The sequence below is a fragment of the Gastrolobium bilobum genome, unplaced genomic scaffold, assembly GCF_033153095.1.
Source record: "Gastrolobium bilobum isolate Gb01-03AN ecotype WA unplaced genomic scaffold, APGP_CSIRO_Gbil_v1 utg3981, whole genome shotgun sequence".
In the NCBI taxonomy this organism is placed as follows: Eukaryota; Viridiplantae; Streptophyta; class Magnoliopsida; order Fabales; family Fabaceae; genus Gastrolobium; species Gastrolobium bilobum.
This window is the reverse complement of record NW_026898638.1, coordinates 359,943-425,000: the sequence shown is the minus strand read 5'-3', so window position 1 is coordinate 425,000 and position 65,058 is coordinate 359,943. Positions and strand designations below refer to the sequence as shown.

Below are 65,058 nucleotides of genomic sequence, written 5' to 3'. Positions count from 1 at the left end.
TAGATTGAAGTAGTATAAAAAAATATAAAATAAAAATAAAAATTAATATAGTAGGCCAGTCTGAAAGGCTCTAAGGCCGAGCTTTTGAATTGGAGCATGGGACTTTTTTATTAAACGAGATTTTATAGAAGTTTAAGCCTGTATCCAACAACTAATTTTAGACATGTAAGTTCAGGCATTCACGAGTCGAGGCAAAGGCCCCTGAAAAGTCCCTGGTTCGTTTACCACCCCTAATCACAATGTTATATAAAAACATTGTTATTAATAAGGGAAAAATGTGTGTCATTTTAAAGGATGTAAAGTTGTATCTTTTTAAGTGAGAGAAAAAGATAGATCGTGAGAGATAGAGAGTGGACAAAAAAATAAAGGTGTGGGTCTCACCTATTTGTGAGAGTGAAATGACATAAATTGTATCATTTAGAAGGACAACTATTTTTCCCTATTTATAATATGTCAGTAGCGACGCATACTTTTTGGTTGATGTTTCTGTCATATGAAAGACACCTCAAACTTTTCTTCAAACCCCAATTGCTTATGCTTTGCTAAATTCTCTCTCTCTTTCAATCTTTTTTCCCTTTGCACAAAGCACAGACAATTTCAGAAAAAAAAGTAAAGCAACAGAATTTTTGAGTTTAAGGTCAAATCCTTTTTCTCTTTTTATTGGGTTTCATTCTTCTTTTGATTTTTTAAAATATTGGATTTTTACCTCAACTGGATTTTCTTAATCATCAAGTTTCCAACTTTTTTTGATTATGAAACAGGGTTTTGCTTTTTAATCTCTCAGCATGGCTACAAATTGTAGTTTTTATGTCCAAACACAGGGCTATCATTTTGTCTGTGAAGTTACATTAATGATTTTATATTTCTTTAAAACCTCTCTCACACTAAGATATTGCACGTGCTCATATTTTTGTCTATCTTGTGCTGACAGACCAATTTTTGGTTTACCTTTGCTTAAAGCCACAAAGTAGGGGGTGGTGAGTTGTCACTCCAACTCTGATACTATGAAAAAATCATTTCAACTCAAAACATTAAGGTTTGGATGGAGCTACAATAATGATTTTATATCTCTCTAACACATCCCTCATGCAAAAGCCCTTTGGATTTAAAGTGTGGATATCATACGAGCTCATTTTTCTTTGTCTAATTTGTTCTACGCAGACCCATTTTTACTTTACCTTGTTCTTGCTTAATTCCATCAAAAAGTGGGGAACAACGAGGATCGAACTTATGACTATTTGGTCACTCTAACTCTAATACCATATATTCAACTCAAAAATTTAAAATGTTGGGTGAGGACCTTTTTAATAATTTATATTATTTTCTAAAAAGCGTTCTCACATGTGAGTTCACTGGACTTGAAAGGTGGACAATACATATGCTTACCTACCTACCTATGTTAAGAAATTTCACAATATTTAATTATTTATTAACTAAGTAGGGAGCGGTGAGAATGGAATCCGTTATACCGAAGTTCTGATACAATGTAAAGAACTATTTTAACTCAAAATTATAAGACATTAGGTAAAACTATATTAATAATTTTATAACAGCTATTCAAAACATTGGTGATTGATCATATTAGCTCTTCAGAACATGTTAAGAGGATCACATTGCTCAATAATAAGAATACTTTTTGACTTTGTGGTGCATCTAGAACATTGTACATACTAGTTTTTATTTTTTATTTTTTCATTCAGAAAACAAGTCCCACACAATTTTGATGCGGGACTTTCTTGACCACAAAGTGACATACTGCTTAGGTACCAGACTGATGACATGGTAGTGGATATCATATTGGTCAAATATGGGATTGGTAATACATGCTTTGACTGCATTACATTGGAAAATCTTTTCCAATGCACTAGAAAATTGTACGATCGTTGCCCAATTGGAGCCATATGATTTTTTGCCATCACTTGTGGTGATGGATTGGGACTTTGAAAAACCAAGATTTAGATTTAGATCCAGAATGGGTGTCTTCGAAAATAATATGATTGAACGAAAATCATACATTTCTTTTGTTAGGGTGGCGGTAGAGGGTAGTACTTGTAGGGTTGGCAAAACGGGCCAACGCGGCTCGACCCAGCCCAACCCTCTTTCAACCCGAAAAAAATGGGTCGGGTTAGGGTTGGCCCGAAAAGAGAAACGAGCCAGAAAAACCAACCCAGCCCGACCCGAGCCGGGTTAGGGTTGGCTCGATAATCAGCTTGCGGGTTGGCTCGGGAAAAAGCTCGCGGGTTGGCTCAAAAAAAGCTCGCGGGTTAGCTCGAAATAATGCCAACGGGTTGGTTCGCGGGTTGGTTAGCTCGAAATATTGCCAATGGGTTGGCTCACAAGTTGACTCAAAAAATTGGTTGCTGTGGAGCTACTCTTATTTGTTCTTCAACACTGCACAATAATATCAACATTGCCAATAAATGAATGAATGATATGATTGCTTAATATTTAATTAAAATACGAGTTTCGAAAAAACGTCATGGCTATGTAGTAGGAAATTTCAAGACAATATTATATAGTAATTAATCACATTAAAATAATTAACCATTTCTACATAAAATCAAAAGATAAATATATAGACAATTCCTTAAGTACTTTTAAAAAGATAAATAATGGGACAGTTACCGTCCACCGCCGTGCCTCCTTGGTCGGAAATTAATCGCCACCATATCTCTCCGTTACATTTAACCAACGATGCCGATCGCGACTACACTGTCGATCTCCCTGACGATTGCTTGGCCGGGATCTTTCATTTCCTAAGCTCTGTCGATCGGAAACGCTGCTCCCTCGTCTGCCGGTGGTGGTTCCGCATCGACGGCCAAAGCCACCATCGGCTCTCCCTGAACGCTCAAGCGGATTTGGTGGACTTCGTTCCTTTGCTTTCAACATAGCTAGTCTTATTCAACACTATGCGCCACTTTTGTAACTTCTTGAAACCCTTTTGAGTAACCCCATTGGCAACACCAGAAGCAACCTTGGAAGAGAAGTGAATGAGCGACTGAGATGAAATGAAAAAATTTGACAAAAAAATTCAGCTGAGATAAAATAAGCGACTGAGATGCGTAGTGAGATGAAATGATAAAGGGGGCAGAATCTTAGTGCTGAGACGAAATGAGCGACTCAGATGAAAAAATTTGATATTAATTTTTTTAATTAAAAAAAAATACCTAACCCGCGAGCTGGCCCGTTTGATCTGCGGGCTAGCTCGTTTTGGTCAGGGTTGTATCGAGTCGGGTTGGATCGGGTTGGCAGCTCATTTAGGCCAACCCAACCCGACTCATTTATGACGGATTGCGAGCCAACCCGACGGGTTGGCTCGTTTTTGCCAAACCTAAGTACTTGTAGTGGTTCTTTCAATTTTCAATGTTTTTTTTTTTTGGTAAGTGTTCTTTCAATATTTTTTATATAAAAAGAAAAAGTTGAACCAGGCTCGCTTGTTATTAGTGGTTCAATTTTTATAACCTAACCCACCATTTTAATGGGTTATGCAGGATTCGCTCTTTGGTCCAAATCTATTTTGACTGCTTTAAGAGTCCCCCACCATTGATGGTGTGTTCGGCTTGAGTTATAGCAATTGCCCAAAGAGTGAATCCATGACTACCACGCTTAAAGAATGCAGTGGGCCAGTTAAAAACATTCTGGCCTTTTTGTCAAAAAAGAAGAGGCTTGGTAGAAGGGTCCCCAACGATTTCTTCACTTTAGACCTACAACCTTGGCTCATAAAAAATGTGAGTAAGGATTGGAATTATCAAATTCATGTTGATTGGAGAGATGTTTTCTATACTACTTGCTGGAATCTTTGGAATTGGCGTAATCATCATATTCATGATGATAGTTTTCGAAGGCCGAGCAATGATAAGCGTGTCATTTCTGATTTTATTGCGCATTTAATTGAAGCTAGAGGTAAGAATAGAAGCATTCTTGGCAGCTTCCCTAATGCCCATCAGCCTACTAAATGGTGTCGTCCTGAACCTGGTCGGTTGAAGATTAACACAGATGGTGCTTCTTCCTTATCTAGGCAGCATGCTAGCTGTGGAGGCCTTGCTAGAGATCACAATGGTGCTTTTCTGGGTGGTTTCTCTTTCAGATTATGTTTCTGTAATCCTCTTGATGCAGAACTCTGGGGTATCCTCAAAGGCTTAGAGCTGGCCTGGGGTACTGGTGCTAGGAGAGTGGAGTTGGAATGTGACTCAGAAATTGCTCTTAGCATTATCCAAGAAGGGAGCAACAATCACAGAAACTCTCAGGTTGTTTCCCGTATTCACAAATGGCTTGCTGAAGATTGGGATGTTCGTTGGGTACACACCTTTCGAGAAAATAACAGATGTGCTCATTGGTTTGCTTCTAGGCATTTTGAGGATGATAATAATCTTATTGTTTATCATTCTCCTCCTTCTCCTTTGTTAGAGCTCCTTCTTCAGGATGCTTCTGTAGATCTTTTAAGTTCTCGCGTCGTGTAATTTTTGTTTTGTTTGGGGCTTTTGCCCCTCTTTATTACAAAAAAGAAAAAGAAAAAAAGAAGAGGCTTGTTTAAAGTATGGGCCTAAATGAGGTAGCCTAAGGTTTGCTTATAAATTCTAAAACAGAAAATGCCAGATACTGAAAATGTTTTTGCATTGTTAGTGGATTATGGTCATTGTCTCTTAAATGAATAGATGATATCCACTATCTTTTTTTTTCCGGTAAATCTAAAAAGTGCTTTGTAATTTTGACAAGTCTTGATCGGCTAGAATCACACAGTTTCATTCTTTTGAAACAAAGAAAATAAAAATATTGGAGTGAGCTCTGAGATGCAGCACAACGAGCAGCCACATAGTTTATCTGTACATAAAGAAATCGATTCAGACGCTAATATAGTAAAAAAAAAAAACTTAACTATCTAAAATTGGAATTTCTTTTTATCTGTTTGCCTCTTGACAGTTGTTAGAGTTAAAAAAGTTCTCACCCAATGACTTGAGGTTTTGAGTTAAAGTCTTTATATGCTATCAGAACTTCAGTGACTACAAGGTTACGAGTTCGATCATCACTGCCCCACTTTCGAGTGGAATTAAAATAAGCACTATTGAATCTGTGCAATATCCATACTTCAAGCCCAACAGACTCTTGTGCGAGGGAAATCCAACTCTTGAGTTACAAACCACTTATCAAGTGAGCTACATCTTGGGGTTAGCCTTCTCTTTATAACCATGATCAATTGTCTAAGTTTGTCACATCACATTTTTTATTTTATTAAAACTATTTTTAATTAATTACTTGTCATTCATCAAATTTCTCGTATGTAGCTCAATAGTCTATATTTTGGGATGTGGGTGTTATGTGTTTGCAGTGATTCAAAGGAGTGTATGACTGGTTGAGGCTATCTAGGACAGTGGCCATTTGGACTAGTGGCTGTGTTATTTGGTTGAGAAAAATTAGAGAGATGAATGAAACAAAGAAACAAAAAAAAAAAAAAACCACAAGAATTCATCCTAGTGTAAAGTAGGAGTTGAAAAAGAATTTGAGATTCAAGGGAAAAGAAAGGGCAATGATCTGTTCAATGGGCCAATTCTTTCCGACAGTGATAGAAAAGAAAAAAGAAAAAGAAAAAGAAAAGGGGATAGGATTTTTGAAATAAGAGAACATGAGATAATTATCTGATGTTAAATGAGAGTAATATTTTTCTTATTTTATCCATAATAATTGTTTGACTCATATTCAAACTGTCACATATTTATAAAGTAAACACTTTTTATAAATAAAGGATTAGTTCTATCATATACACACATAATTCTCCGCTCTATTAATTATCAATGTTCACACATATCAACCCCCACAGTTTTTGTGGTGTCTATTCTGTAAACCCTGTGAGAGTACACACCCAAATAGACTACGACTCTATCGGGTCGAACATCCGTAATCCTCTCGAATCAATTACCAAGATCCATTCGTAACTTATTTTTATTTTTAATTTGGTCTCTGGATGGGAAAGACAAAGCTACATCATCATGCTAGTATCGCGTCCTTAGTAAGGTGTAGTTAATTATGATAACGAAATCGATCGATAACGAGAATCACATTGTTTAATGATACAATAATAATAATAATTATTATTATGAGAACTTAATTGAAAATAAAAAATAAGTTGCCACAACAAATGAAATAGAACTTTTTAATTGGGCGCAAAAATCAATAACATATATTAGAAGCAATACGTGCACCTTAAAACTCATATATATATATATATATATATATATATATATATATATATATATATATATATATATGGGTCAGGATATTCTTACACTGGTGTAAGAGTTAGAAGTCTTACACTCAATCTTGACCATTGATCCACTTGTATCCAATGACTCACATTACTAAAAAATTTGAGCCCTTAGATATAAATGGGATCAGTGGACAAGATTAAGAGTGTAACTTACACGGGTGTAAAATGATCCTAACCCTATATATATATATATATATATATATATATATATATATATATATATATATTTTGTAATACACGTTAAAACTCATTGATTACTGATTTGGGAACAATATTGTCAGAATCAGATCAAGCATTACATTTTGGAGTTATTACGAAATACTGTTGTGTCAAAGACTTTGAGAAAAAATCGTGTTCTTGGTATAGAGAGCTTGGACTGCAATATGGTGCCAATGGTATATATTAGCTTCCTCTTCACTTCTCTATTTATGCCACCCATTGAAACTATCTCAGCATATGCAGCTGGTTCTTTGTTACCTTCAAACGATATTTTCACTGACCCCTTCAATATGACCATCACAAACTGCACATTTATATTCACAACACAGGCATGAATTCACAATATGGCTCACGGAAGTGAATTACTCTGATATTACTAGCTCCACCATTATTTTTACTATTGAGAAACAAGAGAAAGCCAATTAAATTTTCTGCCACTAAAATTACCACAATTGGGGAGTTTAGCATTTTAAGATATTAGATTTATAGGTCCTATCTTAATTTGATGTTGGTGCCTGACTCTAATACCATAGGTGGTGATATGGGTTGAACCCGGTCAATCCGTCAACCCATCAAAATAGGGCAGATTGGGTTATACATTTCAATCCATCAACTCATCTCAATCCGCTCCGCTTAGTTGTGAGTCAAAATAGGTTGGTGGCGGGTCAGGACGGGCTAGCCCACAGGGTAGCTTTGTTTCTTTACTATTAGGTAGTATTTTATTTGTTACAAAACTTTTATGATATATATATATATTTTTATTTTAATACTCCCCTAGAAAAAATAAAGAAGAAATTTTTTATTAATGACAAAAGTTATCTATAAATGGACGTAAAAATAAGTCCCTAAAAAATATCTGACTGAATATTAACTTATATTTAGGCTTGAGACTGGAATTTTTTTTTAAGGGAAGTGTGAATAAAAATAAGTAATATTATAAAATTAATAAAATATAATTTATTATTTTTTAATTATTTTTATTTTTTAGGCGAGTTGGTGGGCTCACATCAAAACGGAGTGGGTTGATATTTTCAACTCATTATCAAATGGCGTGTCGACACCGCATTTCAATACAAAATATTTTATATTAAATCTATGAATTCTTTCATTTATATATTTATCACTTAGGATAAATTATTTTACCTAATTTTTTTATGTCTACTTTGCCTATCAATCTCCAATACCTTTAGATTAGAATCTCTATAAAAGTGTTAGAGAGTAGTAAGCAAGAAAAAAAAGTAAGTAGAAATGTAAAATAACCTATCTCTTGGTACATTCCTTACTTGAATTTTCAAAAAGAGACTTTACGGTAATATTTCACACAATAATAGTGGACTTATTAGTGTGCGGGGTCCAAGCAAAGGATGGTTGGTGATGTGTGCCTTCAGCATCAATCCATGATCAGAATAAAGATGGGGTGCTTACTACTGCTCTAGAAGTGCAATCAACAGAGGTACCCCACTTCTTCCACTATCATCCTTCGTTTTCCTTTCACACTTGATATATACCAAGTAGGAAGAGAGAAGCTGGAAATATCAATGGTTCTATCACCTCTTTTATTTAATTAATTAAACCTGATTCATTGAACTGATCCCCTATCTTAATTTAATCATGACAATATTTGAAATATGATGTCATAGATTTCCCATCTCATTAATTTATTCTTGTGATCTGGTTTCATATACCTTTGATTATATTAAACAGCACTAAAATATTGCACTCTACCCTGCAGTCACTGAACCAGCCAACTAGCCTGTCTTCTTTAGCCAACTTGGTTAATTACCTATTTGGATCACTTTATTTCATTTTCAAAATAGTTTATATAATCACAATATTTTAAAGACAGACTTTGACTAAGCTAATACAAACAAATTAATTTTTTTTCCCAATGCCGAGTTGCATGAGGATTAGTAATTATCAATACTTAAGTTTGTGAAAATTTTTCTAGACTCCATGATTAAACTAAACAACTGAAAGGCAGAAAGGAAAAGGGAGCAGATCTCTCAACTGCTGAACAATCAAAAGCATGTATTTCTGAATATTCATAATAAAAACAAAATTGTCAAATTTAAAGTTGGATCCAATTTTACATGTAATTTAGATTCCTTAAGCTTTGCTAAAAATTGTCTTGTTGAGAGTAATCTAGCATGATAATGCTAAACGGTTGAATCATTAACTAACTTACATCCAAGTTTACCAGAGACCAAAAAAAACCCAAAACTAACCTACATATAAACAACAAAATCATAATATTTGTGCCAACCCCAAAGGGATTCTAACAAAGCTTGAGTCCAAATTTCATAAGCTTTATTTGATCAAAAATACTCATTAGAGAGAAAAATAGAGTATTGCATACCTTTTCAGGTTTTCCGATGATTGTGGAGATAGCTGTGGTGGCTTCAGAAAAGATGGGATCTGTGTCAACTCCATCTAAGTTAATATTGGTGGAGATGTAAAGGCAAGGCATCTTCTTCCTCTTTTTCTTGTGACTCTTCCTTTTCAAGTTCCCATTTATTGCAATCCCATCTTGTGTGTATATATATACATGTATAAAGGAATGTAAAGCTGGATTTCACTGTTTCCACCAGACACAAGTTGATAATGAATTGCTTGGCTTGGACCACATGTTCCAGAGTACCTTTCCTTTTCATTTTCATGAAAAGGAAAAAAAAAAAATGATTTGTTGACTTTGTCTTAGCTGGTTTAATTAACTTGCCGCAATTCTATCGAATTGTGATAGAATGAGTATTAGATAGACCTAGAGTCTAAGATTTTTTACCATATATTATTCAATTTATATATGATTTGGATGTTATACCCAACAAAGAAAAGTTATTAAATTTTAAATAATTTAATAGAATCTAGACTATTAATAACTTTGATCCATTTAATGCTGCCCTTGTAGAAGAATCTATAGAAGTTTTTTCCCCCTTCATTGCATGGCTCAAACTCTGACATTTGTTATTAAGGGAAATAAACTCCTTACCACTTCAAATGGTAACAATAAATCTTTTCTAATGGCTTAGGTTGTTTATTGAATAATCACACCATGATTAAATTAACCCTACGAGATGCAGTTGACTTTCAATCATATATCAATTATGTATATTAAATTTATTTAATTACTATAACAACTTTGTTATTTCATCCAACTCATTCAACAATTGGTTGCAACCAAAGTTTGCAAGGTTATTGGACCCATAGGTCCCAATTAGGCCAGATCGGAATGGTATGTTTTTAGAGATATATAAAATTATTAATGTAATCTTATTCGATAGCTTAAATTTTTGGGTTGAAATAGTTCTTTACATGATATCAAAGCTTCAATATCACGGGTTCGATCCTCACCCTTTAAACCCATATATAGACTCTCATGTGAGGAGCATATTAGAGATATATAAAATCATTAATATAACATATTCACCCAATAACTTAAGTTTTTGAGTTAAAATAATTTTTTTACATATGCATTGAGGAATTAATGTTCATTCTACGACTATTTAATTTGTGCGTATGTGATGATAAGTGAGTTTCACATTTAAAACAAGGATCAAATTTGAAACTTTGATTAAATCGGATAACGTTCAATATAAAAATTATTGATTCATTCTATCCCAATATATATACATATATTAATTCATGGTTCGACTGATTCAACCAATTAGCAGTCCAATCCCATTTTAAACCATTGATTTGATGCCACATGCAAGTCAATTAAACAACAAATATTTAATATGGTCCAGGACCACTGAATTTTTTGGTACTTCCTCTCACACTATTAATTTTTTTTTTCTTTTTTTATCCCTGTTATTTCTCCTCTTTTTCAATTTTATCCTCCTATTTATACTAAGGGACCACCTAAAAAATGGTGTTCCCCGTTCACAAAAAATAATCTCCTACTTTGGTGCTCTCTTAAAAATGGGAATATCATATAGTCCGTTTTTTATTGAAAAATTATAGATTTAATTTTTTTTAGTAAAATATTATTTACTGAGTAATAGAAGTTATAGACTGATAAAAGTTACAGTAAATAATAAATATTACATTTTCATTGCTTTACTATATAAGTCAGTGACTTATATTTTTCAAGTTATAAATTTTTTTATTTAATTAGTAATTAAAAAATTCATCTTTATTTTTCAAGAGAGTAAATTTTCTCATGTGTCAATTTTAAGTGATTTCGGCTGTTTATCGACAAATTGATTATGATGGAGAATAATAGAGAAAAAAATGTTAGGATAAAGATAATAGGAATAAATATTTGTTGTGTCATTTTAATAAAATTATTGTGTTTTGATTATTTTTTTACCTTCTCTATTCTCTATCATTTGTCAATAAACAATCCATATCACTTTACATGATGTTAAATAACTCGTGAGAGCAACGAAGTGCAGAAATGAATTAACTTCAACGATTTTTATACTTTCTAATTATCCTTTGGGCACAATATCTTTTACCAAATCTTTTAATGTCACTCGTTAATAGAAGACTACTGTAAGCATTAATGATGTATTTCTTTATATTTCTTTATATCTTTATGATATATTTCTTTGCCGTTATTTTAATCTTTAATATTATATTATTTATTTGATGGCTTTGTTGTGCTACCTCAGAAACTCTCTTCAGTATCTTTCAAAAAAAAAAAAAAAAAAAACTCTCTTCAGTCTTCTGACCAAGTAAAACATAAAAATTACAAATGATAGCCAGGTCAAGTCTCTCCCATCAACAGGTCATGGAGGGGAATAAACAAAAGGCCTCCATATTCTACAATAATCAAACATGAAATTCAAAGCATTTCTATGATGGCTATGCGTGCGTAACGTGTTGTCTCAAGAGTTCTCTATACTCGGCACTTTTCATGCATCTACCACATATATACCTTTTTATTATTCTTTTTACCAATAGTAGATTTTTTTTATAAAAAAATCATGATATTTTAGGGAAATCAAAATATTTCATGTTCGTTAATGATTCTTTTATTCAATTTTATGAATACCAACTATAATGTATATTAATTATTTTATAATGCTTTTACCCACACACAAAAATTTATTTTATAATGCATTGTAATTTCATATAATTTTTTTTTCCAGATGTTTTAGCCACGTATACACCTACATCTTTTTCAATTTTTATTTAAAACTACCTTCATTACTGTTTTTATTAAATTTAACTGTATTTTTCATTTTTGTTTTTGGGGCTTCGAAGCCAATTTTTTGTATTTTTATTTAATTAATTTCCTAGCTCTTTCTGTCCTTATTTTAGCCAATTTTTCTTGGAAATCGCCGAGGTCCCTTATAACAAGAAATCCAATTTTTTTTTTTTTTTTAATTATGTTGCTTTTAATTTTTTATTATATCAATTATGTCGCTTTTAATTTTGTTAATTTCTTATGAATCATGAACATGTGCATGCATGTTTAGGCAAGTTCAATATTCTGATAGAGATTCGTTGACAACTTTTTTTTTTAGGGTAATAATAGCATTGACTTTGAATTTATAACCTCTCGTTACTATACCACTCCTACTAATTTAGATTATTGTCATATCTTTAACCTTAACATGTTACTTTATATAAACCGCCCAAATCCTTCACTTCATTCCTAATGGCTTAGACTATTTTCATATCTTGAACAGTATCTCTCTTAACGCGAAAATAAGAAGCAATGATAACATAGTGTGGAGACCACAAAATGAGCCACGACAAAATCAAAGTTTAAAGACTCTTTCTTCCTTTTTTGGCTAAGAAACTTGTTGTACTCTAAGGGCACTATCAGGTCATATTCTTATTACTGGGCAAACGGCTTGGCCTTAAGTTAGTTCAATTAGAAGTGCTGCACAAGTATGACGATTGATATAGTCACACATTCAAGAATGTACAACCATTATTAAATATTAGGAAAAACATAATTGCTTATCTCTTTTTCAAAATTTTGAATCATTTATATCCTTAACTTGAATTTTTTTTATCACTTATCTCGGGGTCAGTGATAAAGAAATTTTAAGTTAGGAATATAAGTGATAAATTTTTTTTAAATAAAAATATAAATAATTTAAAAATTTTAAGAGGGAATAAGTGATTCCAGATGAAACTTATATGAATGTTTTTGAAGTTTCCCTAAATATTATTAGGGATATTTGTTTCTCCTTTTACAGGAAAAAGAAACAGTATTCATGTCCAAACATAAACTGTGGGACCCACAAGCCAAAAGAATAAAAAAACAAATATTAATCAACAACATTAAAAGCTTGTGTCAGTTGGAACGGGAGAAAAACAACACCCATATTATTATTGGGGTAAGGATCATTTTACACCAGTGTAAATTACACTCATAATCTTAGCCGTTAATCCCACTTATATCTAAGGGCTCAAATTTTTTAGTAATGTGAATCATTGGATACAAATGGATCAATAGTCAAGATTGAGTGTAAGACTTCTAATTCTTACACTGATGTAAGAATATCCTGCCCCTTATTATTGACTTGAGGATTAATGGCTAGTCACACATTCAAGAATGTTCAACAATTATTAATATTATTATTGAGTTTTCATAAGAGTGGTTTCAATGAGTTGATGTCTAGCCTGAGTTCAATTTCAATAATACAAGCAACATTGGTTCAAACAACTTACAACATGCTTGGTTATTGAATTATTACATTTGACTTGGCAATTAGCCTCTTAGTTGTTAGTATCTGAATGATTATTATTGTTGTCGACATCATTATTACCATAAACCACCGCTGTTGACTCAAGAATCTGCAAAGTGTAAACAACATTAACAACATCAGATTAAGTTGATTGAATAACCAAACTAAAATATAATGCCTCTTTTGAAATACTTTATGGACACACATTCAGCTATAGTGATTCAGCTCAATTTTATGTAGAAGCAGTAGTTCCTCCCTGAAATCATAAGGGCATTGTAGTAAAATGCAAAAAAAAAAAAACCATCTTTTTCTAAATGTTGTTGTGTTAGTTGAGTAGTTTGGGAAGTGTGACCATTTTATCACACTTGGCAAAAAAATTTACCAGACTGCCACGCCAACAGTAAATTTTGCCAAAATGCCACGCTACACCCTTAACCGTCGTTGAAGAAGTCTGAAAATAATTAAGAGTTAAGATAAGATAATGCGAATTAGTTATATTTTCAGACTTTTTCAACGACGGCTAAGGGTGCAGCGTTGCATTTTGGCAAAATTTACTGTTGGCGTGGCAGTTTGATAAATTTTTTTGCCAAGTGTGACAAAATGGTCACTCTTCCGGTAGTTTGTTGCCATTCCATCCCTTCCTTATAGAGGATGTAACATTAATAAATGTACTTACTGTATCTACAATGTTCTCATCAACTTTGACTTCCTCAATCACATTGATAGATTCCTTGACAAAAGCTACTGAAACATATCCCCCTAGATGATTCATTAGTTTCCCCATCATGGATGCCCCAAGACAAGCATCAAACCCTTCAATACTTGGAACCATTGTTCTTTCATCAAAGCCACCCAGAGCATACCTACACAGTAAAAGGAGAAGTTTTTGAAGCATATATCAATCGATCACAGAGAATTCAAAACAGGAAAAGTGTATGGCTTTCTAGCATAGCAGTAGCTCTATTTATACAACTTTACCCTCCACATTTTTTTTCCAAAATGATTTTCAGATATGTTGAGAGACCACCAACAATTACTACAAGATTAGAGAAAAAGACTCTCTCTTTAAATTACTTTGGGCCCATATAGTTATAAATATTTAATATTGTTATAATAAATATAAAGAAAATATTTTGATATTCTAAAAAAAACAAGAATGAAAGAGAGAGAAAAGAAAGGAAAAGAGCAGGTTCCAATTCAGTGATGTGGTTTTTTTTTTCAACAAAAATAATAATTTAAAGTGATGTAATTATTTTATTGACAAAATGTAAATATAAATAAATCATAACGGAAAAATGAAAAAAAATAATATGACCAAAGCAGTTAAAGGAGACAATCACTTTATTGAGTAATATAGATGAATTAAACAAGCAGAAATTAAGCCATAAATGATAAATCTTACTTTGAATAAGTAGTTTCATTATATCCACCAGTAGCATAAAGCACACCATTGAGGTTCACAGCAGCAACAGCAAATCTCTGGAAATATAAAAGACTACTTAAGTTCACTACTCTTATAAGCTTTTCAAAGAAACAAAGGACCATTTATACTTATTCTGTGAAGCGAGAAGAAGAGACTCAGGTGGACAGATCCGAAACTTCATATTCTAAAAGTGACTAATACATAGAAGTATGAAAGTCATAAGGTCAATCATAGAACTTGATGCAAGGATATGGACTATATCATGATATAGCTTCCATTTAACACCTTATACCTACCTACATAGTCATCTCTTATACCAAGGCAACTTTGAAAAGTAAAATGTAAATGGAGAGCAACAACTAACTAAAGATTAATTCCCATTTGGTATGTTTAGAAGTGTAAGTCTCAAAGATAAGGTAAAACACATAAACCCTCATGCCATTTGCTGTTATCCGTACATATGTCTCTCAATCAAGCCCTGAAATATCTATAATTCGATATTCCAACTAAATCTTTTCACAAGGGGATCATATAACACCTATAAGCTTTACCTTATGTAGCATAGAACGTGTAGAGATCCACCTTCCAATGTCTATATCAAGCATCTCAATATCTGAAAAGCAGTTAACTCCATTGACACCACCAGCTGCAAATGTTTTGTTGATCAAAGAAACTCTAGCCAAGCTTCCTTTCTTCTGATTCATAGAGGGGCACAAGGTCCTTTTGTAGGGAATTGAACTGTATGATTCAACTACATATACAAGGAGATAAAAATGTTGGCAAAAATTTCATCCCAGATAAAAAAAAATTTAGAAAACTCAGAAAGATCTCAAACCTGAATCATCCCAAACACAACCATTTCCAGCAACAGAAACATAAAGCTCACCCTTCAACTGTATTAATGAAGCATATGATTGAACTGAGCTCATAGGCTTGATAACATATTTGATCACATTCTGGGAAGGACAATACAAATTCATAGCTAATAACCATGATTCTCCATCATAACCTTCTATTAAAAATAATGATTCCTTAGGATCTAAATGCTGCTCAGCAGATGTCTGGTTAACTGTCGTCTCAACATGTGTCAGATGAGGACTAAATGCAGATTCTAACATTGTACATCGATCTTTCAGATGCTGAATTTCCAATGCTGCCTCCATCTGGTATGACATAAATACAAATATGATATAGGGAAAGGCTTACGATATGAAAAATAAAAAAACTGTGTCCAATTAAAGGTACTAAGGATGCTTATGGCTTCAGCATCACTGAGATAATCCCACTAATTTTAAACCATTGGGACCCATTTGTTTCTCTTTTTCACTGCTTAGCTGCTATCATGCAGTAGAAATTAGACCAAAATTTCGTGAAAAAAGTGGGTCAGCTAAGAAGAAAAATTGGAATCAGGTAACAGAATGAATAACAAGAAGAAAACCAGCATGTGATCTGCATATTTGTGGATTTCAAACAGTTGCAGAACTTTAAAATTCAATATGGGGATAATTATTTAACAAGAATCCATAAATGAGGTAAATTGAGAAATTCCACATATACGGTCAATTTGTATGAATACCATATACATTTTTATGCATGCCAGCGATATACTTAAAAATGCTAGGGATGAAGAAACAGTTGAAAGATATGATAACTTTAGCTGGCATCTATAACATAGAAAATAGTACCAGTTTCTGCTCCAGGTAACAATTCTTCTGTGTTTGTATTTTCTTGAAAGCCATCAGTTCTTCAGTTTCTTGCATCAACTACAAATGCATTAAGGTTAGTAGGATTGAAAACAATTAACTTATACCATTAAACATATTTTCATTCATCAACCTCAACCACCTGGTCTATGATGTATTGATACTCAAATGGAGGACTGGAACTCTCTTCGTTCTTCTCTGAATCTGCTGGTACTTCCAGACAACCCTTTTCCACATAGCACATATTATTCTCATCATCAGTGTCTTTTACATTGTCTGTTAAAGAGAGTTCTTGATTTTCACGGGCAAGAGCCAATTCCTTTAGTTTCATATATATAAGGTTCTTCTCATCCTGGTTTACCTCCTTCACAATTGTGTGTCTATCCAATGGCTTGATTTCAGTGAAATCTGTTCTCCTACTTGAACTGGTAAAATGCTTTGTCTCTGATTCAAGTGTTTCAAATGCTTCATCTTTTTTCTGAGTTTTGCATGATGGAGGACATGGAGATACAGTTCTCAACTTCATTGTACACCGTGATATAGGGGTACCAGGGGCAATTGCTAAACACACTAGCAAAGACATTAGTTTACTTGTTTGTCTATGATCTAGCTCAAACCAGAAATGGTTATTGGTGTAGTAGTTGCCTCCAATTACTTGTCCAAATTGATCTTCAGACAGTGGTTGGCAGTGAAGCCGGACACGAATTTGCACCTTAAAAAACATTAATAACAGAAAGGTATTAATGTAAGTGTCTTTACATGAATCATTACCACCATTTTCTTGAACCATATGAATTAGAGTTTACCAAGTGATACCTGAGCCGGATATTGTGTTCTCTCTGAACAATCAGATGTCCATGCATAAGGGTCTATATACATTTGACCCTTACTAGATGCCTCATAAATTCCATAAAGCTTCCTATCACTATAGTTGAACAGAAACACAGGCAACCCAGGATCAATGTTCTTCACATAGGAAAAATGCTGAGCTGGTAAGCCTGGTAAAACAAATAAAAATTCCCATGAGTTAATGATAACATAAATCCCCACCCTCAAAATTAGGGGAATTCACTATAACGCTGTCAAAAGTGACAATTTTATTTGGTAAAACAAATGATTGTATGATATTAATCATACTAATTTAAAATATATCAATGTTGCCATGTCATATAGAAAGAAGACTTCTTGTATGGGCAGAACACATTGTCAAATTTCAAATGCAAAAATATTATTGTTCCATTCATCGTTTTAGGCTCATACTAATAACTATATTAGTCTATTAGAAATGCTAGCATAAGAGCTATAAAATGCAAAAGACTAACCAAAGAGTTGCTTTGATTGACATTCTTTTATTGTCCTGTTTTTGCAACCAAATATGACACCACCAAGTTGATTCTTCCCCAAATTTCTGCCACATACAGAACTGACCACTGAAATTGGAGACATAGGCAGAGTCCCGCTGACATTAAAAGTTTGTGTTTTCCTCCCTGACCACATCCTGGCACAAGAGGATAAAACTTATTTCATTAACAATCTATGCAAAAATCGAGACCATAAAGAAATGTAAATTATCAATATGCTGGCAATATGAAATGAACAAAAAGTCCAAGCAGTTAAAATGTAAAATAAATAAAGATTTTTTATTATTATTAAATACAAAGCAGATTCATAAATGTCATTATAAAAGTTGAACATTGTAAAGAAAATGAAAGTACTGGGGCAAATGATTGTATATTAGACTAGATAAATTTAATTGAGCATCAACTAATGTTGACTTCACACTAGTCGTTGAGGTTTACCATGACAGCAATTGAAGGAGCAAAATAGAAACTTGACACAAATAATTTGCCAACAATCACAATAGAAAATGTTACAAGCACCAATTCAGTCCGACACATGATCAGATAAAAATAACAGAGAAAAAAAAGTGTCTGTATTTTCCCTCACTAAATTTTCTAGCACACCTAACAAAAATAATGATCAGAAACGTAAGCAAAAGAATTGAGAGGGAAAGAAATGTACTTAAAGTAAGTTTGTGTGAGAGATTAAGGCTTGCAAAGAAAACCCAACACAAAGCACCAAAAATGAGGAACTGCTTATATAGCAAACGCGCATGTAAATATGTTGTTGCTGTTATCAATCATGAGTTTTATGTTTTTGTTGTTGCTAAATATGTTGTACTATTTTGATAATTATTAATTGTTTATTAATCAATCAAGCAACTTAATCACAATTCACAAGTAGACAATATTGAATAATCTATATATAGAATTTGCATAAATAAACAGTAAAGTGCCTAATTTTTTTGTTTGCATTCAGATTAAATCTAAATTAGACATTCAGTAATTTAATTGATTTGATAATAACAAATTATGTGTAAAATTGCATATCTAAACACTGACATGACTTTTTTTATTTATTTACTAAGTTTCCATGTACTTGCAATTGATTCGGTTTACTGAAATTCTCTGTTTTTTGTTACTTATAGTTAATTATTTTTAGACTTTTTATCTCAATTTGATTTTTTTTTTACCTCATAAAAAGCAATTTGTTCTTATCATTGAAGCCTTTTTTTAAAAGATAATTTATCATTAGTTATATGAGGTGCATCAGAAAGTGTAAATCTACAAGAAAATGGAGTCACGAAAAAAGATTTAGTCTTAAATAAAATTCTGTTATAATAAAAGAGAGAAACATTGTTATCAAAAAAAAAAAAAAAAAAAAAAGAGAGAAACATTGATGTATAAAAAAAAGGGAGAGAGAGAGAGAAACATTGATATTTTACATATACTGCATTTTATGTAGAGTTATATTCATCTTATTTTGTATAAGAGAAATAAATTTTCTACACATACAAAAAAGGGATGAGTCCCACCTATTTTTTTCTCTTCTCTTATCTGTGGATTCCACTTGTAATTTTAATTTTATAATATGAGATAAACATTTTCCTATAACATAAGAAAATTATTTCCCTGAGTATTATAAGAAAATTCAAAGACATGCTTCTTGATGGAGAAAAAACAGAAAACATGGCATGACACATTACTTTTGTCACTCTCTGACTTGATTATTAACATTTGAAGAATAAAAAAAGAAGAAGACAGTTTTACATGTGATTTATGCTAGAAATGGATTTGGCATTTCCTTGTGAAATGGCAATGATATGTAGTGATACAACACTAATTATTCATTAGTAATTTAGTAATATTCTGTTTGCATTAATCTTACATTTTTTTAAAGAAACAAAAACAGAACATCAGACATGGCTTTGATCAAATTACAAAGAATCGCAAAGAAGGTCTTGAATTCCTTCTATTGAAAGAAAAAAAAAATTAGAGATGAAACTCCCAAAATACTTAACTCCTGTCTCCAAAAAAATAAATAAAAAAATTCTGCCTCTAATTGGCCTGTGTTTCAAAATTTTTAAGTCATTCAAGGGTAAAAGATTGGAATGAAATTTCCAATGTTTTGTTTCATTTTTTTGTCAAAAAAAATTCTAGAGATTAATTATTCCAAGGAAATATGCCCAAATTTTGATTTAATTTTCATTCAAATGAGAGAGGGGTTGTCTTTTATTATACAATATGGGCATCGTTGGACAAGTGGCTTTAATACTCAAGAGGAGGTGAATTGAGTTTTATATAATAACCCAAATAAATAAAGTAAATGATTAGGAATTAGTTAATGACTAAAAGAGATTAATTAGATGAAAAATCGAATTCTTTAAATTAAATCACTTTTCAAGGTAAAAGTGTGAATAGTAAAAGTTTCGTGGTAAAAATGCAAGTAGGCAACATTACCCGAAATAAAAAAAAAAAAAAATTAGTGGAAACCACTCCATAATTTTAAGAGCACAAAATCATACGTTAAATACTTGAAGTTAGTAAGTGAGAAAGTGAGTTAAGCTAGGAGGGTAGAAGAGTATTTACCCTTAGTAGATATTTTTCTAACTTAAAACAAAAGTCATTTCTCTTTCCTTTCAAATCCATTCCATCGTGACTTTCCTTGGTTGGCCGAGAAGTATACTGATTTTTCTTCCTTCTTTGTTCGACCAAGCCCTTTGGAGGGACCAAGTGATTCCATCTCCAATTCATCTTCTTCTACGAAACTACTCCATGGAAACCATCTCCCATCATTATCCTCATTTCGGATTTCTCCATCGATAGTCATGGAAAATGGTTTTGAAGCTTGAAAATCATCCCTCTCAACCTTATTAGAAGCCTCTAAGGTAATGAGACTCAAACTCTTTTGCATTTTCATGAAATTTCCTTGATTTAGGTTATTTCAATGGGTTTTTTTTATGATTGGATGATTAGTTGTGAAAATGAATATAAATGTCCTCACAAAATCTGTTAGGGAAACGTTCTTAGCATAGAAAAAGCATAACAACCATTGCTTTAATCAAGTTGAAATTTTAGTCATGAATAAAGTTTAAGATCCTTATTATTTAAGGCCTTAAAATGAAGTTTTTGATGGTAGTTGTATGCATGGTTGCTATTGTAGTTTTGGACCAAATGATATATTATTGGAAGATCAAGCATTGGACCGTTCCATTGAGCTAGACTTGGATTCTTCAAAATTCCAAGTATAAGGTGATATTGATTAAGGGGTTGTTGATTGACTGCATAGGCAAGGAAAATGCTATAGCACCTAACTTCAAAAGGTAAGCTTTCGGTCTTTGGGGTTAATCCCCCGTTTGTTCTACCAAACTCTAAGGGAGGGTGGTTCTTTCATATGGTATGTGGATATTAATTGTTATATGTTGCATGTATATATATGTATGTTTGTGTGAGGCATAAGACAATATTTTCTTATGCATAGTATGAGACGGTGTTTCCTCATATGGTATGTTGCAAGACGGTGTTTCCTTGCGTAATGTATACTTGTTATATTTTCTGGCCAGTAGGATTCATTATTGCACACATGCATTGAGATACATATTCTGATGCATATATATTATTGTATATTGTAGTTATCCCTGAAGTGAACTTAAGGGTGGAGGAGCCCTCCAAGGACCCCTAGTTTACTGATATGATTGATCTCTCCCCGTGTGGGGACTTACATTTCAGGTACAGAGCTCGATGGTTTGAGGCATCGCATGGCAGGAGGCCAAGATAGAGATAGTGCATGTTGCAAGAGACATGATTGCTATTATGCCTTGATGACATGATATATGATTTAGACTATATTTTAATATATGCATGACTGTTATTTTGATGCATATGACCCGATGATATGTTGTGAAGAGCATAGGAAATGTCTATGCCATCTAAATAGTCTATATGCAGTGTTAGTGAAATATATGTATAAGCTATGTTATTTGTTTATTTGCATTTCTTTTGATTAAGTGATGCAATTAAGTAAATAACTATGTTAGTATTATTTTGAGAAATGATATGTATTTGATAGCCTAAGTAATGGATTGCTATGCAATAAGATTCATGTATGCGTGTGACTTGTATAAAATATAATCAAATGTCAATTAGGTAACCTTTTCTCCATGGGAATAATCCTACAGCCTCCAAATACAAAGGAGACGCCGTCCAATTATTTTAAAAAGATGGGAGGCGCAAGAAAGCATTAAGTAGTTTTATTGAATAAGAGATGATTAATGAATTGAAATAAAATTGAAAGAGAAAAAGTTTGTTCACGATTTAATTAAGGCTATTAGTGAGCTATAAAGTAAGCTTCCACGTTTAACTTAATTAAATACGTTGCGCTTAATACCATATGTGATGATAACAAACCGGTCTGGAACGGGGTGTTACATTTTACAAAATCTTTTCGCAAAGTACTTCCTCTGATATTTTAAAGAGCGTTTCTTCAATAAAATGATTTAATAAGAAAAAATCTAAGTGTGAGAGCAAGTGTGTGATCAATAAAGTGAGCAAGCCAATAGATAGACACAATCTAAAAATGCAATTTCAATACTAAAGAAAGGAGTTTAAGGTTAGAGAAATTGCAAACTAGATGTATCTTGGTTCGGTCACCACCACTGTGACCTACGTTCAGACTGAAGTCGCTCGATCAAACTTTTTCACTAGCTATCAAGCTTGAGGGTGCTTGACAAACCACTACAACCTTTCAAGACTTCGAGCTCTTGATGCCTTACAATTTTTCACTCCAAATTTTCTTAGGAATTTGGTGACCTCTCAAGTGTAAAGGGTTAACTCCCTAACTATTCAAGAAATCAAATGGAGGTGTTTAACAATGGCTAAGTACTCTCAAAGTACAGATTATACAAGTTGAAAAATTATAGGTGTTGACACTCTCACAAGAATAAAGCTCAAAGAAAGTTTATGATCAAGATGACAAGAATAAAGCAAGTAATATGATTTAAATGAAGAATAATGATAAAGAAGAAGTGTCCAATCAATGGAACAATGATTCCTATTTATATAGGGCTCCCATGGGTGTTTATCCACTCATTTCCGCAAACTAGCCATTTTATAGCCGTTATTTTTGTCTTCTGCACAATGGGTAATCGGTTACCATGTTTGGGTAATCAATTACCAACCTATTAAAAGGTTGGATTTCGTCCCAAAATGATTTTCTTATGATTTAAATCAATTTCAAATACTTTTAATCATTTGATAAACATTTAAAGATAGATTTTTATGCTATGAGTAAATTTAAATGCAAACGATGATTTAATGCATGTATTTGAAAAGTGCTTTGAGCTTTGTTCACGTAAGAAATCAATTTTCCTTTCAAATAGTCCTATGTCCTAAGATATATCACTTTGAGGTTGCTTGGACTTAGAGTCTTCTCTTGAAGCTCGAGTCTTGATCTTCTTTAAACTTCTTTTTGATTGTTGCATTTTGAAGCTTTCTTTCCATGCTTGTTTGTTATCATCAAAATTCTTGAATCTTCATATTCTTTACATAGAGTGCATTGGTTCCACATGCATTAGTCTTGTTGTTGTGTAAAAATAAAAATATCAATATTATTAATAAATTATAAATAAGATTAAATATAAAAATAATTATACTATGAATATTAATATAATAAAAAAAATCAAAATTTTATCCTTTTTTATACTTGTGTTGTCATGCAACTATTTATCTTATGTGCATCAAATGCAACCTAAGTCTATTTTGGTTTTAAGAGAAATACCAGAATACGTACTATTGTAAAAAGGAGAGAGACCCATGGGTCATAATTCTACTAATGGATGCTGGTGTGGAGGAAAGGCCGAAAGTAAATGTTGACAGGAGAAAAATAAAGATAATTGTATAAATTAGTTTGTTGACTAAGTTACAAACTAATTTAAATGGATTAAAGAATTATTTTTTTTATAGAGATTTTGGATTTTAGAGATTAAATTAATAAAATTCATCTTTGAGGAACTAAATTATTAGAAAGTATGATTTAAATAAGGTTTTATTCTTAAGTCTTTGTTCTCATAGACGAATATTACTTGAAATATTCTTTAAGGGAAACTTTAATTTATGTCCTAGGGTAACATTAATCTTTTTAGCGAGATTGTGCTTATGATGCAAATATAATTTTATATATAAAGTTGACGTTAAGAATTAAAATATATATATATATATATATATATATATATAGCCATAACAAAAAAAATAAAACTAGAAATTAAAAAACAGCAAATCGCCAAATTCAATTGACTAATTCTATATTGAAAACCCAAATAACCACAATAAGCAGTCGATATTTTGTTTACAAAATTGCCCCTAATTTTAACATTGTTAATTTCCATACCTTTTGAAAATTGTGGTTAGTCCTCTTCAGTCACTTTCCCTAATTATGCATAGGATTAATTGGAACCAGAGCATGTTTAAGAGGGTTAAACATCAAACAAATTAAAATTAATTAATGTTCTATTTTTGTCCTAAATTTTCTCGAAGATATACTTAATTTTATTGTTCAATGCTTCAAAGTTCAGAGTATTTGTTTGGAACTTTGACCAGGAATTGACAAGTCATCCATGACCTTTGAATCAGTGTTGTTAAATCTGACCCGGGCATCGACCCGGTCAGGGTACTGGTCGGATTGGTGGGTCACTGGTCGGACCGATTGATCCGGATATATATAGATATATAAAAATATATATAAATATGAACATATAAATTCAATTATATTCTCCATATCTAAAATAAATTAAACAAGGTTCACTAAATAAGCTCAAAAATATGAAGTATAAATAAATAAAAATTCATGCTATTAATATGTCAATTTAAATTATAACTCAGAATCCCCATAAACATACCTCTCAATGACATTGAATTCATATTTTTCAAATTCAACTACATTAAAATGACATATGTCACATTCTCTAATTTATTATTCTACAAATTGCTTCAGTATTGGAAACTAAGAGGTCATTGTAGAAGAGTATACTAGCAAATAAAATTACAAATAGTTTTTAAAATGAGTTTTACATTTTTTTTATAAGATGAAACAATTTTTTTTATTTAAAAAAAATGCATGACCCGACTGGGTCACCGGGTCACTGGGTTTGGCCGATTTTGTCCGGGTTTTGACTGGGCCGATGCATGACAGGTCCAATTCTTGACCCGAATCGGTCTGATGACCGGCTCACCAGGTTCCGGGTCGACCCGGCCGGGTCGGGCTGGGTTTTACAACAGTGCTTTGAATAGTATATTACTAGTGTATTATGTGCGATGCACGGGAAAAAATCGAAATTTACTTCGGCCGTGGTTGGTTAAGCTTTAAAAGAAATTAAAAACTTCATCTTGATATGAAGCCCTGAATGGTACATTGGTGAAGGTATAAATGTGAAGGAACAAAAATGAAAAAATGCAGCCTTTTTACTGAATGAACTTTAAATGTTGAGGACTACCCCCATATCTATGATTAGATTTATTGCTTAGAGTAGAACCAATGTGTCTAAACAGAATCAAATCAACTACACTAATCTTTGAAATACTTCCTTGTAGACGATGTTAAAATTACTATTTGTAACATAACCATTATCGTCAAGTATCAATATCTTCAATCCTTATTTTCTCTTTACTCTTGATAGTACGACATATAATTGCCCATGACTGAAGACAAGCCTAGGGAGATAAATTCCACCTAACAATCAGCCAATTTTTACGCAAGCAAATTGATGCACCCGAGCTGACTAACTTGAATTTGACTTTTTCATAATTTATTCCATAATTTAGGGCTTTTCAATAATTCTCTTTTTGTTATTTTTAGATTATGTTGAGTGTTCATTGATTGTGCGTTATCTTCTTTGATTGCGCATAAATCTTTTGATTTTGTTTTGCTTTGTTTTTCCTATTTAAGGCTTGGAGAACCCTATTTCTATTTGGTTGTTTTTTATTGATAAAATTTAGAAAAGAGAAATAGAATTTCTTGCTTTGATTGTCACATAAATGGTTGAACAGAACAATGGTGGTCGAGGTCGTGGACGATGAGGCGACGGTGGCGACAGAGGGCGCGTTAACACCCTTAACGACAATGACAAACAACCATACATCGACGCGCAAGACACCATAGTTGTAGCTGTAATGGCAGAACAAGGTAGATGAATTCAGGAGCTCGAACAACTGTTTGCCCTAACACAAATGAACGAGTCAGATGAAGGAAGGGAATCTGAAAGATCATCTCGTGAGGAGAAAAGAAGTGAAAACACATTATGGAACCAAGAGCGACAAGGACGAAGTCAACCTAGTAATCCATCCTTTTTTGCTAATATTGGGATGAAGATTGAGATCCCGGAATTCGAGGGCACCACTCATTCAGATGAGTTCATCGACTGGTTACACACCGTCAAAAGGGTATTTGACATCAGAGACTTGACAGAAGACCAGAAGGTCAAACTGGTCGCTAACAAACTGAGGAAGCATGCCTCAATTTAGTGGGAACACATTAAGAAGCAGTGAACCAAAGAAGGGAAGTCGAAGATTAGGAGTTGGGGTAAGATGAAGAAACTGTTGCAACAAAAATTCTTACATATTCGTTACCGACATGAGGCATTTATTGAGTACCATAATCTCAAGCAGCAAGACCTATCAGTTGAACAATATATAGTTGAGTTTGATCGTTTGCAGATGCATTGTGATATTGCAGATGAAGATGAACAATTGGTTGCTCGTTACCTAGGAGGATTGCATACTGAAATCTCAGATGTTGTATACCTGCAACAATATTGGTCATATGAGGATGTATGTCGTCTAGCTTTGAAGGTAGATGAGTTGTGGTAGAAAAAAGAAGTAATTCAAAATTTCAACCCAGATTTTTTGATAAAATAAAGTTATCAAACTCAACAGCCAACACTAGTGCGGGGAAGGATCCTTATAACTTGGAACTAGTGAGCAAGGGGAGAGTGACCATTGGTGGAGCTAGCAAGACATGAACTACAGCGAAGAAGTGTTTCAAGTGCCAAGGTTTAGGACACTTCGCTGGTGATTGTCCAAACCGACAGTATTTTATTCTTGTTGATACTCCAGCCAATGATATAGGCCCCACCTATGATGAGTACGAAGAAGACCAGGTGGAAGAAGGGTCTGAAGAGGGATATATTATCTATGGTGATGTTGGAGAATCCTTGGTTGTTTGGAGGGTTTTGAGTGTTGACGTAACTGATGATGAGTTGTGGCTCCAACACAATATATTCCACACCAAGTGCGCTGGCGGTGGCAAGGTGTATAGTATGATCATTGATAGAGGGAGTTTCAATAATGTTTTCTCTAATACCATGGTCAATAAGTTAGGGCTGAAAATTGAGGAACACCCACAACCCTATAAGCTTTATTGTCTAAAGAAAGGAAGTGAGGTAAAGGTGAACAAGAAGTGCCTCGTGCAGTTTTCTATTAGCAAGAAATATACTGATGAGGTGTGGTGTGGTGTCATTCTGATGGATACATGTCGTGTCTTGTTAGGGATGTCGTGGCAATTTGATAGGAAGACGCAACATAATGCCTTCAAAAATACTTACACTTTCTATAAGGATCAGTTGACTATTACTTTGGGGCCTTCTGATTTGAGGAATGAGGTAAAGAATTCTATGCTATCCAGAGCACATTTCCAAGAAGTTGCTAATGCTATTGAGATATTTGCTTATGTGGTGATGGAAGAGAATTTTTGTGTTTCCAACATTCCATTATAGGTTAAGCCTTTGCTAATGTGGTCCCTGAGGAGATGCCACAAGAACTGCCACCTATGAGAGACATCCAACACTGCATTGATTTTGTGCCGAGAGCTATTATTCCCAACAGAAAACATATAGGATGAGCCTAAGGAGCATGGGAAGTTACACAAACAAGTGCACTAGCTGCTGAAGAAGAGTGTAGTGAGGGAGAGCATGAGTCCCGGTGCAGTACCTGCCTTATTGGTCCCTAAGAAAGATGGATCTTGGAGGATGTGTGTCAATAGTAAGGTTGTCAATCGGATCACCATCAAGTATCATTTCTCATACCTCGCTTTGATGACTTAATTGATCAAACTCATGGCGCAATAGTCTTCTCAAAGATAGACTTGTGAAGCAGTTATTATCAAATCAAAATATGACCTAGCGATGAATGGAAGACCGCCTTCAAGACAAGGGATGGGTTATATGAGTGGATGGTTATGCCATTTGGCTTATCTAACGCGCCAAGCACATTTATGTAGTTGATGAACCAGGTTTTTTGACCTTTTTTTGGTTCTTTTATTGCAGTTTATTTCGATTATATCTTGATATATAGCTCCTCTGTTGAGCATCACTTACAACATCTGAGGAAAGTGCTTGAAGCCTTAAGGGAACAGAAGTTGAAGGCCAATATGAAGAAATGTCATTTCCTCACCAACTCTATGACCTTTTAGGGATATATTGGTTCTGCTGATGGTATTAGGATGGATCCAGCAAAGGTTGAAGCTATTACCGGATGGGAGACACCTAAGAGCATACATGGCATCCAAAGCTTTCATGGTCTAACCATTTTCTACAGGAGGTTCATTCAGGATTTCAACACTATTATAACACCTGTTACAGGGAGCCAAAAACTTGATGCTCACCGGCAAGTGTACCGATCGCACAAGTAATATAATGAAGGAGTAGAGTATCGTCTCCACAGGGATTGTAAACCAAGTACCACAATAACCAGTCCCCTTAAGCTGAAAAATTCGGTTGTTTAGGAAAATAGTGAATTGATGGTAAAATAAAGACAAATATTTAAAATATAGAATTTTCAATTTAATAAGCAATGGTAAAGATTTGGATTTTTGAGAGAATAATAAAAGACATTGCAGCTAAGGTACACACACCATATGATCCCCACTTTAAACTCTGGATTGATTGACAATGTTCATTCAATTTAATAACTCAGACAAATTATCATCTAAAATAATTAGTTAAATCCCAATCTCTTTGCAATCTAACCCTTTAATCCAATTGGAACCCTAATTCCTTAGAAATCCCGCATGAAATTAAGCATTAACCGCGATAAATTAAACGACTGCAATCCACACAAGTCTACCCCTAGAGCATGCATAAATTGTTACTTTACCCCCTTTCAGAATCAAAACCCCAATATTCCTATTGTGAATCCTAATTCCCAAATTATTATCTCCTATTAGGATGATCAAGTCTAACAGAAATAATAAACAATACATACAGGCTAAAAATAAAATATGTTAAATTAGACGAGTAAAAATAAATCAATCCATCGTGAAAAAGGTTCACATAGGGTTTGTGACCCTAACTACAATAAAAGAAATTAGCCAGCCATAGACATGACTGACATAAAATTATAAAAGATAAAGATGAAAGAATGTAATTACAAAGAGAAGCTAAGAACAATCCTCTGCTCTTCTCCTCCTTCTGGAATCTTTGTTTTTCTCCGTCGTCAAAAAGTCCTAAAAAAGCCTTCACAGCGTCCTTTTAATTTTGGAATATGCCTCCATGCTGAAGTTCGCGCGGGTAGCGCCAAACTGGCGCTGCACCCGCGGCCAAATTTTGCACTAGGTTGGTTTCTCGCGTGGGTAGCGCCAAACTGGCGCGGCAATAGCGCCACTTTCATTTTTCAATTTTTCGTAATTCCCTATTTCTTCTTGCTTTAACCTGTAAAAATTATAAAAAATATGAGAAATAAACTGAAATGGAAAAACTAAATAATAAAAGCAATTAATATACAGTAAATGCTCTTTTATGACTAATTTCTTATCATTTTTGGCTTGAAAAACATCACATGCCAGAGGCACATCAAGGTTCATTCAGGATTTCAACACTATTATAACACCTGTTACACATTGTCTAAAATGAAGCATGTTTGAGTGAACTAAGGAGGCAGAAGCGACATTACAATTACTAAAGTGGAAGGTAACTGAAGCCTCCGTTCTAGTGCTGCCTGATTTTTCTGATGTTTTTGAAGTGTATTGTGATGCTTCTGGAATTGGCATTGAGGGTGTACTCAGTCAAAAGAATAAACTGGTAGCATTCTTCAGTGAGAAGTTTAATGAAGGCCGGAGGAAATATTCTACTTATGACAAAGAGTTTTATGCTATAATTCAGAGCTTGGAGCATTGGAGGCACTATCTAATTTTTAAGGAGTTTATCCTATTTTCTGATCATGAAGCCATGAAGTATATCAATGGCCAGCACAAACTGAATAAGAGGCACGCTAAGTGGGTGGAATTCCTTCAAGCTTTCAACTTTGTTATTCAACATAAAGCAGGAGCGCTGAACAAGGTCGCATCACTTAGCAGCAAGTACTCATTATTATACATTATGCAGGTGAAGGTTATTGGTTTCGATACCTTCAAGGAGTTATATGTCGATGATACTGATTTTAGGAATATTTGGGAGAAATGCAAGGTAGGGCCATATCTGCAGATTTTGATAGTTGATGGGTTCCTTTTTAAGGGCAACAAACTTTGTATTCCTCATTGTTCGCTGCGTGAGGCAATCATCCTCGAGGGACATTCAGGAGGGTTAGTAGGACACTTTGGTGTTGACAAGACAACAACCTTGATCTGCAAACACTTCTACTGACCCAGAATAGAGCCTAATATTGGTAGACTTGTGTAGACGTGCAACGTTTGTCATATTTCTAAATCCAAGGGCACCAATGCTAGCTTAAACTTACCCCTCTATGTTCCGACTGCACCGTGGGAAGATATCAGCCTTGACGTCGTGTTGGGAGAAATCTATGATTTAATAGATAAAATTAATGTTGATAGCGATCAATCCCCAGTCACGACGCAAAAAACTTGTTACGATCACAACAAGTATACCGGTCAAGTAATAAAGTAAGTGAGTAGAGTTATTGTTCCCATAAGGATTGATCTATCAAGCAATAAATTTTGTACGCGATCAAAGTTGGATCGACCTCAAGAGTTGTTGGGAATATGATTCAAATATAAAAACTCAAACTAAACTACCAAAACGAACCAATTTGTTCCTTATATCGACTTTTAAAATTTCATTCCTCATATATATCGATTGACATAAGTTGGTTAAACTTCATGCGTGATGATTGGGTACTTTCATACCAATTAATCCTAAGAGGTATAATTATTAATCCTAATAGAAATAATAATCCATATTATTAATGGGAAAGATTATATTTACAAAAAAAAAATTACAAATTTTTGCAAATTACACTATGTACTCTGGAAGTACACTAGGTTACACTATGTACTTCCGAGAGTACACAATGTAATTTGCAAAAATTTGTAAAAAAGATTGTAAACAGATCATTCCCCATTATTAATAGCGTTAACAATTTTCAATACATAAAGTAGTGGTTCTATTCCAACAATTTGGTTCCCTATTAATAAGTCAATTGAACTTTATGCGTGACTATTAGGAACTTCCATACCAATTAATCCTAACATGTATAATAATTAATCCATATTATGAATAGGCTTAACAATTTCCATTGTAGAAAGTAGTGGTTCTGTTCCAGTTATTTGGTTCATTTTTAGACCCAAAAAATTAAGTAATCCTAATAAGTATAATAATTAGTGGTTACGTTTCTTTTAATGACATTTAAAATTCCATTTTTCTAATAGGCTTAACCACTTATTTTGGAGAAGACTAGTAATGCAAGATAGAAGAATCAAGAAATAGATTTTACGATATATTTGTTTTTTAGTCTCACGAACGCACAATAACCAAGCATTTACGCATAGAAAACAACGTTGACATTCTTCAATCAGTAAATTAACTACTCCTTTAGTCTAGGAAATGGTGTAATGTTTTAGTTTGAAGAAGTATTACGACTATTCAAACCAACTACCTAGCTTGGGAAATTCTAAAGCTTCAATTAGGTAGTCAATTGCCTTGGTCTGAATTGTATTCTCCCTATATAAAAGTTGCATAATTGGATTTTCTTTCTTTCTCCAAATGCAGTAATTAACATTAGACTCTTCGTATTTTTGAATGTTCATTCATTCACCAAAGCCACTACAACCTGATTTTTGAATGTTCCTTTGTTCATAGGGTGACAACTAGACGCCATCAACACATTTTCCTTTATTACGCCCCCGGTTGATTATCACAAGCATCAGAGATATTTAAGGTTTTTAATCTCTGATGAATCAGAGCAATAGAATCCCCAGAACACGGCATAACTACTCGTGAAGTACTTGCATAGTTTCCACCCAGGTTAGACGGTCGAGAACGACCTCGGCCCTGGTTTGCAGGTGGGTGAGAACCCGACTTCTTCTTGCCACCGCCACCATGATAACCTCGAAGCATCAATGCTTGTTTCTCCTCCTCAATTCGATCTATCCTACCAGAACCAATACTTAGGCCCAGTAGAAAGGTTTTGAAGGAACTTGACATTACCTCCTCCATCTCATCGCATCGACCCCATCCCCTTTGGCATGTTGAGACACCATGACCTCTCCCACTCATCTTCTCTAACACTCGTGTGTGTGAATTTTTTTGGGGGAATTGATAGTATGAATGATTTACCAACTCGAAAATGAAATTTTTTGTGGAATAAATGTTAAAGGCACAAAAGGTACCCAATAACTCTTAAAAGCCAAAAAAGGAAAAATCCAGATACAAAATATCAGTTATGTACACTGATGGCCCTAAAGTAAGGTCATTGCTTGTAATTGGTACAATACTAAAAATGCACAAAGTAGACGAAAGTCAAAGCATGAAGAATTTAATAATAGAAGAGGAGGATGCAAAGGGATACCTAGTTCGAGTGCCTCGAGGATTGAAGAATTGTCCAAAAACTAGAAAACAAAACACGAACAAGTGAAAACCCCTAAGAAACCTTGACATTTTAAGGAAGATGAGTCAAAAACTCAGATTACTCAGATGTAAGGAGAGAAAAACTTTCGAAGAAATTGAAGCGCTGGGAAAGTCATGAAGACAAATAGGATTACACGGCTCTGAGCGTGAAAAGCAAAAGGCAGGGGCAGAATTGTCTTTTGATGGGAGGATAAGACAGTTTATAAGTGACGTATGAGCACGACGCGAGGTCGGCAAATAGGCCTTGATTCACGTCCTGCCAGTCACAAAATGTCACCTGTAAAGGCGTAATCATCACTGGCACCAGAAAAGATAGGATTTCAGGAGGAACACACAACACATTAAGATATAATCCCAGATTAGTACGTTCATCAATGACATTAGTACGTTCGTCATGGACATCGGCCAATATATTTTCGGGCAGAAGGTATCTAAGGTGGAAGATTGAAAACTTAAACCACGGAGGTTGAAGTCAGAATCAAGGACATAACCGAGCTTCGAACATCAACGCGGCCAGTGGCAAATAACAGTGTTATAACAAGGACTTGGTTACCCCAATTAGTCAAATTGGAACTTGATACATAGAGCCGAGATACAGCAGCCGGGCTCGATGACACAAGCATGACATAATATTCACTCCGGTAGCCCGGATACCCAAACTACTAGGATAGGGAACATTAGTTATTCCTCAATGACAAAATTAGCATTGTAGAAATAAGCCAAGATAACAACAAATGTGCAAACTTCAAATAAGAAGACTAAACTGATAGCGTAGCTGATAGTAGGAAATAATAACATGGATACCCGGCCAGTCCCAGCATAGTACGAAATCCAATCCGGGATCCTAAAGTTGTAGATAGAACATAATATGCATCCTGGTAGCTCGAACACCTTGACTATCAGGCCAGGGGCAACTTTTATGATCCATATAAGAGGCTCATGCTATATAAAGCCCAATAATGGGCAACAAAAAGAGGAAACTAGTATAACTAAAGAAAATTATCAATCCAAGATACTAATCCTAATACGACAGCAATGAACCTGGACACGAGCTTTCAGATAAAGCACCAAAAGTCTAGAATTCCACTACCCACAAGTAAATAATATAATTAAGAGGTAAAACCTACAGGTATGAACACATATTCTCTCTTTATTGTTATGTTGTCACTGCACACACCACCCATTTGGCTAATACCGTTATTATCAGTGCACAGTGATCTGCTACACTCAAAGATATCTAATTCATATATATGAGAAAATATATAGATTCAAGATCAACATACTAGTCTTTTGACTAGACATTTTTGTCCCTAGAACGGAACAACAATTGTTTGCCACCAAAGAATGATGAACTATTTTCTCACCTATCAAATTTAAAATTTGAATTTGAAAAGTTACTAAAAAAGAAAACATTTGAAAGTGATTTAAGTGTGACCACACAGTGGATATTGAAGTAGAGAGCGACCCATCAACAAACTTTACAAAGAATAGTTCTCCTTTTTAATATAATATATTAAACTATAAATATATGCATGGTATTTCAAATTTTCAAAATTATTTTGATTTTAATATTTTAATTTTTTATATGTAATATATATTTTTAATGGCCAATAATAATATACATAAATCAAAATAATTATTTTATCGATATGACAAGTTATTTAATAAAAATTATTCTACTAAACAGCTGATTATGTAGACCTGCACTTGTTCTTGCCTTATCTACACACAAATTTAATAAGCTATGCGACCAATTCACGAGCTCAAACAAATCTGTTATAAAAGGGGTAAAAGCAAAGAAATAAAATACTATAAAAAAAATAGTATAGTACTGGGTAGCATCAGTTCGAAGAAAACTTTTGACATCACTCACTCAAAGAGATTTTATTTTAGCAAATTAGTATCTTCCCACCAAGATTTGAACAAATGGTGCACCTAATTAATTAAACCCAAGCTAAGTAGAAGCAGGAATAACAAGAAATTTGATAGAAGAAAAAAATTATAATATAAAATTAGGGCATTAGTTTTCCTCTGTCACAGATGATAACCAATCATTCATGTAGATACATAATATATGGGCCCCATCATTTTTTTTTCAAAAACAAAAAACAAAATTAAATGGCACAAGTTTCGATCTGTGTGCATGAAGTGTAACATATTTTTCTGCAACAGAAGATGATGTTTTCCCATAAAATTATTAATGTGGCCTTTATTTAATAATTTAAATTTTTTAGTTGAAATGATTTTTATATAATATTAAAGTCTTTGTAATTAAGTGATTACAAATTTAATTCTTATTACCTCTATTCTAATAATAAATAACTAAATATTGTAAAATTTCTTATACGTAGCCTTCAAAAGTATGAGAGAGAAAATCAATTTTGAGTCGTGTTTAAATCGAGAGATAAGTTATTCTGTCTATCCTTATTCTACTTACCTTTACCTACCTTTTTTAATACAGTTAGATTACAATCTAATACAACAGAGGAGATTCACGGGATAAAACAAACTCATTTACCCCTTTCTCTCTCCCACTCCGTCTCACCCTTTCTCTCTCCTTTAACCACCAGCAAACACTAGTCCACCATCTTATTTACCTATGTTTGGCTCTGCTATGAGAATTCGTTGTGCTTGTTCTCGGCAAAATCATTGATACATGTCCTTTTAGTCTATTATCACTTCGTATTTGCATTCACATCATAAGTCTTTTCCCAAATGAATTTGATATTCATGATATATTCTTATAAGGACATAATAAACTGATTCGAAAAGTGAAACATTCTAAGTCTTGCTATTGGGCTACAATTTTTAAGAAAAATGACAATTTTTGTGGGCTTTTATCATTCCTTCAGATTGGAAGATGATTGTCGTCGAAAGGGTGAGAGGAGAGAGAAAGGGTGGAAGGTAGTAGGGGAGAGGAAAGGGTAAAAGGGTTTATTTTATCCCATGAATCACCATCATTAGATTAAATTGTAATCTAACGGTGTTAAAAGAAGTAGGTAAAGGTAGACAAAATAAGAGTCGACAGAATAACCTATCCCTTAAATCGAATGTTAAACATGAACCAAATCCAAAAGGCAATCTAATAAATCAGTTGAATAAATGATAAAATCAATAAATAGCTGACTGTAAAAGATAAATCAGTTTAGTAATTCGTTAACAATGTATATACGTTAGGGTCTCTAGTATGACTCCTTGAGTTAAAGTAGTTATAAATGACATTGAGCTTTTATTCTAAGGGTGTGCATGACCACTTTCTCGGAATCAATTTTTTTTTTTTTAATTTCTGTTCTTGGAAACAGAAATGGATAGAAAACTCATTTGGTGAAACCAGTTTACTTTTTTGTTCCCGGGATGAACCAGTCTAATTTTTGTGCTGGGGAACAGAAAAAAGAATCTTTTTTTTTTTGTTTTTTATTCCCGGACACAAAATGATAAACACTTGTCTCTTTCAATTATTCTCTGCCACTGCCATCATCATCACAACCACCATCACCCCGACACGACCACCGCCACCATCGTTGCCGCCGTCGCAGTACCACCAGTGTCGTTGTCACCACCACCACCACCATGATGCCACCGCCACCATCACCACTACCTTCATGCATTGCCACCATCACTACCATCACCACGCCATCGCCACTACTACCACACCACCGCCACCACCACCACCACCGCCGCAACCACCGCCACTGCCGTCACTACCTCCATCATCACCACACCACCGCCACCACCACTACCGTTGCTGCCACCATTACCACATCACCACACCATATGGAAAGAAAAGTGATAATCCGAAAAAATTTATGCTTAATATGAATTATTTTTTATTATATTTTTGTTGTGTTATTAAACGCAATTCACATTCTTGGAATAAAAATAGAACATATTATCAAACACAATTTCTTTCTCTGAAACTGATCCAAGGCACAGAAATAAAAAAAAAATTGTTTCTTTTCGGAAATGTCGGGGAACAGAATGATTGTCATGCATACCCTAAGAAGCACTTTGTCGATTCTCTCAGCCTTGCACTCCTTATTATGTTCTAATTAATTTAAAATATATCATGATCTTAATTTACAAAATTTTAAGAGTGAATTTACCCTTATTTGTTTATTTTTGTGACAATCTTACTTTAGAAAAAAAATCTCTACTTAAATTGAATATATATATATATACACACACACACATACATACATACATAAGGGAAAGATCTTCTTACACCAGTGTAAAAATAATAAATCTTACGCTCAATCTTAACCATTGATCTCCGTAAATCTGATGTTGTAATTTATTGATAATTAAAAATTAATTCATGAAAATGATTTCCAAAAATTTGAAGTTGGAATTTGTTGAGAATTAATAATTAATTCATGAAAATAAAGCAATCAATCTTAACCGTTTGATTGAAGGAAATCAACGATTCAAATTGAATGTAAAACTTATTATTCTTACACCGATGTAAGTTGATATATATATATATATATATATATATATATATATGTATAGGGAAAATATTTCTACAGTAACTTTAGATAACGTTGTCTTCAACTATCCCTTTTTAACTAAGTATGACTAATCATGCATTAAAATTGTATTTTCTCTCTCCGCCACGTTAGCCGACAATGTTTGAGGAAAGAGAAAAAAAGAACAGTTTTATTGTTACAACTAAATATGACCGGTTATACTTAGTTAAAAAGGGATAGCTGTAAATAACCTTATCTTTTTTTTGGAGTTACCCAACCCTAATTATCTCTTTGAGACGAGTTGGCTCCCTCCGGTATCCCGACGAGCTTCGACTCTTTGAGCCGGCTATGGGACTAATCCGGAGTGCGGGGGAACAGTGATGGCTAAAGGTTCAGCCCCCTCCCAAATAACCTTATCTAAAATGGTTGTAGAAATACTTATATATATATATATATATATATATATATATATAAGTATATATATGGGAAGTACATAGTTATAATATTAAAGTTATTTTTTCTCTCTCTTCATAAATTTTTCATAAATAAAGAGAGAGAGAAAATTAACTTAAATATTATAATTATATCCTCCCAAAAGCACATAGTTATAAGGGGATGACTAGACAATATATATCCTAATAAAGGTAGTTAGTATAACCTCCTTTTAGTTTATAAGGAAATTAAAATTCAGGACATGTATTAGTTTATAAGGAAATGAAAATTCAGGACACTAGCTACCACAATAAATATCCTAATAAAGAATTAAATATGAGGCACGACTAGTCATCCCAATGACTTCATAGAAGCTTCTTCCCAATTGTTTTCTAAACCATGGAATCAGACGACTTCCTTCTAAAACAAAACGTTTTTATCTATAATATCTCTCCTCGTACCAAAGTTTTTTAGAGTTCAAATGATGGAAAGTAAAGATGCCTGTTTTTGTCGTTGTTCTAAATAAACTAAAAACTAAGCCTTAACATCAAATTTTACTCTAAAACCTTAAAAAATATAGTTTATTATGAGAATTTTCAGTGCATATTCTCAGCTTGATCCATTCGTAGCTAACTTTGCAATTAATTACACACATTTAATTCCCAAACAATAAATGATAATGATTCAAAATCCCAGTAGCTTAAATATAAAAACTTTGATAGTAGCCTAAAGGATAGTAAGTTTGAGTTCTGAGAGTCATAAGTCTTAAAGAAAATATAGAGGTTGAAACCCGAAATTGCATTAATAGGACTTTGGACACCGTTGATATCTGATTAAAAAAAACTTTGATAGTATATTATTTCAGAAAAATATTTGTGCAATTAATACAGATAATTATTTACATTTACTTCCAAAACGATGTCGTTTTAGGATCTAAAGATTAAAAATTTATAATTATAAATACTATAATAACTCTGAAATGAATTAAAATTACAACAACATTATAATTTTCGCTATAAAACAACGTCGTATTAGGTTTACTGTAGATAACTTATCTGCAGTGTGAAAAAAGCGAACCCATAATATTTTGGTAATAAAGTTTACAATCAACCCTTCTACAAACTAAGGTGTTAGGTCAAGTTTGCATGTTTTTATATAATATCTCGTAAACGAAAGTACCCAAACACACACCTACTCACTTGCTTCCCAACTTTTCACACTCCCCAATCTTAGCTTATAAATTCTTTCATTCATTCTGTCCACTCTCTTCATCCCACTTTTGTTAGAGTAACAATAACATCTCATAACCACCAAAACATGGCAACCCAATACCTCATCTTCTTCCTTCTCCTCTCTTCCTATACACTCACCTCTGTCTCCACAGAAGAAACCGGTTTCGTGCGTTCACTAGACCGCGAGATGATGGGAATGGAGAAGAAAGAATGCTTCAGTCACTTCAGATTCTATTGGCAAGACATCTTTAGTGGAAACAATGTCACCTCAGTTGCAATTGTTCCACCGCTCCCTAAGTATAACCCTGCCAATGCCTTTGGTTTGGTTATACTCTTCTTCAATGCTTTAACCTTAGGACCAGAACTAAGTTCAAAACTTGTGGGAAGATCTGAAGGGATTTATGTATCTACATCACAGACAGGGCTTGATCTTCTTATGGTTATGAACTTTGTCTTGTTTGAGGGGAAGTATAATGGTAGCAGCATCACCATTGTGGGAAGGAACTCAGTTTATAACACGGTTAGGGAGATGCCTGTGATTGGTGGAAGTGGGGTTTTCAGGTTTGCTAAGGGATATGCAGAAGCTAGGACTCACTTCTTTGATCCTAAAACTCTGAATACTGTTGTGGAGTACAACGTTTATGTTTCCCATTATTGATGTCTCGTTGTTTCTTAGTTTCCTCTTTTGAGGTCATGTATCAGCTGCTTTTAATTTACTTGCTTTTCCTGTGGAGCTTGACCTACTCCTTGTGTGTTTGTGGTGTATTTGTGGTTGCAATGATATTTGAATAATAATAATTTTATGCTTACTCACTAAGATAAGTATAAGTTTGATTTGTTGGGTATAGGACATTTAAAAAACACCTAGAGGGAGGGTGAATAGATCTGTTGATGTAGCATTCTGTTTTCTGTTTCAAGTTAGTTAGCTTTATTTACTGCCTGGGCTTATATGTTAATTGGGCTTATTTGTACTGGGCCTTTTCCTTCAGTTTAGGATTAGTTAGTTAGATTGGTGATGTCATATTTAAACTCACTGTGTGTAGAAACTTAACTGGGTTTTTCATTCATTCCCTTATTCTGGTTAATGTGGATCGATTCAGATTCTAAGATGGTATCAGAGCTCTGATCGGAGCTCTGATATTCGCCGTTCTTTGTTTGCGTTCTGCGAACTTCTTCTCTTCCTATTTCTCGTTTTCAATTCGTTCTTGATTTAGCTTGCATGCACTCACTGAAGTGAATAGATGGCGAATCAGAGTTCCGACATAAATCAAGAGAATGTAACAAATCGAATATCGATTGTTACAAATCAGATTTTTCCTTCTGCAACACATGTTCCGATCGTTGATGATCCTTCAAATCCAGGTAGTACTTACTATGTGCATCCTAATGAGAATCCTTCTTTAGTTTTGGTATCTTCACTCATGGATGGAAAGAACTACCACAATTGGGCCAGATCTATGAAAATGGCTTTAATATCGAAGAATAAACTCTCTTTTGTCAATGGAACTATCTCTGTTCCAGATCCTTCTGATCCTTATTTCGCTGCATGGGAACGATGTAACACCATGGTGCTGTCATGGTTACATCACTCCATAACTCAATCTATTTCACAGTCGATCTTATGGATGGATTGAGCCTCAGATGTATGGAACGACCTCCGAGAGAGGTTCTCTCAGTCAGATATCTTCAAAATCTCAGATCTACAGGATGAGATTTATAGGATGCATCAAGGAGACAGTAGCATCTCTGATTACTACACACGAGTCAAGATCCTATGGGATGAGCTTGAAGCGTTACAGCCAACACCAACATGCAAATGCATTAAACCTTGTTGTTCAATTGCTTTGAAGGTTAGGAGTATCCGTGAAAGAGATTACTCTATTCGCTTCCTTAAAGGATTAAATGAATGATTCAGTCATGTAAGGTCTCAGGTTATGTTGATGGATCCTTTGCCATCAATTAATCGAGTTTTCTCGATGGTCATACAACAAGAGAGGCAGTTGCAACTAGAAGGTAACTCTCTTAATTTTGAAGGTCCAAAAACTTTCTACAATTCTGCTGATCAAGGTAGAGGACGATCACAACCTTATCAAGCACGTGGCAGAGGACGTGGATCCTATGTTGGTCGAGGGAGAACAGGTTCAAATAGACTGTGTACTTATTGTGGAAGGACAAGTCATACGGTGGAGACATGCTTTGAGAAGCATGGCTATCCACCAGGTTTCAAACAGAGAAATACTGATTACAGGCCAAGTTTTGATTATAGGCCAAATGTAGCACACAAGGCCAATGTGGTTGATGTAAACCAGAATCACGATCCTACTGTTCCACACCATCATGCAGCTTTGCAACCAGATTCTAAAGAAGCCTTCACAAAGGATCAGTATCAAACCATCCTTGGAATGATACAACAATCTGTGCAACAAGGTTCCCCTCATATCAGCAACATGGTAGAAGCTAAGGTCCTCAATGCTGAGACCACTGGTTCATCTTCAGGTAAATCTAGAATTCAATGGATTTTAGATACTGGAGCAACCGATCACATCACTCATTCCATGGACAGTTTGTCATACATTCAAAAGATTGAACCAATAGCTATCACTCTACCTAATGGAAAACAGGTGTTATCTTTTCATTCTGGAACTGTTATTCTTTCCAAGACTTTAACATTGACAAATATGTTATATGTTGAAGAATTCAAGGTCAATTTGATTTCAATAAATAAATTGATTCAAGACACTAATTGTACTGTGATTTTCCAGCATCTTCAATGTATCATTCAGCAAATACCTTACAGGCTAACGATTGGTTCAGCTAAGTTAGAGAGAGGTCTCTATATCCTCAATCAACATTGCAGCAATTCTGATGGCACAAAGGGAGAAGGACTATGGGGCAATACTGCTCAGAATAAGAAAGTAGCAATGCAGTCTTCAACCATTGATATATGGCATTCTCGATTAGGACACTGCTCAAAGTCTGTAATAAGAGCCATGATAGCTCAACACCCTTTCATTTCTTGTAAAGATACAGATGATCCATGTGACATATGCCATTTAGCTAAACAGAAGAAATTACCTTTCAATACTAGTTCCAGTATTTCAAGTTCAGCTTTTGATTTAGTTCATATTGATATTTGGGGGCCATACTCGATTCCATCCTTTCATGGGCATAGATACCTTTTGACTATAGTAGATGATCACACACGGTTTACTTGGGGCATACTTATGACATCTAAAGCTGAAACCAGAAATCACATTAGATCCTTTGTTACACTCATTGAAAATCAGTTTGGTATTACTGTCAAAACTTTTCGAAGTGACAATGGGCAAGAATTCTTAATGAATGAGTTTTTTGCTCAAAAAGGAATAGTCCATCAAACCACATGCATTGAGACTCCACAGCAAAATGGAACAGTGGAGAGGAAGCATCAGCATATATTAAATATTGCCAGAGCCTTACTTTTTCAAAGTAATATTCCAAAGAGTATGTGGTCATATTGTATTATGCATGCCATACATCTTATTAATCGGCTTAGTTCACCTGTCTTGCACAACAAATCTCCCTATGAGTTGCTATATAATAAGCCACCAATACTTACTCATCTTAAAGTATTTGGATGTTTAGCTTTTGCCTCAACCACTGTCAGTGGGCGTCTTAAATTTGATGCTAGAGCTAGGAAATGCCTCTATCTAGGTCACAAAGATAGAGTAAAAGGATACATATTGTATGATGTGTTATCTAAGCAGATTTTCCTTTCAAGAAATGTGATTTTCCATGAAGGTTTCTTTCCCTTTTCAACTGATCAATCTACAGAACACTCAGGTAATGTTCAATGCTTACCATTTGTAATTGAGTCTTCTGTTACATATGATGCACCACACAGCAGCAGTAGAGACACTCCTATATCTCTACCAGCTCTTACTCATCAGCCATTATCAGCAGCAGATCATTTATCTGACAGTGCGCCTACTCCGCGTGATACACCACAACATGATGGATCAACCAATGACAGTAGTGATGATTCTTCTATATCTATACCTGCAAATATATTATCTAATGATCACTCTCAACTTCCTACTGTTCCCCGAAGGTCCAACAGGTTTAGCATTCCACCAAAACATCTACAAGACTACTTGTGCAACAATTCAGCTGTTTCTACTGATCATCCAATTTCTTCAGTGCTCTCTTACACCAAGTGTTCAGCTGAACACTCATCTTTCTGTCACAACATTAGTTCTTTCATTGAACCTCGCACATACAAACAGGCATCACAATCTAGTGAATGGGTTACTGCCATGGCTGAAGAGATACATGCTTTAAACAAAAATCAAACCTGGACTTTTGTAGATTTACCTCATGGTAAACGTCCAATTGGCTCTAAATGGGTCTACAAAATCAAACATCATCAAGATGGCTCCATTTCTAGATACAAGGCACGTCTTGTTGCGAAGGGATATGATCAAATGGAAGGTGTAGACTATTTTGAAACCTTCTCCCCTGTTGCAAAACTAACCACTATTCGGTTGCTATTAGCAGTTGCTGCAGCTCGTGGCTTTTTCATGGAACAACTTGATATTAACAACGCTTTTCTCCATGGTGACCTCCTAGAAGAAGTTTACATGTCTGTTCCAGATGGGGTCTCTCCTCCCTCTCCAAACCAAGTATGTAAACTCCAAAAATCACTCTATGGGCTTAAGCAAGCTAGTCGTCAGTGGAATGCTCGTCTCACCACTGAACTTCTGCTCCTTGGATACACCCAATCTTCAGCTGATCACTCCTTATTCACCAAGGTTAGCAATGGTACTTTTACTGCATTACTGGTATATGTTGATGACATGGTCCTGGTTGGTGACAATATGGATGAGATCAATTCTGTTAAACAACACCTTGATCAACAGTTCTGCATCAAAGACTTAGGACCTTTGAAATTTTTTCTTGGTCTTGAAATATCTCGGTCACCTCATGGAATTGTTGTTAATCAATGGAAATATGTTCTAGAACTGCTTGCCGATAGTGGTTTGCTTGGGGCCAAGGCTACCTCCACACCAATGGAGCCTACCCTACGTTTATGTCAGAATCAAGGTGATCCTTGTGCTGATCCTGCATCATATCGTAGACTTGTGGGGCGTCTATTGTATCTTGCTAATACTCGACCAGACATATCTTTTGCTGTGCAACAGCTTAGCCAATTTGTGGCTAACCCAATGATAGCTCATTTTGATGCTGCCATTCGAGTACTCAGATATCTAAAGGGGTCTCCTGGCAAGGGGTTATTCTTCTCTTCTAGTAGCTCTCTTACGCTTTCTGGTTTCAGTGATGCTGATTGGGCCACATGCTTGGATACTCGTCGCTCTATTACTGGGTTTTGTGTCTTTCTTGGCACCTCTTTGATTTCTTGGAAATCCAAGAAGCAAACCACTGTGAGTCGATCCTCCGCTGAAGCAGAATACCGTGCCTTAGCCTCTTTGACTTGTGAGATCCAATGGCTCACCTATATTTTACATGATCTTCGTGTTCCCGTTTCTGGTCCTGCTATGCTTTATTGTGACAATCATGCTGCAGTTCATTTGGCCCATAATCCTTCCTTTCATGAAAGAAGCAAACACATAGAGCTTGATTGTCATGTTACACGCCATCATATTCTGCAAGGACTGATTCATTTGATACCTATTGCCTCATCTCAACAGCTTGCAGACATGTTTACCAAAGCCCTTCATCCTACTCATTTTCGTGACTTCATAGACAAGTTGGGGTTTAAGGATATTCACCTTCCAACTTGAGGGGTGTGTTGATGTAGCATTTTGTTTTCTATTTCTGTTTTCTGTTTCAAGTTAGTTAGCTTTATTTACTGCCTGGGCTTATATGTTAATTGGGCTTATTTGTACTGGGCCTTTTCCTTCAGTTTAGGATTAGTTAGTTAGATTGGTGATGTCATATTTAAACTCACTGTGTGTAGAAACTTAACTGGGTTTTTCATTCATTCCCTTATTCTGGTTAATGTGGATCGATTCAGATTCTAAGAAGATCTTCTAATTTTTTCAAAAGCTTTTTGTAAGTAGATCTTTAAAATTAATATGCCTGACAAACTTGAACTTATGAGTTCAAGCAGCACACCAACACAATTAAATTGAGTGTCCTCAATTTGTTTTGCAAAAATCAATTTAGTTAACAGTCACATAAATATAACAGTTTTACTACTTTACTTAATGTCTTTATATGCCCTATAAATTTCTATATAATAGCATAGAAGTATTTGGCCTTTTTAAACAAAGAGTAAACGCAGCTTAACTTCTTATACAAAACAGAAAATGATTAATGTCCAATGATCAGAAAAACAATTAAATGTTACAACACTTAGGGCCTGTTTGGAGCACCTGATAAAGAATATAGAATATGATAACTTATCATATCCTACTTTTATCTCTTGTTTAGTGGGTCAATAGGATATGATTAGCTTAATGGGTCAATATATTGTCTCATTTTATCCTATCCAATACATGATTTCTTATCCTATGAGAGGAGCTGAGTTAGGATTCAACAAGATAGGATACCAATATTGGATACCCAAAATATCCCCACGTTACCCAATATATCCCCACGCTACCCATTATATTTGTATTTATTGCATTATATTTTGTTTTTTCTTTCTCCTTTCTCCTTCTACATAATCTTATCAGATTGCTAATCAGGTGCTCATCAAACACATGACATGATATAGACTTATCAGCCCCATATCATATCCTACCCTTATCAACCTCATATCATCTCCTACCCTTATCTTATCATGTCCACCAAACGAGCCTTTATATTAGAATAGTAAATCTGCTACAGTACAAAATATATGACCAGAAAACTATTACAACACTTTTTAATTCACTAGAGAACAATTATAGTAGTTTCAAACTAGAAACAATGTTATTTTATACTCTATAAAGAAAATTCAAAATTCAAATTAATGAGAGAACGATACACGAAATATCCTGATTCACACCCCTTAGTACAATGGGATGCTACGTCTAGACTGAAGTATTCGTAGATATTTTATTGACCACAAAAACAACATTTTACAAGCACGAGACCACACACACAATCAATCAAAATACCAAAAACCTTTATAGTGCCTACATTGCTCCAAGCTCTAAGAATTTTCTCAAGTCAAACCTAGAGTTCACCAACTCCTCTCACAAAAGAACTCCATCTTGAGGCTTTAACCCTTGAGAAACAATCTTAAGCCAAGCAAAGGTCGCCAACCCACTTAGTCACACCTAACACACCTTGGACAAGTTTTTCACACACGATTACTTCACTTTAACACACAAAACAGAATTTCAGATTTGTCACAAGAGAATTAATCAAAGATTACAGTGTCTTATCACATTAGATATATCATATAAGGCACAAATCAAACTCCAAGATTGCATGATAAATGCAAAAAATCAAGATAATGATATATCTATCAAAATCCCTAAAATTTCAGTATCAAGGAACTTGAAAAGCAAATAGTAAATATCATCAATGGCATTTTGGTAAATAAGTCTATTTTTTTAATTATAAATTACTTTGTGATGGCAATATTAGAATTATGAAACTTCATTAATGGTATTTTTGTAAATAACTATAGATTCTTTATAACTTTAAAACTAACTACATTCAAACAAGTTTTATTGTTCTTTTAATCTCAAAATCAGTTTTCAAAGCTTGTTGATGGATAATATCCCAGAGGTCCAAAATCCCATAGGTATTTTTCAAAACTTGAAAAGCTTGTTTTGGATATATTGATTATTTTTTCAATAAGCTTAACAGAACAACATTCATCTTTCCAGAGAATTCAGATGCCGCAAGAGAAACCCACAGCATCCTCAATCATTGCTTGATTAAAGCTGTAACACCCCGTATATATCCGGTATGTTATCATATCATCGTATTAAGCGGCGCTTAATTAAAAATTGTGGAATATCTTTTTCTTTTCAATTATGACGTCATTATTAATTACCAACTTGATTACTTAATCATTTTCCAAAACATTGCCTGTATGTAAATTATAATAAAACAACTAACTGAAATTCCTCATTAACTAAATAACATCAATATGTCTCTAGTCACGGAATTACAACACGTAGACCAGACAACCCTAATAGTTTATACAACTCAAGCTCAAAAGTACTAACATCAAAGCGGCATGGACAAACCCCATGCTCGCCAAATAAGGCATCAAGCCCAACAAGAGTCTCAACTCAAAAATCAATATAACGGCAGAAAATATAAACAGCATCCAAATCCAGTCATGTCAGCATACAACATAAATATAATCAACTAAGCTTTGGCCTCCTGCCGCCAGAGGCATCAGCCCCCAAGTTACCTGAACCTGAAATAAGCGCCCCCAAACATGGGGTGAGATCTCTAAACAAGAAATCTCAGTAAGACAAGTGGTCCTCAAGAATCTTCCACCCCAAGCTCATTTACATGTGCAATATAAGTTCAAAAGCAATAATCCAACATAAGTTCTAAACTATGCAGTGCAACAGATATTCATGTCATGTGTGTTTTAACTATTCTACTGGCCAGAGAAATGCAGGACGTACGTCTACAACTCCACAATAAGTACAAGGAACACCGCTTGCACCTCAACCACAGCCTCACCATCTTGTATGTCCCCACATACTCAGGCTTACCATATAGGTGGAACACCACATGCATATCATAAAGGCACTCACATATAACAACTCAATAGCATTTATCAAAACAATACATGAAAACAACATCATGCATATAAACCATCCCCCATGGGACATGGTGGAACCAACAATGGCTAAATCGAGGACACGAAAGCTTACCTTGCAAGCTAACTATCCAATGCCAAGAGTCCACATAAGCTCAAAGTCCAAACACAGCAGAATCACAATCTGTTATGGACCAATCATTATATCAAAAATCAACTCTACAAGCATACAACATAAGACAACGCCTTTTCTTTACGTTTCATGTCTTTAGGCTTCTAACAAAGCCACAAGCCCTTAACCACTTACATTCTGACTTACTTTAATTATTACAGAAGTCCCACTTCATCAATCTAGGGTCCACAAACCCACAACTCTGTTCTGTATGAACAATATAGCTACTGTTCTTCGAAAACCCAGAATATCTGGATATTTGTCGGGAGCATATCCGGATATCAATATCCGGATATCACAGAACCCCATATCCAGATATCCATATCTGGAAATCACAAAACCCAATATTCGGATATCAATATCTGGATATTTCGCGACAGAATGCAGTTTCTGCATTATGCGAGATATCACTCCAAAGGTTCATCTTTTAACCATTAAAACGTTAAAGCATGCATTTTTACTCTGTTCAAGGTTCATATACAGATTACATACTTGTTAAACTCATTAACATGCCAAGAATTCACCTTTACACCAAGAAAACTCAAGATCAAGGTTGGTGACACTTATCCAAGCTCAAACTAGAACAAGGAGGTGCTCTCCCTTCAACCCCAAAGGTTTTGACTTTCAAGAGCACGAAAATGACACACCAAATGATGGTTTTTTTCTACAAGGATCACACTTTGAAGCTTAAAAAGCAAACCCCAAGATCCCACAACCCAAACCAACAAGGTCAGCCCACCCTTCTCCAACTCAGAAGCTCACACACCACAAAGGAGTACACAACACCCTCACAAGACCAACTCTCAAACAACAATGGTGTTTAGGTGAAGGTTTCAAAGAGAAAGGTGGCTCCTTGGCTCACAAAATGAAGAGAGGAGAGGGTGGCAAGGGAGGCAGCAGCTGAAGCTCAGAGAAATATTCACGTAGGAGGCAACAAATGACCTAGGATCATGTGCCATTATCTATATAGAGTCACTTAAGTCTTAATCGCACTGTATTAGTGCTAAATGTTACGCTTAGCATTTTAATCCGAAAATTAAGATTTTGAACCTACTCAATTTTACAAGATTTATCATATTTTTATTTTATTTTTCGCAGCACCTTTTCGGTATGCGCTTTTTCATAGCCAGTATCAGTTCTGGCATCAGTTCTCATTATTTTAACTTGAACTTGAAATCACAGTCCTAGATATTATTCGAGGAATATTCATGCACTTATTTTAATTTTTCGGGAAACTTTATCGGTACACATTTATACAGAGTAGCAGAACCGGTATCTGCACTTTTCGTCAGAAAAGCGACTTTCAGCTTTAATAAACACTTACCATAATTATTTAAGCCTTATCATAAATATTAGGGTAAATTATGGAATTATTTCCTAATTTCACACAATTAATTAATTAATTTCCTTAATTAACAGTGCAGGTTCTTACATTCACCCCACCTTTTTAGGATTTTGTCCTCAAAATCAGAATATACCTGTCTCGAAAATTGGGATACTGCCGAAGAAGCTCGTCCTCTCGCTCCCAAGTACATCGTCCTCTCGCTCCCAAGTACACTCCTCAGGAGTTCTTCCAGTCCACTGCACCTTGACTATCGAAATGATTTTGCTCCTCAACTTCTTCTCGCCACGATCGAGAATCTTGAGTGGTCCGACAGGAGTCTTTAGGTTCTCCCGAACCTCCACAACATCTGGTTGCACCACGTGCGAAGGATCCGCTACAAGCTTACGAAGGAAGCTGAGACACGTGAAACACGTTCTGGATGTTGGCCAAGTTCGGAGGCAAGGCAAGCCGGTAGGCAACATGTCCTACTCTACCGAGGATCTGGTATGGCCCAATATATCGCGGGCTCAGCTTCCTCACTCCGAGTACCCGACCAACACCGGTGACAGGTGAAAGTCTCACAAACACGTGCTCACCCTCACTAAACTCCAGTGGACGATGCTTAACATCATAGTAACTCTTCAGGCGATTCTGCACCTGCTTTCGTTTTTTCCCTGATCATCTGGATCTGCAGGGTGGTATCTTGGACGAAGTCCAAGCCTAACAACTCACGATCTCCAACCTCAGACCAGCAGGTAGGAGTACGACACCTCCTACCATACAACACCTCGTAGGGTGCCATGCCCAGGCTAGCATGGAAATTGTTGTTATACGAAAACTTCACCAACGGAAGGTACCTATCTTATGTTGAACCCTACTCCAATGTGCAAGCCCTCAACATGTCCTCCAAGGTCTGGATTGTCCGCTCAGTCTGTCCATCAGTCTGAGGGTGATAGGTTGTACTCAGTCTCAACTGAGTCCCAAAAATTTCCTACAGTGCCTCCCAGAACCGAGATGTGAACTTCGGGTCCCAATCACTTATGATACTCTCGGGCACTCCGTGAAGTCTCACGATCTCGCGAACATACAGTTTGGCCAACTGCTCAGTAGTAAAGCTCACCTTCACTGGAAGAAAATGGGCAGACTTCGTCAGTCTGTCCATAATGACCAATATAGAGTCGCAGCCAACCTGAGTCTTCGGCAAACCCACAACGAAGTCCATGGAAATGCTCTCCCATTTCCACTCTGGAATCTCAAGAGGTTGAAGTTTACCAGACGGCTTCTGGTGTTCAATCTTCTCTTTCTGGCAAATCAAACACTTGGACACATACACCGCTATGTCCTTCTTCATTCTTGGCCACCAGAAATTCCTCTTCAGGTCTTGATACATCTTTTTCGCACCAGGGTGAACAGTAAACTGGCCCTTATGGGCCTCATCCATAACCTTTTCGGTTAAAGGACCTCGAGGAATCACGATCCGCTTCTGAAACGACAGAAGTCCATCCTCATTCCAAGACAAACCGTCTTGGTTCTTCACGTAATCAAGGCACTATCTCCACTTGCGCCTCTTGGATCTTTTCCATAAGCTCATTCTTGACTCTCACAGTCTCCATCTCGAGAAGTGCACCCTTAAACAGGGAAGTCATCGTCAAAACTCGAAACTTCACGAAGACATCAAAAGCTTCGCTCGACACACTGGGATCACCAGTCACTCTCTCAAAAGAGGTGATCTAACCCCACCTACTCTAACCCACACAAAACTTGAGTGAGTTTGGTTCAATTCCATGACTTTAACCTCGACAAGACTTACAATTTATAATCAATAACCCCAAAACAAATTTATATTCATTTCACAGTACGAAATCATAATCATGTTCATTTCAACCAATACATGCTAGTTAACATACTCATTCACATAGTAACGTACCTTAGTTCACGTACACCTGCAAAATTTTCAATTTCCATAGCAATATAAACCAAAAATTCTATGTAATGGTATACCTCAATCTCTATGGTATCTGCAAAATCAAGAGTCAGCCAAAGGTGAAATAACATTGATATATTATTACAGTTTATCGTACATCATGTCATGCTTTACACTGCCCCTGGTGTTAACATGCCAACTACTTATGAAGCTTATCACTAATCAACTTACGATCCTAGAGTCATGGAGACCATTCAACTCACAAACAAATTGCACATGCACTGCCTCGTATATACAAGATCACACGTGGCCTAGCCACAAAGTCCAAGTGTTACACACTTAGTCTTCCAAGAAGAGAATTCAACATTCTCGAACAAAGCACCATCATGATAGTAATGGCGTAAGGCATCTTACCTACTAACAACAATGACTGGTGCTCCCCATGTAGACACGCTCGGTCGGGTGGAGCCTTTCGCCGAAAGACCTTCACAATGCTACTTTAACTCAGCCAACTCTGGTGGCGACATCCGATATAGGGCTAATGAGATAGACCCCACACCAGGCAACAAAACAATGGAAAACTCTATCTCCCGCTGTGGCAAAAACTCAGGAATCTCCTCGGAGAATACTTCGAGGAATTCCCTCACCACAGGAACGCCAGCAACATCCTCCTGTGTCCCACTCACCAACCTCCCAATATGACATAATCAATGTCCCTGCTCACAAGGCTTTCCTAGCCCGTAGCGATGAAATAAAAGGCGAGGAACTGGCTGTGGAATCACACGGAGACATCACCACACGCTTGACACAATAATCAATTAATCAGTCGTCACACAACTATAGGACGGTCCATCCAAGCCAAGGATGGTCTCCAAAATTTGCCATCGGCAATTCAATCCTATCTACCGAAGATCATTGATACAGGTCATTTTAGTCTATTATCACTTCGTATTTACATTTACATCATAAGTCTTTTCCCAAATGAATTTGATATTCATGATATATTCTTATAAGGACATATTAAACCGATTCGAAAAGTGAAACATTCTAAGTCTTGCTATTGGACTACAATTTTTAAGAAATATAACATTTTTGTGGGCTTCTGTCATTCCTTCAGATTGGAAGATGATTGTCATCGAAAGGGTGGGAGGAGAGAGAAAGGAAAAGGTAAAAGGGTTTATTTTATCCCATGAATTACCATTGTTAGATTAAATTGTAATCTAACGGTGTTAAAAGAGGTAGGTAAAGATAGACAAAATAAGGGTAGACAAAATAACCTATCCCTTAAATCGAATGTTAAACATGAACCAAATCCAAAAGGCAATCTAATAAATCAGTTGAATAAATGATAAAATCAATAAATAGTTGACTGTAAAAGATAAATCAGTTTAGTAATTAGTTAACAATGTATATACATTAGGGTCCCTAATATGACTCCTTGAGTTAAAGTAGTTATAAATGACATTGAGCTTTTATTCTAAGGGTGTGCATGACCACTTTCTCGGAATCATTTTTTTTTTATTTCTGTTCTTGGAAACAGAAATGGATAGAAAACTCATTTGATAAAACAAGTTCACTTTTTTGCTCCCGGGATGAACCGATTTAATTTTTGTGCTGGGGAACAGAAAAAAGAATCAATTTTTTTTTTGCTTTTTTATTCCCGTACACAAAATGATAAACACTTGTCTCTGTCAATCATTCTCCGCCACTACTATCATCATCACCACCACCATCATCCCGACATGACCACGACCACCACCACCAACGTTGTCGTCGTCGTAGTACCACCAGTGTCGTCGTCACTTCCACCACTACCACCACCGCCACCAACCACCACCGTAGTCACTACCTCCACCATCGCCACCATTATTGCCGCAGCCACTACCGACACACCACTACCATCACTACACCACCATCATTACTACCGTCGTTGCCACCATTGCCACACCACCACACCATATGGAAAGAAAAATGATGATCCAAAATTTTTTTATGCCTAACAGGAATTATTTTTTATTATATTATTTATTGTGTTATCAAACGCAATTCTCATTCTCGAAATAAAAATAGAACATATTATCAAACACAATTTCTTTCTCAAAAACTGTTCCAAGGCACACACAAAAAAATTGTTTCTTTTTGAAAACAGTGTCGATGAACAAAATGGTTGTCATGCATACCCTAAGAAGCACTTTATCGGTTTTCTCAGCCTTGCACTACTTATTATTTCTTTTTGTGTTTTAATAAAAAAAGTTCATTTTTTCTGCAGTTACTGCAGATAAGTTATCTGCAGTAATCCCAATACGATGTCGTTTTGGAGCGAAAATCATGGTGTTTTTGTAATTTTAATTTATTTCAGGGTTATTTTAGTCTTTATAATTATAATTTTTTAATTTTTCAATCCCAAAACGACGTCATTTTGGGAGTAAATGCACATAACTTATCTGCAGTAATTGCAGAAATATTTTTCTGTAATAAAAGATATAACATATATACACACTTATATATTTAATTGGATAAAGCTTATTTAAAAATTTATCTTTAAAGTGAATAAATAAGGTTAAATATAGTTCTACTTAATTTAAAATATATCATGATCTTAATTTACTAAATTTTAAGAGTTTATTTACCCTTATTTGGTTTTTTTGTGTGACAATCTTACTTTCGAAAAAAAAATCTATACTTAAATTGAATATATATATATATATATATATATATATATATATATATATAGGAGAAAGATCTTCTTACACTAGTGTAAAAGTAATGAACCTTACACTCAATCTCAACCGTTGATTTCTTTAAATCTGACATTGTAATTTATTAATAATTAATAGTTAATTCATGAAAATAGCCCAATCAATCTTAACCGTTTGATTGAAGGAAATCAACGATTAAGATTGAATTTAAAATTTATTATTCTTACACTGATGTAAGTTGATATATATATATGGTTTATTGTTTGTCCCGTGACAGGATATAAGGTTTTGTCTTGTTACCTCCTTATAATTTGTACGATGGGAAGTACATATATAGTTATAATATTAAAGTTATTTTTTTTCTCTCTCTCTTCATACATTTTTTATAAATTTATGATCTCTCTCTTCATAAATTTTTTATAAATTTATGAAGAGAGAGAGAAAAAAAATAACTAGACAAAACCTTATATTCTATGACTGGACACCAGATGCACCCCATATATATATATATATATATATATATATATATATATATATATATATATATATATATATATATATATATATGCGGTAGGATCATTTGACACCAGTGTCAAATTTCAAATTTGACACCTCATCCGAGAGCCGTTAGATAAAAAAAGATCAACGACTCTGAATTGTAAGTAGGGGTGTTATAAACCGATCCAAACCGATTTAAACCGCAAAAACCGAACCGAAAAACCGAAATAACCGAAAACCGAAAAACCGAAAACCGAAAAAAACCGAAAAAAATTACTGGATTGGATCGGTTTTCGGTTTTGATGTTGAAAACCGATCCAATCCAAACCGATCCAAACTTTTTTTTACCAAATTATACCTATTACCTATCCCAAATAATAGCCGGCCCAAAGTTTTAAACCCACTCGTGCGTTAGCCCATCAGTTTTAAACCCACCCAAAGTTCTAAACTTAATCCATCCAAACTCACTCTTGCCGTCCTCTTAGTCTCTCACTCTTCTCAGTCACTCACACTCTGGCACCAGTAGCATATCTCTTTCTTCTCAAAATTCAACGTTTGTCTCTTCCGTTAAACAGCCAAATAAACATATAACAAAGGTACTATAACACTTGATTTTATTTGCATCAAGGGAATGATAAAGGTATAGCAAAGCAAATTTCTAAATTTCTTCCCGTTATTCGTGTGATGAAGCAATAATATTTTCCTTCATTTTTCGTTGGTTTCAAACAATCGCCTTTTATTTTGTGTGGCTGTGACATAACGTTTTTAAGATCTCTCGCGTTCTCTGCAGTTCTTCTGCTTCTAATCCATGTGAACCAATTCTGGTAACCGTTTCACATAATCTTTGATTTTGTGTGGCTGTGACATAATCTTTGAGCCTTTAACTGATGTACAAGACATGTGAACCAATTCTGATAACCGTTTGAATTTTGAAATGTTTTGAAACATCATCACTTTTTTAAAAATAATTCTTTTAAGTTTTGTTTTTTTGGCTTTTCAAAAAACCGAAAACCGATCCAATCCAAACCGAAAAAAATTGGATCGGATTTGAAAAAAAATTCAAACCGATCGGATGATGTAATGACCAAACCGAAAGAATTGGATCGGACGGTTTTTTGCTTCAAAACCGATCCAATCCAGACCGCGAACACCCCTAATTGTAAGCATGTGACACCATTGATCTTTTTTGATCTAACGACTTTCAGATGAGGTGTCAAATTTGAATTTTGACACTGGTGTCAAAGGATCCTACCTCTATATATATATACTGTTAAGAGTGGTTTACGTTTTTAATTTATATTAATTTTTAAATTCAAATTATTTATATTAATTATACATATTTTTCTTGCAAGTTTGAATATTTTAAATTATTTTAAGAGTAAAGCCCTTTTTGAGTCCCTAACAAAAGTACGGTCCATACTTTTTTTAAGTTATTTTTTCTCTCTCTCTTCATAAATTTTCCATAAAGAGTGAGAAAATTAACTTTAATATTATAATTATATCCTCCTAAGAGCACATATATAGTTATAAAGTGATGACTAGACAAAATCTTATATTCTATGACTGGACACCAGATGCATCCCATATATATATATATATATATATATATATATATATATATGAGGTAGGATCCTTTGACACCAGTGTCAAATTTCAAATTTGACACCTCATCCGAGAGCCGTTAGATAAAAAAAGATACACGACTCTGATTTGTAAGAATGTGACACTATTGATCTTTTTTGATCTAACGACTTTCAGATGAGGTGTCAAATTTGAATTTTGACACTGGTGTCAAAGGATCCTACCTCTATATATATATATATATATATATATATATATATATATATATATATATATATATATATATATATATATATATACTGTTAAGAGTGGTTTACGTTTTTAATTTATATTAATTTTTAAATTCAAATTATTTATATTAATTATACATATTTTTCTTGCAAGTTTGAATATTTTAAATTATTTTAAGAGTAAAGCCCTTTTTGAGTCCCTAACAAAAGTACGGTCCATACTTTTTTTAAGTTATTTTTTCTCTCTCTCTTCATAAATTTTTCATAAAGAGAGAGAAAATTGACTTTAATATTATAATTATATCCTCCTAAGAGCACATATATAGTTATAAAGTGATGACTAGACAAAACCTTATATTCTATGACTGGACACCAGATGCACCCCATATATATATATATATATATATATATATATATATATATATATATATATATATATATGATAGGATCCTTTGACACCAGTGTCAAATTTCAAATTTGACACCTCATCCAATAGCCGTTAGATAAAAAAAGATTAACGACTCTGATTTGTAAGCATGTGACACCATTGATCTTTTTTTATCTAACGACTTTCAGATGAAGGGACAAATTTAAATTTTAACACTGGTGTCAAAGGATCCTACCTCTATATATATATATATATATATATATATATATATATATATATATATATATATATATATATATATATATATATATATATATATATACTGTTAAGAGTGGTTTACGTTTTTAATTTATATTAATTTTTAAATTCAAATTATTTTTTATATTAATTATACATATTTTTCTTGCAAGTTTAAATATTTTAAATTATTTTAAGAGTAAAGCACTTTTTGAGTCCCTAACAAAAGTACGGTCCATACTTTATTCCCTTACAAAAAAAAATTAGTCTCGAGGTTCCTAAGAAATTTAAAATAGACTCATTTAGTTGAAATTGTGGTCCCTCACAAATTCAAAAAAGACCCATATTAGTTCTTCAAAAGGACAAAAATGGATCCACTTTAAATTTCATAGGGACCAGACGACTAATTTTTTTTTATAAGAAACTAAAATAAGGACCGTATTTTTTATCGGGATCCAAAATGATCTTTACACTTATTTTAAATATTTGAGGGGACCATGATCTGTTTTTTTTCTTCTTTTAACTCTTCTTTCTTTATTATTTTATTTTAAGGGTTTGATATTTGTCATTTTAAATGACATAAGTTATGTCATTTTAGAATAGAGATAGACACAAGAAATGAAAATCACGGGAGAGAAAGTGAGTGATTTTTTTAATTTATATTTTAATTAAAAAATTAATTTTGTGTCTATCTCACTTTTAAAATGACATAACTTTAAGTCATTTAAAATGACACACACTTTTACTTTATTTTAATAACTGAAAAATTTACTTTCAAAAACAATTTAATTACTGGAAATTTCATGAGCACGCTAGCGGCTATACCTTCATTGATACGCTGAGTATTTTTTATTTTATTTTAAAAAAATGTACTAAGCGTGGCATTGAGGGTATAGCGACCTATGCTCGTGAAATATGCAGTAATTAAATTTTTTTTGAAAGTAAAATTTTCAGTTATTAAATTAATCAAATAAAAGCTTTGTTGTACCTGTCTTTTTATCGGCGTCTTTTTGTGATGGTAGATAACGTTTGATGTGCTATGATTGAACAAATAAAATTTCAATTTTTTCTGCCAATATGTTCTGTCCGTATAATTTTATAATTCAAAATGCTCTGATATCTTTTCTTCTTTACTATTTTATAGATTATATTCATTAATATAATTCGAGTCGGGTAATATTACAAATTTTTAAAATATTTATATACTCGAGATTATTCAAATATTTTGAATTAGTAAAACACGTTATTTATTTTAAAAGAAAATATTCCATTTTTTAAAAGCAGTGTATCGTAATTGAGTTTATAAATTTATTTTTAATATACAAGTTCCCTTATTGAAATTATCCTTACTTAATTATTCATAAATAAATAGGACTTAATTATTCACAACTTACATTTAGATTTTCATTTTAAAAACCAATAATTCATATTTATGGGAAATGTTATATTTACTATTTTTTTTTCTTACTACATCTTACTATCAAATCTTAACCGTTGATTTTCGTCAATGTAACAGTTATAATTTATTGGAATTTAATAATTAATTAATAAGTGTGACCCAATAAATTATAACCGTTAGACTGACGGAAGTCAACGGTTAAGATTTAGTAGTAAGAGGAAGTAAGAAAAAAAAAGTAGTAAGTATAACCTCCCCTTAATTTATAAGGAAATTAAAATTCAGGACATGTATTAGTTTATAAGGAAATGAAAATTCAGGACACTACCACAATATATATCCTAATAAAGAATTAAATATGAGGCACGACTAGTCATCACAATGACTTCATAGAAGCTTCTTCCCAATTGTTTTCTAAACCATGGAATCAGACGACTTCCTTCTAAAACAAAACGTTTTTATCTATAATATCTCTCCTCGTACCAAAGTTTTTTAAAGTTCAAATGATGGAAAGTGAAGATGCCTGTTTTTGCCGTTGTTCTAAATAAACAAAAAACTAAGCCTTAACATCAAATTTTAATCTAAAACCTTAAAAAATATAGTTTAATATGAGAATTTTCAGTGCATATTCTCAGCTTGATCCATTCGTAGCTAACTTTGCAATTAATTACACAAATTTAATTCCCAAACAATAAATGATAATGATTCAAATTCCCAATAGCTTAAATATAAAAACTTTGATAGTAGCCTAAAGGATAGTAGTCATAACTCTTACAGAAAATATAGAGGTTGAAACCCGAAATTGCATTAGACAAATCTAATAAGACTTTGGACACCGGTTGATATCTATTTAAAAAAAAAAAAACTTTGGTAGCATATTATTTCGGTTATAAAGTTTACAATCAACCCTTCTACAAACTAAGGTGTTAGGTCAAGTTTGCATGTTTTTATATAATATCTCGTAAACGAAAGTACCCAAACACACACCAACTCACTTGCTTCCCAACTTTTCACACTCCCCAATCTTAGCTTATAAATTCTTGCATTCATTCTGTCCACTCTCTTTATCCCACCTTTTGTTAGAGTAACAATAACATCTCATAACCACCAAAACATGGCAACCCAATACCTCATCTTCTTCCTTCTCCTCTCTTCCTATACACTCACCTCTGTCTCCACAGAAGAAACCGGTTTCGTGCGTTCACTAGACCGCGAGATGATGGGCATGCAGAAGAAAGAATGCTTCAGCCACTTCAGATTCTATTGGCAAAACATCGTTAGTGGAAACAATGTCACCTCAGTTGAAATTGTTCCACCGCTCCCTAAGTATAACCCTGCCTATGCCTTTGGTATGGTTACACTCATCTTCAATGCTTTGACCTTAGGACCAGAACTAAGTTCAAAACTTGTGGGAAGATCTGAAGGGATTTATGTATCTACATCACAGACAGGGCTTGATCTTCTTATGGCTATGAACTTTGTCTTGTTTGAGGGGAGGTATAATGGTAGCAGCATCACCATTGTGGGAAGGAACTCAGTTTATAACACGGTTAGGGAGATGCCTGTGATTGGTGGAAGTGGGGTTTTCAGGTTTGCTAAGGGATATGCAGAAGCTAGGACTCACTTCTTTGATCCTAAAACTCTGAATACTGTTGTGGAGTACAACGTTTATGTTTCCCATTATTGATGTCTCACTGTTTCTTAGTTTCCTCTTTTAAGGTCATGTATCAGCTGCTTTTAATTTACTTGCTTTTCCTGTGGAGTTTGACCTACTCCTTGTGTGTTTGTGGTGTATTTGTGGTTGCAATGATAATATGAATAATAATAATTTTATGCTTACTCACTAGAGATAAGCATAAGTTTGATTTGTTGAACAAGTGACTTCTTACTTAGGACGCTTAAAAAACACCTAGACGGAGGGTGAATAGATGTTCTAATTTTTTCAAAAGCTTTTTGCAAGTAGATCTTTAAAATTAATATGGCTATACAAAGTGGAACTTATGAGTTCAAGCAGCACACTAACACAATTAAATTGGCGGTCCTCAGTTTATTTTGCAAAAATTAATTCAGTTATAACAGTCACATGAATATAACAGTTTTACTATTTTACTTAATGTCTCTATATGCCCTATAAATTTCTTTATAATATATAATAGCAGAGAAGTACCTGGCCTTTTTAAACAAAGAGTAAACGCAACTTAACTTCTCATACAAAACAGAAAAGGATTAATGTCCGATGATCAGAAAAATAATTAAATGCTACAACACTTATATTAGAATAGTAAATCTGCTACAGTACAAAATATATGACCAGAAAATTGTTACAGCACTTTTTAATTAAATAGAGAACAACTATACCAGTTTCAAACCAGAAACAATTTTACTTTCACTGCTATAAAGAAAATTCAGAATTCAAATTAATGAGAGAAAGACACCCGAAATATCCTAGTTCACACCCCTTGACGCGATGGGATGCTATATCTAGACTAAAGTATTCAGAAATATTTTATTGATCACAAAACGTTTTACAAACATGTGTCACACGCATTCAATCAAAATACCAAAAACCTTCCTAATGCCTACACTGCTCCAAGTTCTAAGAATTTTCTCAAGTCAAACCCTCATTTGATTGATTCCTATGTTATAATGGGCATGAGTAGTCATGGATATGATGAAATAATGCAATTCTCTAAGCTCGTAAATGATGAACAATGTTTCCAAAAACGAAGAAAGTCAAAAGGAAACTATTCGAGATTCATACACAAGCTCAAATTAATATCCTTTTTGAACACAAACAAAAAAAAAAGGAAAGGAAGAAAAAAATTCACTAAGTCAAGGCAAGTTGATATATAAAAAAAATGAAAAATGATGAGAGAGATAAAAACCTCTCAGAGAAATACTTTATAGTTTGGCATACACTGGGGCAAACTCAATAAGCTCAGCAACTCAGAATTAACTTAGTTAAGATTGACATTCCCTGGGACAATTTCTTCGAATTTTGTAGCTAAAGTTTGGTGCAACCCATTTGGCCTAACCATTAAATACTTGGGAAAAATTCTCCCTACTGTTTACACTTGAATTCTCTTGGTAATAATTTAAGAGAGCATCTGCCAAGAAGACATCTTTAAGCATGGTACAAACATATGGTCCAGTCTTTAAAGAAAAATCTTCTCAGACCATAGAAGACAAAATAAATAAATAAAACAAAAATGCCTGTTAGGTTGAAAACCCGCAAGGGCTACCTAAGCAAAAGTTAAGGCATGAGAAAAAATAGAAGGAAAGATAAGCTCATTAGGTTGAAAATTCACAAAGGCAGACTAGGCAAATTTTAAGGCAAGTCAAAGGCACACAATTTGGTAAAAGGAAACTCACACTGGCTTTCTAGCAAAAGGTCATTTTGATGACTCATTCATTCAAGAGAAATTCAACTGGATCGAGAAAAACAAATACTAGGGCAGCACCATAATATCATCAAATAAAGAGCTTTTACAGATATAATGTCCATTGGTTCAAAGGAATCTCTCAAAAAAGAACAAAGGAATCTAGACCGAGGCAAACACTTAACCCTCCATGATCCTCCATTCGTATCATCATCTACCACCTTTCACTTAAATACCCACATTCTTTTTGAGATCTCAAGTTTTCCAATCATTTTCAACCTTTTGAAGTTATGCATGTTAGTTGAATGATGTTTCAAAGAAAGAGAATATAGGTACAATAACATGATTTAACAATTTGGTGACAATCTCTCAAATTAACAATTCAGGCCAAAGGAAATTAATTGGATTTCAATTTATAAGGAAGGCTACAAATGACTTCTCAATCATTCCTCTTCGTCAAGAAGGTTTGACACTTGTGGTCAAGAGCTATAAATGAGCACATTCTCCATGTTCAAGAAGGCTCAATGTCTTACGTCAAGATTTGTGAAAAAATACTCATGAAGTAAACAAGTCAGATATATCCACAAATGAAAGAGTACAAATCAAACACTAGTGTGAGAATTAGATTGCATGTCAATGAGTTTGAGATTGCATGAATTTGACTTTAAATGTTTTTTGAAGTATTGAAACTTTCGAGGAAAATAACATAGTCAGAATATTTCTCATACTTAGTGAATTTTCACAATAAGGCTTGCTAGAAAAAAAAATAAACTCAAAGTTTGAAATTTTCAAGATTTTCTACATGCATTGCATATCATGATAAAAAATCGGGTTCAAGCCCAAACCAGCTAAAGATGGGTTCAAGTCTGCACTTTTATATTTCTGCTAAAGACGGGTCCAAACCCGCACCTTTAATCTTCAGCTAAAGATGGGTTTAAGCTCGCACCTTTAATTTTTCAGCTCAAGACGGGTCCAAGCCTGCACCTCTAATTTTCAGCTAAAGACGGGTTCAAGTCTGCACCTTTAATTTCTGCCAAGATGGGTTCAAGTCTGCACCTTTAAATTTCTGTCCAGACAGGATCAAGCCACAAACTTTAAATTTCTGTCAAGACGGGTTCAAGCCCGCACCTTTAAATTTCTTCTACGACGGGTCCATTCCTCGCACCTTTAAAATTCTGTCTCGACGGGTCCATTCCCCCGCACCTTTAATTTTCTGTCAAGACGGATCCATTCCCTCGCACCTTTAAATTTCTGCCAAGACGAGTCCATTCCCCTGCACCTTTAATTTTCTGCCAAGACAGGTCCATTCCCCTGCACCTTTAAATTTCTGTCAATGTGGGTCCATTCCTCCACACCTTTAAATTTCTGTCATGGCGGGTCAATTCCCCCGCACTTTTAATTTTTGTCTCGACGGGTCCATTCTCCCGCACTTTTAATTTTCTGCTAAGATGGGTCCATTCCCCCGCACCTTTAAAATTCTTCCAAGACGGGTTCATTCCCCCGCACCTTTAAATTTCTACCAAGACGGGTCCATTCCCCCCACTCCATTCATTTTTCAGCTCAATTTTGGTCTAAATAGCCCGCACCATTTATTTTTAAGCTCAATTTGGGTCCTCGGTCCCACGCCATATTATTTGGGTCCTCTATCACACACTCATTAGAGCTGAGTCCCCTTTCCCACAACTATTTATTTTAAGATTAATTTAGTCGCGACGACTTATTAATCTTATAGTCCAATTTTGATTTATTTTAGTTGTGACAGCTTGATAACCTAAAATTAAAAGCTTATACCGTGCATACTTATTTTCTCCCATTTTAGTCGGGATCTCAATCTCGCATATGTTTACCTTTTAGGCCCCCGTGCCATCATTGTTTACCTTTTGAGCTTCTTTGCTCGTCATTTTTTGTCTTTACACCTTAATATCCACCACCGCATATGTTTCCTGGACAAAAATGAGAGTTCACGTCTTTACTTATTCTTTAATGATAATTTGAAAATTACAGTTCTTCATATTCTCCACTAAAGATAAGTAAATAGGAGCAGCTGTAACCACTCAATTTTATCCTCACATACCAAAAAATAAATAATATACATAAAATAAAGAAATTTATTAAAAAAATTTTACTTTATATATATATATATAAATAAATATAAAAAGTAAAATTTATTTAATAAATTTCCTTATTTTATCTAGTCTCTTAGTCCTTTTTTATTAGTATTATTTCTATTTTAGTTGCAAAACCCCACCCCACCAAAAAAAAAGTAAATAGAAATTACCAGCTTCTTTTGTTGTTACTACAATAACCCCCTTGTGTGGGTTTCATCAACCACCTTCCTTCATCGCCCTTGTCAATCAAGTTGGATTCTTTTCAAATAATTCCACGTGAGAAGCGTTCAGGGAATAACGTTCAGGATAAGAAAAAAACTAGGGAGCCGTGATCAGGAAGGAAAGAAAAAAATCAGAAAAAAGCAAGAGAGGTTATTCTATAAATAGGAGAGAGACTTCGATTGGTAGGTGATCGGACCAAATCTTTACAACTGGGCCGATCATGTGATCTTCCTCTACACAAGCCTGGAACCGTCCGTCTTGAGTCAGAGCATCTTGCAGTTGGGTCGCTTTATCCCATGGGTCTTCAATGGAACGCGATGGGGGGTGTACCTGCAAGACACTCCGACGCTCAAGTCAGATATGGTTCAAGCAGGTTTGGTTATGTAGGAGAAGATTATGTACCTTAGTGTTGATACATGTATTTATAGTGGAGTGATGTGTGCTTGGAAGATGCCTTTCTTCATGGTGAAGGCAAAGGTTTCTTGGTGCCAAAGTAGTATGGCTGCCATGATTAAATGTTGAGGAGCTTGTTGTCATGGTGTCTTTAAGGTTGAGGAGCTTGCTGGTTGTCATGAGCTTGCTGCTATAGAGGTGTCTTTGCTGTCATAAATATTGTGCAGCTTGGAGAGGTGGGCTGTGCAGCCTTCATTGACTATGAGCTTTCTTAGTAGTAAAGGCTTTTAGTTTAGGCCTTGTACTTGTATAATATTTATCCAGATCAGAAACCCCCCCATCTTGTTGCTTATGCCGAAGGCATGACGAGCGAGATGTATAAGTCTTTGTGAGATTATTTGTCTGTTTATCAATCTGAAAGATTCATTGCGCTTGTTCCTTTATCAAGAACTATGGTCTATACTTTTGTATAGGTGCTTGAGAGCTTTATTATTGTATTCTGCATTGTTATACAGTTCATAATTCATAATGCATATATTTTGTGTACCTTTGTTATTGGCATGTTGTCGAGATGTAATGACGTATGCCAGATGTATCGTGCTTTAGGAAGGAGTTTGACCCTAGGTGGGATTCGTCCTGCCTTGTATCATGCTTGATCATGGAGAATCGTGATAGAACTTGGAGGATCGCGATGTGAATAGTTTCGATCCGTTTAGAGGATCCTTGTGAGGGAGTCTGGTGATTGGAGGATTCGTATGGGGAATCCTTGTATTTGATAAGATCCTTGAGAAGAATCCTGTTATTTGGAGGATTCGTGAGAGAATCCTGTTATTTGATAGGATCCTTGAGAGGAATCCTGTTACTTGGAGGATTCGTGGGAGAACCCTGTTATTTGATAGGATCCTTGAGAGGACTCCTATTACTTGGAGGATTCGTGAGAGAATCCTGTTTGTTGATAGGATCCATGAGAGAAATCCTGTTACTAGGAGTATTCGTGAGAGAATCCTGTTATTTGATAGGATCCTTGAGAGGAATCCTGTTACTTGGAGGATTCGTGGGAGAACCCTGTTATTTGATAGGATCCTTGAGAGGAATCCTGTTACTTGGAGGATTCGTGTGAGAATCCTGTTATTTGATAGGATCCGTGAGAGGAATCCTGTTACTTGGAGGATCCTTGGAAGGAATCCTATTATGTTCTTCATTGCGCTTTGGCTTGG

General features: G+C 34.4%; 4 protein-coding genes across 4 annotated transcripts; 2 read left to right on the top strand and 2 right to left on the bottom strand.

Annotated features, from left to right (window-relative positions):
• Positions 1 to 6,270: 6,270 nt before the first annotated feature.
• LOC133317950 (uncharacterized) lies at positions 6,271 to 9,078 on the bottom strand. The gene is made up of 2 exons (XM_061519856.1): positions 8,838 to 9,078; positions 6,271 to 6,785 (listed from the first exon to the last, which is right to left on the bottom strand). The coding sequence occupies exons 1-2, from the start codon at positions 8,946 to 8,948 to the stop codon at positions 6,558 to 6,560; spliced, it is 339 nt and encodes a 112-aa protein (XP_061375840.1). The 5' UTR covers positions 8,949 to 9,078; the 3' UTR covers positions 6,271 to 6,557.
• Positions 9,079 to 13,159: 4,081 nt separating this feature from the next.
• On the bottom strand, positions 13,160 to 17,751 carry LOC133317928 (uncharacterized). The gene is made up of 9 exons (XM_061519828.1): positions 17,577 to 17,751; positions 17,071 to 17,252; positions 16,397 to 16,966; positions 16,237 to 16,314; positions 15,387 to 15,714; positions 15,103 to 15,302; positions 14,531 to 14,607; positions 13,805 to 13,991; positions 13,160 to 13,237 (listed from the first exon to the last, which is right to left on the bottom strand). Exons 1-9 carry the CDS (start codon positions 17,749 to 17,751, stop codon positions 13,160 to 13,162), a joined length of 1,875 nt encoding a protein of 624 aa, XP_061375812.1.
• Positions 17,752 to 38,655: 20,904 nt separating this feature from the next.
• LOC133317953 (dirigent protein 22-like) lies at positions 38,656 to 39,228 on the top strand. The gene has a single exon (XM_061519859.1). It carries the CDS (start codon positions 38,656 to 38,658, stop codon positions 39,226 to 39,228), a length of 573 nt encoding a protein of 190 aa, XP_061375843.1.
• Positions 39,229 to 58,852: 19,624 nt separating this feature from the next.
• On the top strand, positions 58,853 to 59,425 carry LOC133317956 (dirigent protein 22-like). Its single transcript, XM_061519863.1, has one exon. The coding sequence runs from the start codon at positions 58,853 to 58,855 to the stop codon at positions 59,423 to 59,425; it is 573 nt and encodes a 190-aa protein (XP_061375847.1).
• The last annotated feature ends 5,633 nt before the right edge of the window (positions 59,426 to 65,058 follow it).

What these genes read in the sequence shown, in the direction of transcription:
- LOC133317950 (XM_061519856.1), bottom strand. Translation starts at nt 8,948, where the DNA reads ATGCCTTGCCTTTACATCTCCACCAATATTAACTTAGATGGAGTTGAC. An exon ending in TCATCGGAAAACCTGAAAAG is followed by an intron (nt 6,786 to 8,837) that starts GTATGCAATACT and finishes ATAAATGTGCAG; the next exon opens with TTTGTGATGGTCATATTGAA.
- LOC133317928 (XM_061519828.1), bottom strand. Translation starts at nt 17,751, where the DNA reads ATGTGGTCAGGGAGGAAAACACAAACTTTTAATGTCAGCGGGACTCTG. An exon ending in TTGTGTTTGGGATGATTCAG is followed by an intron (nt 15,303 to 15,386) that starts GTTTGAGATCTT and finishes TTGTATATGTAG; the next exon opens with TTGAATCATACAGTTCAATT. An exon ending in AATGAAACTACTTATTCAAA is followed by an intron (nt 13,992 to 14,530) that starts GTAAGATTTATC and finishes TTTACTGTGTAG; the next exon opens with GTATGCTCTGGGTGGCTTTG.
- LOC133317953 (XM_061519859.1), top strand. Translation starts at nt 38,656, where the DNA reads ATGGCAACCCAATACCTCATCTTCTTCCTTCTCCTCTCTTCCTATACA.
- LOC133317956 (XM_061519863.1), top strand. Translation starts at nt 58,853, where the DNA reads ATGGCAACCCAATACCTCATCTTCTTCCTTCTCCTCTCTTCCTATACA.